Here is a 72,089-nt window from a genome sequence, read left to right on the forward strand (position 1 = left end):
TCAGACAATGACCGTAGAGCTCTGATCCTTATCTGCACTCGCCTGCTCCTTCCGAAATGCGGCCGTCTGCAGTTCATGAAGTTCTCATTTCCATTGCTCCTTTCCGCACGCGGCCTGCCTGCCTCCACCACTGAATCACAATAAGCCACACCTGCCTGCTGCCGTTGCCAGTTAATATGCTGTCCTTAATCCCAGACAGCTGGCCAAGCGCGCGCGTGTTGGACTACACGCAGACCGAGAGAATGTTGGGGATTGTAGTTACCAGTCCTCTCCAGCTTAGGAGGCATGTTTAAACATTCCCCGTCTTTGCCAGCCCCGAATCCTGACAATATGACTTTGCCTCCCATGAAGAGACCCTACTACCAGAGACACTTCGGGTCCCCGGACCAACTTCTTTTTCGCCTGTGGCCCTACTTTTTGCCCCACAGTAATCCGCAAACACCAGACGTCACAGTCTCCTCTGTCCTGACGAAGGCCCTAGAAGAACATGGCGCATATAGCCCTCACAAAAGGCCAAAACACTGTGGTGTACACAATCTTCCTCTAAACCCAGTGCCACAAATGTCTCACTGTATCTAACCTGTTTATTCATTATGTGTACCCATCACATTTGTCTAAGTGATATGACCCCTGTCAAGTTTAGATCGACAGTAGAACCTGTACTTTTGTGACTGTTTAGATGTATGTGCAAGGAATCACACTTGTTTTTTGTCCATTGTACAAACTGCATGTTTTATGTATAACAATTGGTCTTCTGCATTATATTGAAACTAAATAGTTGGTATAAATGCTATAATTAAGATAAAAGAAGTACTATTACAGTCAGGGTGTGGTACTTGTTATATTTTCTGTAACATGAAAATGGACAGTAAGGTGTTATGCTTTTTCTACTGACCCATTCAACTGTTGTTATAATTAGCCAGTCCAGAGAAGCCAGAAGAGGTAAGACGAGAGGATGCTTACCTGGAGGCAGTGGAATCCTTGACAGAGGCGAGGAGGAGAGATTTGCCCAGCAGAAGGAAAAGCTGGAGCTCACAGTCTGCTGATCCTGCACAGACCCCAGTAGAGACTGGTCCAGCAAAGGGAGAGATAGCCAGCTAGCTGAGGATGAAAGCTGGGGCTCACAGTCTACTGAGTTCTCCTGGCTGGCAGCGTTTATGAAGAGAAGGAGAAGCAGCAGAAACGGAGAGAGCTGCAGACACAAGTCTGCCTGCCAGATGGTAACGCAGCTGAATACCACGCTGCGGGAAGGAGCACTGCGGCAGACAGCAGGGAGGCCAACCCAATCTCACCAAGGCAAGGAGGAGATGCTGGCAGATGCTGGCAGGGGAAACAATGTGGGAATTGCGAATCAAGGAGCGAGGCACAGTGGCAAGACTGCGATTAGCCAGGCGGCCACCGAGCAAATTCTACAAAGCATACAGAGAAATAGGCGATGGAAAAGGGAACCCGTAAACCCAGTGGAAGTGAACAGGTTACTGGGTAACCAGCGCACTGATGCCATTACTTAAAAATAGAATGAAAGGAAAGAAATATACACATGCGGAAACTCATAACTATTTAGAAACGCAATATACATTAACAGGAAGACAAAGCCTGTGAGAGACCAAGGGAAGAAAATATCCCATTTGGCCTTGTGAACCTTTGTCAAGACAAGTGATGGTGTTGGGTAGGTTAGTGAACCCAGGCTGTCAAACATCAGGTGAAGGGGTTCATTTCCCCCTGGTACTACAACACGCTAAATGTTTTAAATATAAAAGGTCCTGGCATGACACCAGGCAATAACAAGTGTGTGAATCCAAGAAGCCCTGGCAGGAGAGTATACCAGGCAATTGCATATGTGTGACTACAAGAAGCCTTGGCAGGAGAGTATACTACACAATTTCAAGAGTGTGACTAGAGGAGGCCCTGGCAGCAGATTATACCAGGCAATTAAAAGTGTGTGAATTACAAGAAGCCCTTGCAGGAGATTATACCAGGCAATTACAACTGTGTGAATACAAGAGAGTAGAAAAACCCTGGCAGGAGAGTAGACCAGGCATCCTGACAAAAGAAAGACCAAACACAGTTGTATATGATTTTGGTGTTAAGAGAGAAAACGAGAACTGTTATTTGTAAGAAGAAGAATTCAGGGTAAGGTAATAATGGTTATAATAACTTGTTTTTTATGTAGCCCTTTAATCTAAAGAGTATTACATAGGACATATTTACATACATTATTATTATTACCCAATCACAGTCGGTACTTATTGGTGGACACCCTCTGGAGTAAGGAACAATATCCTTGAGAGACTGTTTGTTGGAGTTCCGTGTTTCTCTGCCCATTCAAACATTCCTAGAACATTCAAGGGCAATGACATTATCCTTTTCACTTAAAAATTCAGAAGGTTTTGAGAGGATGCATACTGTTTAGCTCACACCCTCCCATTCCCCAAGCGTTCTTGTCTCCTGGTGTATACTACAAGTGGCAACGAGGATGGGATCACAAGGCGCCTGCTGGTCCCAGTGATGAGAGGGATATGCTGGTGAAGTGCTGCTGATTCCTGAGATGAAGAGGATAATAATGGCAGTGATCCATGTTGTGCCCAGGAGAAATCAAGCCATGTACCCAGAGCCAGCCAGCTGCCCATAGAGAGTTATCCCTAAGCCCCATACTGTGAAGGAGTTCTTAATATGGGACTACATCAAGGTATAAGCCCAGCAATGTTTAAGAGCAGGCAGCCAGAAGACGCGTGCCGTTTTGTGTACATTTTTAGGGTAGTTGAGTGATGAGCTGACTGCTGCCAATAAGGTACTGTAATTGTTGTATTAGTGTGCAGCATAAGAAGGATCCAGTACTGTGTGTGAGTGCGCATATGGGCATTTTACACTATGTACTTTGGCCAGTGAAAGTGAATTATGGGCCATGAAATGACTGGTTATGGTATGCAACGCGGATCATAATGTTGCCTTAATGATGGTGCTGGTGATCCGCACAACGTCATGGATTATTGTCAAATGATGACGTGTTATGGCTAGTGTGCGGTATGGTGATGAGCCGAACGCTCATTCCCAAGCATTCTTCTTACAAACATTCTGATCCAGGACAACAGTTGTTGATTCTCTTTATATGCGGAAGACAAATCGTTAGAGGAATGGCTCTAACGGCGTGGGTGAACGTAATGATGTTTTCCTTAAGGATGCAGTGCATTGTGGATCATGATGCAGATTCTTTCACGGAGTGCCCACTTTCAACAAGATGGAAAGTTCAATGAAGTTTAACGCAGCCATTACATCGGGGATCAAATGTTCAATAATTGGATGGCAACCAGAATTATAATCTATGTAATGGGATTATATGCATGGTGTTTCGGCGGTGTGTCGGAGAGTTTTACCGCAATGTATTCGCTAAGTATATGGACGTGCGGGAACTAGCAATGCTTCCTGTGTCTGTTGTGCATGAACATGAGGTACTGTTTTTTAATTGTTTTGTTCACCAGTACAGTTCCTATGTGCACTTCATGGATTTACAAGAGGTTTTAACTGTTTATGTACTGGTGATTTGAATTCTTTTTGAAGGCATTTAGATGTCTGCAGTTTATATTATATGAAATTTTGAATACAATGGATGTATATTATTTTATTGGTTTAAGCGGTAATGGTTTACTGCAATGATAAAAATGGTGTGTGTGCCTGTAATTTTTTGATGGGACAGGCTGTTGTGTATGATTGTCGTGCCTGGCTGGAAAGGTACAGGTTGGATGTGTCAATGGATGTGGAGTGCACAGAGATGTGATCTATTAAATAATACCAAAATAAATAATACCAAAACAAAAAATAAAATATTAAGTTATCTAACCATTTTTCAGGTTTTGCAGGTTTTGAATTTGGACTGCACCTATAGACATTTTATGCCAGGTTTCTGTTTTATGAGATATTATTCTTGCTCTGATATTGTTATTAGTTTTTAGGGAACTGGCTATAAGTGAGCAATGATACATGATGCAATATTATGTATATACCTGCTAATGTGAAATATTTATTAGAGTCTGCAATGTATTGTGATGGGCATTTTCATATGTATATGAGTAGTGACACTGCATCGTACAGATGTCATGAAGTATAAGTGTCTGCAAGAGGCGGATGTGATGATATGATTTTAGAATATATATGAGTAGCGACACTGCACGGTTCAGGTTTGAATTTAGGTGGTGACATGAAGTTAAGTATGAGCCCAGATGAAATTTATATTATTCATTAATTGATTGCCGGATGGATTAAAGGCACCAAGGTATTGTTTTTGCAAGGGTGTTGGCGTATTTATTGGAAATGCTATGAACGCAGTATAGTGCGAATATCTATTAATTTAACCAGTTGGCCATGTTTTTACTAGAAGTTGAATGCATTTAGTGTTTTTGCAAGATCTTTCACACTTGGGCAGTCAGCCTGATCAGTTTTCTGTCGCAGTGTTTCCTTTCAGGCGCTGTTTCTATTCCAGTTGCGTTGTTTGCATGTGATTTGTTTTGTAAGTATCTCTTCTATCTTTTCCCACTTTTATATGTTTTCTTGGAGGCAGTGAGTGTGTGTATGGACTGTATAAAAGGATGAGGCAAATGCCGGGTTTTCTGGAGAGAATGGTGGTGTATGTGGTTATGGTTGTGATGATGTATGTTGATGGTTTATCCGGCTGTTAGCTGAGTTTTCTGATGGTTGCGTGTGTATGCGTTTGTGCTGCGGGCAAGGCAGGCCCGAGTCTCCGTGTTGAACATTAGATGCAAGATTGTGGAATATGCTGTGAGGGTTTGTGATTGTAGCATGGTTTTGGTTGATTTGTAATGAGTGTTGAATATGTGGTGGTTGCAGAGTGTCTGGTTTGTTAATCCTGTTTGTGTGTTTCCATTAGAAGGAAAGAGGAGGTGTAGTATCTGCCTGCACTTTGTGCACCATTGCAGGCAGTGGAATTTTGTGATGTCAGCTAGAACTCTATGGGTCATCAGAGTTCCAATATTGTCAGTTGGGGGTTCAGGATGGGAGAACTGATCTGAGAGGATGCATACTGTTTAGCTCCTACCTCCCTTCACCCAACTAGCCCTGAAACTTATAATAAAGCAACTTACTTTTGTATACTTCTGACTCCAGCGTCATACCTGTCTCCTGGTGACTTCCAGTATCCTCTAATACTACAATTTCTTTAGAATGTGAGGGTCACAATAGTACATTGGAGACAGAACGGTTTTGTTTTGGACATTCTGATTTTGACAGGCCCTTAGTTTTAGAGCACGGGTAGACAGGCATTTCACACCGACCCCTTTTTAAAATAAAAGCCTTTAGCCAAAACATGAACCCCTTGTGTCTAAGTCTCATTGCTGGCTTCTCACACTAGACATGTTGTATACTAATAGTAAAATGTATTAAAGGATTTGGGTTGGTGGAGGAGCATGTATGTGTGGATAAATTGATGTATATATTTAATTGGAAAAAAAAGGTTTTAATTCAGGTGACTATAACAGAAAGTAGTCTACAAACAATACAAATAACAACATTGAAATTGAAACACTCACTCTATATTACATTCAACCATGAAACCCGAAATATGAACTGGATTTGTAGTAATGGACTGGGTGTTTTATACTTTGAGTTTTCCGATTGTATTTCAGTCTGTTTTTGTGGGCAGTAGAGTGTATAGCGTATACGTGTATGGTTTATGAGGTTATTCACGTATGCGCATATGGAGTATAAGTGCATGCTATTTATGTCTTATGAATGTATTATGTATGGGTGTATCAGGTATGTGTGTATGGTTTATGAGTGTATGATGTATTGCTGAATTGCATGGGGCATATGAGTGTATGTCATATGAGTCCATGGTGTATGTGGTAATGACATGTGTTTGTTGTATGCGTTTGTCATATGAGTGTACAGCGTTTGGTGTATGGCATATGAGTACATGGTGTATGAGTGTTTTGTATGTGAGTGTAAGTGCAGCATATGGTTGTATGTTGTATGTGTTTATGTCATATGAGTCTGTGGGGTGTGAGTGTACGTCATATATATGTATGGCATATGAGTATATTGTGTATGATTATATGATATACGTGTGGTATGAGTGTATGGCATATAACTATGGCATATGGCATATGGGTTTATGGGGCATGAGTGTTTTGTATGTGAGTGTAAGTCTGATGAGTGCTTGGCATATGAGTGTTAGGCCTGTGGCATGTGGACATATGCTGTATCAGTGTATGCCATGTGCATCTATGTTGTATTAGCCTGTGGCATAAGAGATTGGGGTATGGGTGTGTTTGGTGTAAAAGAGTGTGGCATAAGAGCATGTGGCATAGCACAAGTTGTGTGGTGTAAAGGCTTGAGGAGTACGAGCATGGAATAAGTGTGTGGTGTATGAGCGCATAGCCTACAAGCTTTTGTCCTAAGAGTGTGTGGGTGCAAGTGCATGGCTTACGTGTGTGTGTGTCTGCCATAAAAACTATGGAATTGCTTACGTGCCATAAGAGCATAGCCTGCAACAGCGTGCTAATATGTGTGTCACTTCCTAACAGTGCCAAATTTCATGGTTTTGTTGTGATGAATTGTTTTATTTTAACTCTCTCTTAACTAACGTGTTTTCACTATATATATGTCAGTGACAAAAAGTTAAGATAGAAGTTAGATGATCCTAATCACTGCAACAAAAGCCATGAAATTAGCGGGTGTGGGAATTGACGACCATCTTAACTCAGTGTAACCCCCTCTTCTTTGATATCTCCCATGAAGTTCATTTTCATCTTGTTGATCCCTGCTGAGATGTCAGGTGTGCTCATGGACTGTGCAACAAGGGAGGACACCGAGCTAAACTGGACGTCACTTCCCACACCTGCCGAATTTCATGTTTTTTGCAATGAATCGGCTCATCGTAACTAAAGTTTTCTGACTGAATTTAAGGGTTTTGCTATATTGTTTACTCTCAAGGGCCCACTAGCAATGGACTCTCTCCATGTTGCACCAAATAGTAAATAAGTCTGAGGCCACCTGACCATGGTCTTTAGCCAGGGCTGTGACCAATAAGCCGCTGTCTAGTAACTCTGTGTAAATCATCCCTGACTCTCCTCTATTATCCCCTTTCACTCACAGGTTCCCATGACACATTTTATTTCCTGAGAGTGCCTTGTGACTTTTCCGTGAGAATCCTTAGGGAATCAAAGAGGAAAAGCAGTGCAACAAAACAGAATGTCAAGCCCACCCAAACTCTCCAACTACACATGTGGTCCTCTCCCACCCTCACCACCTCTACCCGAATGTTAAACCACCCCATTCCACCCCTCCAATACTCGTTTAACACTTTTCTTTTTTTAGCTTCCTGAGCAATTACTGGAATAATCGACCATATTGAGCCAAAAAGAAATGGTGGCCTCTCAAACAAGCGGGTGGCCTCTCAAACAAGCTGCTCTCCGCCATTCCTGGCTTCTACCGCTCTTACTCCTATATGTCACCTGATAGTACGTGCCTCGCCCACTTGCCTCAAGAAACAGTCACACTCCTCCCTGAATCTCTAGTGGTGGCTCTTGTGTTGTTCATCCACTTCAAATCACAGAATGCGTTGCACAGCTCTGTGTACATCAAAATCAACCTGAAATCCTACTTTCGAACCCCTGTCAATACCTTTCCAAACTCTTCCTTCTACCCCTTTGCTGACTCAATTACTTTCAATGCTCTCAAGTGTGTTAGCTCTTCCCCGAATGTTCTATGTCTGCCTCCATCAATGACCTCCTGACTCTCTAAAAGCTTCCCGAGACTGAAGAGGTGTTCCAGCTACATGTTCTACTTTAAGCCATGTGGTTGAAGTTTGGTGAACATTTCCAAAAATTCATCCGAATTCCAACCTGGTCGAAATCCCCTGAATTTCAGGTGATTCAGGGTTTTCATGGGAAAGTTTGTCTAGGCCAATTTCGACATAGGGCACACTCTTTCCAAAGAAGCAAGACTCAGTAGGAAAACTTCATTTATGACTTGAAGTTGTGTACACCTTGTATTCAGTTTACATATAACACAGTTTCATTTGTGAGAGACAAATGTATTTATTTATTTATTTATTTATTAGGCATTTGTATGCTGCCTATAAACAAGTCCCAGGGGAAAAAGGGGGAAGGGCAGATAAGTGCGATGGACAAGGTGGACCAGATTCGGGCTAGTCCTGGGAAGTGTGGCAGAGGGCAAGTGCTTGTAGGGGATGCTGGGGGAGGCTGATCAGGGGTGGTCTGGCCCCAGTATGATTCAGAAGGGACCCGGTACCAGTTGCAGCAGCAGGGGGACATTATCACAGGCGGGGGAGAGGGAAGGAAAAGGAGAAAAGGAAAGTTTCCAGAATTTAAGAAGATTCAGCTCAAGTCTGAGGCGGGCAGTAGGCTGTTCCAGAGGGAGGAACCTGCAGGGGAAAGTGATCTACCTCCCAGTCTCTGCTTGGAGAAGCATCTAGCCTGCAGAGAGTTGGAGCCAGATGACCAAAGGGAGGTATTTAAGGAGAGAGAGAGCTGGATGTAGAGAGGTCTCAGGCCCTAGACAGCCTTGTGGATGATGCAAAGGGTCTTGAATTTGATCCTTGCGGTCACCGGGAGCCAGTGGAGAGATTTTAGGTCTGGGGAGATGCGGTCCCTGGGCTTGAGGCCAAGGATAAGTCTCACAGCCCTATTCCGGATTAGTTGAAGGGGGTGAAGCGAGGAAAGAGGCTGATTGAGGGAGAGGCTGTTGCAGTAGTTCAGCCTAGAGAGAACCAGAGCTCTGGAGCTATTGAGCTTCTGGGGAAAGATGAGGAAAGGTAGAATGACTCTGAGGAGGTGGAACTGAAAGTTGGACTTCTTGGCAAGGTTTGTGATGTGTGGAGAGAAAGAGAGAGAGAGGAGTCAAAGATGACCCAAATGGTTTTTGCCTCACAAGAGAATGAGGGGGCCCAAGGAGGGTGGCCAGAGATTGGGGGGAAACAGGGAGCAGGCATTCCAATGAGAAAGATCTCTGTCTTACTTGCATTAGGGCAGAGATCACTGGCAGAGCACCACGCTTTAATAGCAGTCTGGCAGTCAGGTATGAGAGAGGAAGGAGGCTTAAAGCAGAGCTGTGTGTCATCAGCATAACACTGGAAATTAGGAAATAAGGCGGAGATCAAGTGGGCCAGCTGGGCTAGGTAGTTGTTGAAGAGCTATGGCGATAAGATAGAGCCCTGAGGGACACCACAGGTAGAGAGTGAGGTGGAGGAGAGGAAAGGGCCCATTTGCACTTGGGAGGGTCAGTTTGACAGGAAGGAGGTCAACCACGCCAGTGCCCAATCCATGATGCCTAGGATAGCATGGAGTTGATTTATGAGGATGGGGCAGTTGACTGTCTCAAAGGCAGAAGAAAGATTGAGTAGGATCAGAACAGAGGGAGAGTTTGAGTTGAGGTTCGAGAGCAGGTCTTCACAGGTGTTCAGGAGGACAGTTTATGTGCCTCTGGATGCTCTAAGACCAGACTGGTGATCATGGAGGCAGCCAGCCGCTTTGGTGTGGAGGGTCAGTTGGGAGATTACTAGCTTCTCCATGAGTCTGCCCAAGAAAGGGGTGATAGAGATAGGGTGATAGCCGGGCAAGAAGAGTTAGCAGACAGCTTTCTTAGGAGAAGATGCACAAGAGAGAGCTTGAGGGGTTGTTTGAAGGAGCCAGTGGCAAAGGAATGATTACAGAGGTCAGCCATGGCTGAGACGAGAAAGGGGATGTTGTCCTTAGTGGTTCTGGAAGAACATGGGAGATCCGGTTTGGAGCAGACTTTTATAGTGCAGGCTACTCTAGAGACATTGTCCGGTGCAATGGGAGAGAAGCAGGAGAGTGTGGGGGAGGAGAGGGGTGCCAAAGGAGGCAAGAGAATTGGGGGGTGGGGTGAGAAGTAGATGACAGTGGGGACAGGATGTCCTGAGTTTTGAAGGAGAAATGGGAGGCCAGTGCCGAGCGCTTGGGAGCAAGGCCAGGAGGAGGAGACTGCAGTAGGATTGGCAAGTTCCTTGCAGATTTTAAAACGTTCAGCTGTTTGGTGGCCCAGTGATACAGGATTGGACATGAGTCCTCTTCTTGGAGCAGTTGGCAAGGCGCTATTGCCTTTGGAGCAGCTGGCAGGCCAGTTTGTCAGAGGATGTACATGAGGCCTGCCACATCTGCTGAGCAGATTTTCACTTAGGTTTCAAAGCTGACAAGTCTGAGTCATACCAAGCGTTGCATTTGGAGGCAGCATCATGTGGATCCTCATGACAGGGGCAACGATGTTGAAGGTGTTTGAGATAGAGAGATGGAGGTTAGCTAGAGCAGAGTTAGAAAGGGAGTCAAAGACAGGGGCGGTAGGAGGAATGGAGGTAGAGGCAAATGCAGCTTCATTGGTTGAATGACAGAGAAGGAGACTGGCAATGCAGGCAAAGACATTGTCAGGGGACAGGAGAGCTCAAGGTGGGAGGAGAGAGTGGTCAGACCTGGTGAGAGGGGTAGTTAGAGGGTTAGAGAGAGGGATGTAGAGATCAGGGCATCCAAGATGTGCCTGGCAGAGTGGGTTGGGCCAGAGGGAAGAATAGTGAAGGTAAGAGAGTCAAAGAGGTCGTAAAAGACTACAGTAGCCAAATCAGAGAGTCAAGATGGATGTTAAAGTCCCCAAGGAAGAGAAGTTTGGGGGAGGAGGCAAGGAGAGAGGAGGCCATGTCCACCCATTCCAAGAGGAAGAGGGGGTGAGTCCACGGGCCAGTAGATGGTGGCGAGAGTGAGGGAGAAGGCAGGAAAGACAGACAGCCTATATACGAGGCATTCAAAGGATGAGTAGGATTGAGTGGGGATGACAGTGGCAGAAAAACACTCAGGGAAAATCAGAGCCACACTGCCAACAGACCAGGAGAGCCTGGGATTGGACAGGATCTTGTAGCTCTCAGGGAGAAGAGTGTCAAAAGCAGTGACAGAGCTAGCCTTGAACGACGTCCCAGTGAGAACAAGGACATCAAGGTCAAGGTCTTCAAGTTGGAGACAGATGTCAGAGGAGTGCTTGCAGCAGAGTGAGAATTGAGTGTAGCTAAGTGAAGCTGGTTGCCACCTTTAAATGTTTTCCAAGGGGGGCACAGTGGCGCGGTGCCACCAACTGAGGGGGAGGGGGTATGGGAGGGGTGGGCTGGCAGGAGAGGGGGGAATTTCAAAAGAGATAGAAGACGTCTGTTAAGAAGAAGGTGGTTGGGCTAAGAGCCCTGGGCCATGATAGTGCCATTGCGATAGACATTAATGATGCTCCTGGAAGATGCAATGTAAGCCAAGAACACTTCCCATCTTGTACACCATTAATGGGTGAGGAAGAAACAGGGGAGAGGACAGAAACCATGTGGGGAGTACATAGACCAGGTGAAGGAACATCAAAGAGAATGTCAGTGATAGTTTGTCCGGAGGAAGCATTGATGTAGTTGTCGGCAATGGGCAAACCAGGGTTGGAGATCAGGAGTGCCTTCTTAAAGTTCTTCCTTCCAGACTTCGGAAGAGAGGGAGTATAGGTCATGGAGAAGCAGTTAGAATAGATAGGAAAGACGGAGAGCACCATGCGGACAAAAAAGGGGGTTGGGGAGGGATAAGGAGGAGAACAGGAGAGGAAGAGGGACAGAAAAGCATGGTGCACGATAAAATTCACTAGGCGGCCTAGCAGATATGAGGTGCAGAACAGTTATAGGCACCCAGAGCAAGAGGAAGCTCAAATTCAAAAATCATTTAGCACACTAAAATGCACAAATAAAAAAATCATTTAGCACACTAAAATGCCCAAAATCAAAAATAATTTAGAACACATAAATGCCCGAATTAAAAAATCACTTAGCACACTAAAATGGCCACATTAAAAAAATCATTTAACACATTAAAATGCACGAGTTCAAAAATCACTTGGTGCAGTGAAATGCCCCAGAGCCTTAGGACCTATGACACAGTGAGTTGAGGCACTACAAGAAGTAAGATATATAGTGAGATCTCAAAAGTTTAGAGTGCAGCTCTGAGGTAGATGAGGACTTCAGGAGAGAAATAACAGTCTAGACAGTAACCATGAGGGCAGGAAGGAGGAACGAGTGGCACTGAGAACTGGCTTGCTGGAGCCGAAGAAATGCAAGCGGGAAATGGTATGTGACAAGCAGCGCTCACCATGTTGTCAAATGTGTGAGAGCGCCATAGGTTGCAACAGCGAAGAACAGCCGGGAGACAGGACAAGTGGTACATGGGCCGTCGGTTATGACCGTCTAGGCTGGACAGGCCAGAAAGGGGCCTTAGCGTGGGCCTTATCGGGGGGCTGGCTCTCGCCTGCCGGCTCCCTGATTGACCATGATGAAGTAGGGCTTGGCCAATCATAGTGACGGCAGGGCCTGCATCAGAAACCTGCAATGCTCGAGCAGGTGGTGGCGACCATGTTGGGGTGATGGTAAATGGCTGCTTTCTGGGCTGAACAGAAAGAGGGTGCACAAAGTTAGAGGGCGGTGGGTAGCGCACCACGGATCTGTGCAGCAATCAGGAGGATGGAAAAGTAAATTACAGCGCTTGCCGCATCAACAATGGTTAATGCGGGTTGAAGGAGATACAAGCCGTTCAGGGCTTACCTATGATGCTGCTGGGTCCCTCGAATGACCTGCCGCCTCGTGCAGGTAGAGGCCTGATGCTTCTGGTTCTGCCGGTGTTGCGAACAGAGTGAAAGCCCGGCCAGACAGGGGCCTTAGCGTGGGCCTTGTCAGGGGGCTGGCTCTGGCCTGAGAGGAAAAACAGAGGGAGACGAGGATAGTATAAATACCTTATTTTTCCATTTCTGAGTTATTAAAGTAGATAAAACCTCCCTGAAAAAATTAAAGAGAGCCTGGGAAAACGATCTTGGGACAGAGATAAATGGCTTGACAGGATAAGACGTGTGAAGGAAGCAGGCCGGCCGCAGCATTGAGAGAATGTATACTCAACAGCATCTCACACTAAGGCTCTATGGATGCTGATAAACACTGCAGAGTAGGCCATGCAGCAGAAGACAAAGGCTGGTACTTTGGGGAGGGCAGGTTGTCCCTAGGTCATGTGCTCCAGGAATGGCAAAACATAATGGAATGGTGAGGAACCCTAAGCCAGCATATGCCCGATACACCATAGCCTGATAAGCTAAATGGTCTTGTTCAATGGCTTGGATCGTCACACTCACCACCTACATGCACAAAGGTGTGGCCAATCCAGTGGCATGAAATCAAACTATCAGCACTCTATCTGAAATGACAACTCTGGCAGCTCTAGAGTGGGTACCCTTTAGGCACTGTGACAAAGGACACCAGTCTTATTGCCCTATGAGGTGACTTTTCTGAACGTAGCACATATGGAGAATTCCTGATTCCTCCCCTTGACTTATCAATGCATCTGATGCAAGCATAAACGGAAAATATGCAACATACCGAGGGCCACCGCCAGCAGCTGCCCCCCACCCATTCCTCCACATTCCAAACCCCGCCCAGAAGGGTGGCGGCGGGCGATGGAGGCGTCTGCCGCTCAATAGTCTTTTTTATCAAATCTTGAATTCATCCTTAGTTTCCTGTTGTCGCCCTTTTCGAGTCATATAGGTTTTGATGGTGTTTTGATTTCACTCTAATAAAAAAATAGTGGAAAAGTGGTGCCCAACGCTGTATCCCCTGAGTGTAGTGTGGGTGTTCACTGCTTACCAGCTGGAACTGCACCGCATGGACACAAGAGGCAAGACCTGACTCCAGCACAGAAAGTTTCATTACGCCGATGGAAATGAACATTTTTCTTAAAAAACGACACATTTATTCACCTTTCAACTTTTTAGTTCCACAACTAGATATTACACTGTAATTCTGAAAGCAGATAAGAACACAGTCTTCCCTAACACGACTTGCCATCTAAACAGATGTGCAAAAAACCTTTCCCTGAAACTGAAAAACAACCTTTTTTTTAATATTCACAATTTCTTTAAAAAAGAAACAGTCGTCCACTGGATCAAAAGAAATGATTTAAAAGAGGAATCTGTTGCATAATTCCACCAGCTGAATTAGCGCATGCAACAGATATTCCGTGGGTGGCCCGCCCCCGCCCCTGCTAAAAGTCAGCCGCTGGCAAATAAAAGTATCATACATCCATTAGTGCCTCGTTTTGGGCCAACATCAAAGCCGAAATTGACGAACCAGAAGAGAGGATGGCTAAGTTAATGTAGCAAAGTACTTTTTAATTATCTGGAAACAATATGATAGTCCAATAAAAGGATGCTGTAACATTTAGATACACAATGAGTTCATCATAGCATGTATACAAAGAGGACTAACACATTACATGAACTGTCACCAGAGAGCTGGAATGGAGTCAATGCCCAAGTTTCATCTGCCATCCACTCTACAATGAATGAAAGATCCTTAACAAAAGTAACAGAGAGAGAGAGAGGGAGAGAGTGTGAGTGTGTGTGTGTGTGTGTGTGTATTGTTCATATTCTCTACCATGTAATATTATTATCATAGTAAAGTTTACTTCCTAAAACCCTTTAAAAGTTCAGTACACATGTCTAAAAGCTGCTGGCCTAGTTGATGGCTTATGGCTCCAGTGTGGCACGCTCTAATACTCGTGAAAACAGTATATTTCCAGTTGAAAGAGTACTTATGCAGGTATAGTGAGAATTAGAGGCACATCTGCTTCTATGGGTACTTAATGTATAGATGTCAGTTACAATTAAGGGGTGCCTGAGAAAAGGAGTCAACAAACTCCCTAAAATTGACGTGCAAAAGCTTGTGGATCGACAGGTTTGATGGATCTGCTAAATATTGTAGGTTGTTTTTCGAGGAGTGAACCAGCCCCTCTCTTTTCCACACTGCTGCTGAGAGCCTCCTTCCTCCAGCCCTCCTAACAGTACCCCAAAAATGTTTTTCATATTTTATCTGTTTCTAGAAATAGATAAAGATGTGTAACATGCCCTAATCTCGTGCAGATTCTTGCCAGCCCCTAGCAGGGTAGTTGGGCATCTCATAAGGTCCTGTCAGGACAGGGGTAGCCTGTCCTTCCTCACAAGGCTTTATTTTTTCCTCCTGAGTAACGTCGACGTTTTCTGAACAAAAAGGTTTAAAAGGTTCACTGGTCGCGAATCACCCAAAATTCAGGCGACTTGAGTGTTGTGAAAACTAGTTTCGGCCACCCCTGCCTTAAAAATCTCCAGGTGAAAATACTGATTTCCTTAAAGTGCCTTTAGTTGGAATCTTTAGGGATTACTCCAGAATGAGCCTTAAAGATAGTGGCAGCAGGGCAATACTATAACATTGCACACAATTCAAGGACAAAATAATGGAAAATTACAAACGAGCCTGATAAGCATCTCTTTACTCGTATAATACCGTGAAATATAACTTTTATATACTTCTGGGGCTTTTCCCCAGTAGGTTTTTATGCATTAACAAGACAATTATACAGGGGGAAAAAGAAGCTTCCTACTTACCCCAGAAGTATGGATATCTTGGTGGAGTGCCTTAATCATGTGTTCAGATGAACTGGGTGCCACCTGCATGCATTGGGTCCCACTAGCTAGTTGGCCTGCATACGTACTCAAATTCTAATGTGATCAGGGATGTAGCATACCGCCGCTCTCTGCCTCAAACTCACAAGCGCAGGGATGCTGTGCCTGGCCGCTTCTTTGCCACAATCCTTCTTCACAAGCATTTAGAAGCCTGCTATTTGTAATTGCTCATAGGTATAGTGCTTGGCCCACTTGTACGTAATCTAGGGTTAGAGCGTCCCAGTTAACTTTAGAAAGGGATATGGTGATCTTCCCGCGCTCGCTGTGGAATATGCCGCTCTTCTCACCCTATCAATAAGGGACATGATGAGCTTCTCAATCTCAGTATTGCATATGGTGCCCCTATCGCTCTCAGTAAGGGATAAGATGTCCTTTACACCAGAAGGCAGTCTCTTAATCCTCAAGTGACTAAGTGGGTCCAACTTCCAGTACATCCCCTTAGGATTTGCCACCTTTATTGGGTTTGCTTCACCGGATTACTGATAGCTTCACAAGGGCCAGGCCCCTTTTTGAATAGGACTCAGTCTCAGTTGTTTTGCCCCAGACCCCTGGTCTCTGCATTTCGCACTCTTTATTTCCTGTGGCTCTGTTTCTTCAGTCACTCAGGGCCCGTATGGCTGCCGCTTCTTCTTCCCCTATCACTAGCCCATTCTCTGCCGCTCACCTTTCCTCTCTGCCATCTCTATTTTATTTATTTATTTATTTGTTTATTTATTTATTTATTTATTTAGTGGACCTAACCCAAAGCCATCTAGGTGCTTTTCTTACATATGGCATTGGTCTAGCAGACCAATTGGCCATATACAGACTGCCTCTTGATACGATCTACGTGTTGCTGTTCCAGGTTGACTAGTTTTTAGCATTCTCTCTTCGGGACTTTGGATTGGTCAATGACTTTCCAATGTTGCATTGCTCCTACATTAGCAGATTCCAAGGAAGCGGATCCTTTAAAAGGCCCAACACCAATTTTAGTACTCTGCAGGCGTTCCTTCCCGATGTGGGCTCTGTGCTTCACCACTATCCGGCCTCGGTTCCCTTTTGCTCACTGCTTCACTTCCATGGTGCTGCAACTCTGCACTACTTACTCTCCATTCTTCCATCAGGTATGTCCCTGGGCTTAGCTCAGGACTATCCTCATTTCACGAGTGCAGACCAGTGAGTCACAATATTTATTAGTTCTTCTTTCTCCAATTGAGGGTTCGATGTTCTGACTGCCCCAGGGACCCTTGCTGGCATATGTGGTCCCAGAGAATGCACCCCCCCAATCACATCCTGAGAGTAAGCTTGGTCCAATCCCTTCAGCTAGCTCTCATTCTGCTTCTTGGGGTTCCAAATCACCATTGAAACAGGTTGTAGAATCACACAAAGGAGTGGTCTTTCATAATGTTATACTGAATGGACAAGGCACTGGGCCAGTTGCATAGAGTACAGATTGGAATCTGTACTCTGAATCTTGGTATCACATTGCACAGGTTGGGGTATAACTGTATTTTTGGAGGGGGTCTCTGCAGCCTCCTTCCTACAGCTTCCACCATGTGCCGCCTCCAGGTAGCTCAAAGCTCCAACAGTGTATTAGGCTCTGGAGTCCCTCCTTGCCATGTCATACACCTTTTCTCTTTCAAACAGTCTCTCCCATTTTTTTTCTTGCAAGTTGAAGAGGGCTTCTTTGTTTGGCCTTTCAATGGTCCACAGGCTGTGTAGCCCATATTCTTTTATTTTTATTTTTTATTTGTATATAATTGAAAGAATTTTTTAGCAAAACAGAATCACATTCCTACACGATGAATATCTGTGCATCAAGGGCTAAAAGTTCCATAACTATTTTATCCATTAAAAAAGGAAAAGAAAAGGTATTCTTTCATATTTCCTCATAAAATAAACAAGGGGTCCAGAAATGTGACCATTGGGGTCACGTAACGGGTCTTACTCCCTTACCATCATGCGTCCGTCTCTTGTATTTGAAAATCAGATAGTAAATGACTGAAGTTGTTGGTACGTCGCTCCACCAGAGCTGGGCAGGAAGTGACCAGGTGCTCTAATGTTTCCACGACAGAAGCATTTTAGCATAAACAACACTTGTTACTTTCTGATAGGCCATGGATTGCTTGGATCTTGTTTGTGGGCTGGAGGTTTAAGGCAAATCTGCACAAATTGTTCTCTAAATTTCCTATCCAGAAATTGTTTTAGGTATTCACAGAAGACGTCCAGTTTTCGTGGCTCCAGTGAGATGTGTGCAACCGATTGGTATCTGCTTGCTGATTCCAAGGTGTTGATCCAGTCTAGCTCTCTCAGTTTGGTCTTAATCCACATGGGATTGTTAAGTAAGACCTTAATTGAGCTCCCAATTTCTTCCAAAATGGAACACATTTTCCTTCTCCAATTCTGCAGCATGGAGTTTTGGGATGCCTTGATTTCTTTGTGTAACATTTCCAAGATTTCAGGTTGCGAGGATGTAAAACATTTCCTGAAAAGAGCGAGACTATTCCAGTCAACAGTTCGATTTAATGATGAAAGACCAAGCTCCCGGTATATGATTTGAATTGGTGTAGACGGCAGGATTCCCAGAACCTTTTTTAGAATAGGCCTTCAAGTTGAGGCCAATTCGATTGTGGGATGTTGGGCATTGCCTCTGATCCGTAGGTTATTTTTGGTACAACCTTGAACTTGTAGACAGTAAGGACCGGTAAGATGGAAAAAACCCGTACTTTTGCTTCAGGGCACAGCCTTGACTGGACAGCGCCTTGGTTTTGGCTCTTAAGTGGGCAACCATTGGGGCCTCAGATAATGTGTCACTGAGCCAAACCCCCAGGTACTTGAACAAGCTCACTTGCTCGATACACTGACCATCCAGGGACCATGAGCGACGATTCTTCCCTCTATTGGGGTTCCCAAAACTCAAGATCTTGGTTTTTGACTTGTTAATCTCCAGGCCGTTAGAGTTGATGAAGGTCTGCAAGGTGTTGAGTTGCCCTTGGAGTCCTATTAGCGTTTGGTTTATCAACCCACATCATCGGCATAGAGTATGCCAGGTAACTGCACTCCACCTACCATAGGCGGGAACATTCTTCTTTTGAGATCCATGTCCTTCATATCGGCCACGAAAAAATGAAACAGAGCAGGAGCGCCATAGGGCATCCTTGCTTAAATCCCTTGGCTGCTGGAATTTTTTTCGATAGAAGGCCGGATTTATCCAATCACACTTTTCGAGTAGTAGCCCTATGCATGGCTTGTATGGGCTCCAAAAGAGACTGTGGGCAATTTTTCCCCTAAAGTTTATCCCATAACTTCTGATGGTCGATCTGGTCAAATGCCTGGACCAGATCAACAAAAGCCATAAAGATCTTTGGTTTCCCATCTTGGACTAGAACCTTTAACATGTCGAGTGTGAAGATGTTCACAGAGGTCCCAATACCCCTTACAAATCTTGTTTGCAGTGGGTCATTGGAAGCTGAGTGTGTCCACCAAATACGGAAGTGATCCAGGATTATTGTGCAGTACAGTTTTCCAATTACATCCAGGAGGGCGATGGGGTTGATAGGTTTTTGGATTATTGCGTTCCCCTTTTTTAAAAATGGGGACCACTATCCCCCTTCTCCAGGAACTCGGCATTCTGTGTGTTGTAGAAATCTGGGTTAACAAGGCATGTATAAAAATTGCCCACACTTCCAGCTGTTCCTTTAACATGAGATTTGTTAAACCGTCGGGTCCAGGTGCCCGTGAGTTGTTTAGATTGAAAATACGTTTTTGGATGTCCTTAATGTTAGATGAGGAAACCCAAGACTCTGCCCCGTCAGGAGAGCGGTCAGTGATAATGGTGATCAGTTCCGCAGCATATTGTTTTTTAAAATGCTGGATCCAAGTAAATTCACTAATAGGGTTCGTTTGGTCATCATTTTGCTATGCTCCCACTGATTTTATGAGTGCCCAGAAATTCCTTGTTTTTTACCTGCCAGGGCCCTAAGCATTGTTTCTGAGTCGTGCTGATATAACGACAGTGTGATGGAGTAAGGCCAATACCTGAAATTCTTTTTTCCCAGTCGAAGATTGTCTTGATCTTTGACTGCTCGTGATTTCTTGGCCACTCTAGCAAGCCTTTTCACCACCTTTCTGTGGGCAACCAATTCCAATTAAAAGCGTGAAGATGGTTCACAGGTGGTTGCAGTCTATTGTTAGGTTTACTGAAATAAAATGTCCAAAAGTGGGGTGTACTCCACCGTTGAGCCCCTTGATCTGAAATCCACAGAAAGTTTCTCAATGCTATTGTTTGTCAACTTTAGTCAAAGTCCACCATTACAAACAGATAGTTCAAGGGGCATCCATTGACGGGTGTTAGACACAAGACCTGACCACTCCATGCGTAACATATGATGGTCACTGTTCTTTGTTTTTATTATTTTAAATGATGTCACTAATGGAAGAAATTGTCGAGAGACAAAAATATAGTCCATCACGGAAGAGCGTGGAATCTTCTTTAGTGTTACCTTTAAGCATATGCATATCTTTTGTATCCATCAATGCATTCCACATAGTGGCTATGATGTTTCGAGGAGTCCCATGGGCCATATTTTGAGAGTGGGAGTTACTGCTAAGGCATGAAGTGTTTAAATCGGCACAGACAATCACGTTCCGCGTTTGCTGGATTATACACGCATCATCTATCAACTCAGAAATGTGGTTGACAAAACCTTCATTTGATCTTAATACTGGGTTCCAATAGGTAGTGATTACAACCAATTTACATGGTGCCTCGGGCCTTATTTGTTATCCTTGCTCTCCCAGCCAATCAAAGGTTCCTGTGACAGTGGGCTCGCCGAGACAGGTTTGATTAAAGTCCAAGGGCTTCCAGATTTGATAGCCGTCAAGAGGCCAGAAGAAGGGCCCACCTTTTTGCCCTTTGTGGCGGCACTCAGTGAGGTCTCGAAACAATCCAAAACCGGATCCTCACAGAGCTAGCTCTCTTGAAGGCATAATAAGTCAAAGTGGCCCAAGTTTGTCTCACTGATTTTGGCAAGATGGCTAAAGCCTTGCGTATTCCACGAAGCCATTTTTAATCTTGGATACTTCATGATGGTCTTACAGTTCGATTGGATCTCAGTTGGTATTAATGGCTTGGGTTGCTAGATCTCATCCTGTAATGTAAGTGCTCTTGGCAACCAAGACCAATCCTGTGTTTTACTGTCGACTGGCTGTGCAGGTGGCAGTTGGCTCATACTGCTGATTTGTCGTGAGGAAGTCTTCCTTTTGAACTATGACGTTTGGCTTTGGTATCACGCCAACCGGGGCCCGACCTGTCTGAAGAGGGTCTAGATACTTTACCCCCAGGTTACTGCCCTGTACTTCTTTAGAGACCATTCCAACCATTGATCCCACTTGCTCGGACCTAGGGCTGGGAGACACTTCATGAGGCGTTTGCTTATCCTCCCTCTCTGAGTCCTTAAGTGTCGTCAAGTTGAAACCCAGCATCAGAAAACTTTCTGCTGCTCGATCATCATGTTCTTAATAACTGGGGAGGTCTGGTGCAAGTATATTTGGTCCATTCTACGCTCCACAAACTCGATTATTCTCAAATCTTTAGATTGAGAATACAGTGAAAGAGGTCCAACACTGTTCTCCGATTGAGAATGAAGTTGTCGTCCTTATCCAGGATTCTTTTGAGTTTGAGTGAGCAGTATTTCGGATTTTGGAGTAAGGACCCCCGGACCCTTCTGTTTGATTCAACCATGGCATTTGGCCTGATCTCCCTGGTATGGGGATCTTAGCTGTATTTACTCGTGAGTGATGTGAAACAAAATCTGTGTTCGCGGTCTGAATACAAGAGGACTTAGCACCCCTGGTTTATTTGCTAGGCACAGGTCAGCGAGAGCTGATTGGCCTTCGCTTCAGAAGAATTTTTTTCAGTAAGTGCTTCCTTTTCTTTTTTCCAAAATAGTGAGAAATGGAGGTGAGGTGTGAACCAACAGAGGAGATTCTGACTGTGAATCTACCTCGGCTTGAACAAGAGGAAGTCCGGATTGCCCACCCACTTACAGATGGCCGCTAGGTGGGTCATCTATAGAGTATGTTGAGAGGTCCAACAAGATCTGAAGCTTCTGACTCATTTCATTAGTGATAGTCTCACTGGAGTGTGACAGCTCCTTGCTTGGCAGGTGGTAGGAAACTTTCTTGGTTCAGGCAAGTAAGAACCATGGTTTTTAACATTGGACTGGGGGATCGATTGAGTGACCCCACAATGTTGGGTAGTACCTTTAAGGTTGTGGTCAAGAATAATTTCAGAGAATGGGCATGGAGTATGATGGTTGATAATTGCCTAAGGAGGGGAAATGCTAGGGCTTATTTGCAGTTTAAGGACACCTGGGGGTCGGAGGCATATCTGCACTTCCCGATGGTAGCAAAATTAAAAAACTGGTTTGCTAAGTTTCGATTAGGCATACTCCCATTGGCCCACAATTCTGTCAAGTGGAAAAGTGGGTCCTGTCCCTCGTCTATATGCCCTCTTTGTGGCAAGGGGCGGGAGGATGAGGCGCATCTTTTCTTTTTTTGTAAGGCCCATTCCCATGCAAGGAGGCGTTGCCTTGACCCGGTTTGAAGCCATTTAGCCCAGCTCCCAATCCCATCAGATATCCGAGCCTTGAAATGTTGCACCCAACCTGTATATGTGCTAGCAGTCTCAACATTTCTAAGATCTGCATTCAAGAAGAGAATGCTAGAGACTAGAATAAGCACTTTATTGGTAGAGAAGTAGGCTGCGTGGGATGCGCGGTTGGGATCTATATAAGATGATATTGGTTTTATTATCGCACATACATCCTATACATATTGATCTTAACATACTGAGAACAATGCAGATATTAATGTAAATTTTGTTTTTAATGTTTTGTACTGTAAAAATTGCACTTTGATGGAGACTTATTTTCGAATAAAGTTAATGATAATAATAGCAAGGGAGCGCTGTTACTCATGGGGTTTTTTACCTTTGTCTACATCCTCTTGGGCAACAGTTTTGGGATTGCTCTCTTTGGCTTCTGATGTTGAATAGGAAGGTCCACGTCCCTTGTGTGTTGAGGATCATGAGGTGGCAACTTATCCAGGGAATCCTTAACATTCACATTTGTTTTTTTCGAAGCAAAGATAGCAAAGGTTGGATTTGCAGAGCCACCTGAACAGGCCATTTCGGTTTGGGTTTCCTCGTTGTCGTGGTCGGAAAAGACGCAGGGCCCCTGCTTTTTCCCAAGATGCTACAGAGGTTGGTGCCTTTAATGGTGACTGGGCATGGGTGCGTGACCGATCCTCTGCGTCTTTAGTTAGATCCACCTGCTGCATGACCGGTGTTGTCTGTGTCGCTTGCGAACATCTTGATTGCTGGCAGGAGGCAGATTGCGATTTCTCCCTCCTCAACTCAGGTTGCAGTTGTTCAGGTGTCGCCCGGTGCTCATTGGTCATGACAAACCCCTCGGGAAAGACCAATTTGGAATGCATCATTGCCAACAAGGTCGTATGATCTTTTAGGGTGTCATTCAACTGGTTGTAAAGCTTGGTGAATGGGGCAAGAGCAATAGACATCATAGTAAAGAGATCCTGTTTGTTTTTCCTGGATGATGCATTCTTTTGAGGTAGGATTGGGTCCTGTTCAAAGACAAGTCGTTTGGAAGGGTAATAGTTGAATTCTGCCACATTGAGTTGGTGCCAGCAGCCCGTATTTTTCTGGGGTGTATTTGGTTAGGTGCCCGGATCTCAGGTTCTATAACCGGGCTGGCCTGGTCCTGATAGAGGCAATTCCTCTAGGCAGCAAGCAAGAGCTTTATTGGTCATATTTAACAGAGGTGCTTAGATGTCCTCTGTTATTGATTTTTGCAGAGGGGCTTCTGAGACTGCTGAGGTGGCCGTGGTAATGTGAAGGACCGCAAGAGTGGGGCCAATTGTCAGAGCCATCTCCGAGGGACCCGTCAATGTTCATTGCCCTGAGTCAGAGAAGACAATTCAATCGGTTCATCGAGGGGGCTTGCGAGACACCCCGTGTTATTCTCTACTGCAATTCCCTCAATAGAAGAGAGGGGTTGTTTCAGAGCTCCCCAGCATATTGATGATGTCAAAGTTTTTTTGCCGTTACCCGACCTGCCAAAAGGTGAAGAATTGTAGGGAGTTGTTCCAGTGTTGCCACTGTAGTGTCTTCTTTACCAAGGTTTCCCGTAGACTGGTAGCCGCAGGCTTCAATGCCTTCTAGCAGTTTTCATCAGATAGATCATCTGACACACGATCCCTTATGGTGAAATGTGGCTTAGGCAAGCTGGGTAGCGGTAAGGTGATACCTGGACCGTGGCCCCTCATCACTGCTTTCTTGTAAATCCTAGGCTGGGTTCCCACTTTGCTTGTTTCCTTATTCCAACGAGAGCGTTTTTTTGTGAATTGGCTTGATGTCAAGCAGGAAAATTGCCTCAAAGTGTTTGCACTACCCAACTCTGTATTATGAGTTATTTTGGGGAGAATTTCATGCCCCTGTTGCCAAATTGGGCTTTTTTCAGGAGTTTTTCTCTTTACAAGCCGACACAGCATTCTTTTCTGCCTGAGATACAGAGTCATTTTTTCCCATGAGCACTCTGAGTGGCTCCAGGAGAGGACTCCTGGCGTTGAATTTGAGAAAGCAGTTAGCCACATCAGGCTCTCCATGCATCTGAGCACTCACCATCAGTGCCTCGGCACCCGAGAACAAGTCTGTTTCTGCTGGGGGCGAGGCAATGATTAACACCTGAGTGCTGATGGTGGAAGCTTCGTCCTCCTTTTCGGCCTCCGGGTCACGCCTCGGCAAGGAGCCAGACAGCACGAACAGCACTCAGGCGAGATATGCTGTACCCACTTACAACCCCTTGCCTGAGTGTGACAATGGGGAGCCGTTCACTGGATTCACACCCCTTGGCAAGGAGCCAGACAGCAGGAACAGCAGTCAGGCGAGATCTGCTGTACCCACTTACAACCCCCTACCTGAGTGTGACAATGGGGAGCCGTTCACTGGATTCAGTTGGCCACCCACTGATGTGTACTCCATGTCAGTACCTGAAACTTATGTCAGGAGATGACAAGAAAGTTCTCACTCTGGGGGGTAGTAAAGCCATGTGGCTCCATGGGAACCTCTTCCACCGCCCCCCTTGTCGTAAATGATGATTGTGTAGGCATAGTCTCTCGAACAGCAGCAGTTTCTAGCATGGGGCACACCAGTTCGCATAGGGGCAAGTCAGGCGGTGTATATCGTTGAGGATTTGAGTAAGACAGCAATGAAATGTTTAATGTTGCAGATTTTGTCTTACCCGCCTCCGCTGGAGCAGGCGCCATGCTATCCAGAGCAAGAAGTGGAGCTGAATTGACCTTGGAGGCTTCTGTTGTTGATGTGTATGCAGAATCGCCTTCTTTCCTGCTCTTAGAGCTCCTTAAGGTACTGCCTTCTTCCATTGGGCCTCCGGCCCACCGGTCACCGGACACCAGACACTCAACACAATCTGTTACGCTCTGCCTTCTTAGGTGTTGATGAAGGCAGGCGTCAGCTGGAGAGGCGGGGTCTGTGATGGAACAGCTTTAACCACTCTGTTAATTCCAATAGCAGCAGTAGCACTGAGCAAAAGCACAGTTGTGCAGCGTTCCCAGTCACACCAGACACTCAACACACTCTCCTATGCTCTGCTTTCTTAGGTGTTGATGAAGGCGGGCATCAGCTTGATAAGCAGGGTCTGTGATGAAGCACGTGGAAAGACTCTGTTGATTCTGATAGCAGCAGTAGCAGTGAGCAAAAGCACAATTGTGCAGCGTTCACAGTCCCACGAGACAGCCCAAATTTATTAGACCAATTTCTCTTATCCCCTCCTGAATCAGGAATCTGAAAATTGCCTCAAGGTTGGTTGCCAAAAAGGATCACCTTTCTGCTGCCGGGAGGTAGTACCCTGCTCTGGTTCTTCAAATGGCAGAAAGTCTCATGCCTACTACAAAATCTCTGGGTTGATCTTGGGTTCCCAGAGTCATAATACTTTTCTTATCCTAGCTCAGTGGGGGCCACTGCTTCATAGATGCCATGTTAGGCCTCTTCTTCGGGCGTCCTTGCATGTCCTTGAGGGAGCCACTAGTTAAGGTGCAGGGTGTGGCCCTTCAATATTAACAGCTAAGACTTTCAGGCATAACCGTTGTCTTTACCAAGACCTCCTTATTCTTTACCTGGAGTGTTCCCTGCACTTTGGAGTTGGTCTTCTGAACCACATGGATGCATAGGATCATCACTGTTTCTTCCTCAATAACTTGCTCTAAGAAGACTAGAACCACCTATGTCTGCTCCCCGAATTTAATAAGGCATCTGCGGAAAATGGCAACACGCAGATCCATGTTCCCATTCTGTTTCCCCAACCGACACAGATGGAATCCCGAAAAGCATACATTTCACAAACCACTCCTGACATTCCACTAGTTATGTTATGTTATTTAATTTGTAATTCACACCAGAGACCAGAGGCATAAGGGTGCATACAGAAAATTTGACTAGACAATAATGAACAGACAGGCCACAAAGAAGGCTCCATGGCAGAGATGCGGACGTACTGCTTAATATCACTCTGTCACGGTTTATTTGGATGGTTACTCTCAACTCAGGCAGTCCCCCCCAATGAAGGTGCCACACAACAAAGTACTTAGCTGATTCAAATTTGGTTAGGCCTCCAACCTGTATAACACCATTCAGCAGATACCCTCTGTATCACCAATAAGCTAGAAACCAGGCCGGTGATTAGAAATAATACTGTATATTTATTTACATGTCTACCATGAAGAATTAACAACTCACAAGAACACAAGCCACCAACTCTGTGGGGCAACACGATAATCACAAATGCAAATAACTTGCATCGATTGACTGACATATATTTCCTAATAGACTTTCCGTTAACACAACAAACACGGGTTGATTTTAAAGATTTGAAATCAAAACACACAGAGGATTTCTTTGAACATTAACAGACAGGACATTTTAAAAACACACAGTGATTGCTTGGTTTATCACAATGCTCTTTTCTCCCAGCAACCCCCAACCCACAGGTATCAATTATGTTTGGGCTTTTATTCGAAAGGCGAGGTTTGGGAAGTTAATTCAATGGGAAAATCCTTTTGGGAACACACATCCAGATGAAATGCAGGGTTTGGGGAATTTGGAATGAATGGGAAAATCTGTTTGGGACAAATCATTTTCACAAGGAATGCAGGGTTTTGGGACTTTCGTTTGGGGACACTAGCACATTCAAATGAACAGAAGGGTTACCGAATACATTAAATACTAGAGTCAATTACTGTGCACTGGGATAATCTTTGTCAATTTCAAATTTTGAGAAAAACATTGCCCTGTGGTAGCTGACCCTATGGGAATTAATTACATTATATTTTTAGTTAATTAAGCTAAGGGTATAATGCTTTTACCCCCATCTGACTAATGGAAGAGCACCCACGAATGAAAAGGAATGGATTAAAACAGACAGCTTCCCCTCATACTTCCGGTTAAAACGGATATGGTTTTTTCTCTAAAGGAATTAATTAAGTGATATTTTTGTTCAAATATGGCGAGGGTCTACACAGTTTTGCCCCCCCCAACCCACTAATGGAAAGTGATTAAAGCAGATAGCTCCTCTCACACTGGATAGCTTTGGGATATATCTTTTACATGGGAGAGTTCTGTTCTTAGCTCAGGAGGGCAGCCAGATTTCAGACCCTCTTTCAGGAATAGGTAGGCAGCTCATACCTCTGGTCTCTATTCAAAGAAAGGTCCCTGCAGCCAGATCTTAGACCTCTCACTCAGATAGGTTTACCAGCTTCCAGGAAAAAGTCCCCAGCAAGTAGGAAAGGAGGAAAATGCATTATTTCAAAATGACATGTTTTTACATTTTGTTTTTTTTCTCAAATTCTCACTACATGGCAACTACCTCCATTTTTCAGATAACTGCATAAACATATGCATTTTTGAATTCTTCAATTTATGGCGAATCAGGAAATACTAATTTTATTTTGATACAACCTTCCTGGGAGAAGCTATTATTTTTTTGTGGTTTGTTCCAGAGCTGAAATAGTTACAAATATGACCCATCACAATCCAAACATACATTTTGCATTCTATCAGTTCACCAACTTTCGAGTTCATCTGAATTATGAGAAGGCCAGGATCATGGTTTTCTTCCTAACTCACATTCTATACATCACATAAAATTAAGAGATACGTAGAACAGACAGGCTTTTTGTGATCTTTAATATGGGCCCTGGATGAGCTCACTGGGACGCACGATTCTCTTTTTATGAAGGAAAAAGCAGTCCAATGTTAATCAAATGACAATTTATAATAAGGGCCCCTGAGTTCCACATCTAGCTCAACCCGCGATGAGTTTCCATTTCTAGCAGGTCACATGAAAGGGCCATCTGCCTGGCTCCATATTATTCCAGCCCTGCCATTAAATGTTTTCAAAGGTCTCTGTTTGAAGCTAATGCACAGTTTTTTGGGGAGAGAGGTCAGGCCTTGATTTCCTTATCTAACCGCTAAGTGAATTCAATGTCAAATGCTGTATTTCTTAGCATTTAACAGAAACAGACCTGTTTTCCTGGTGGGCCTCAGCCAAAGGTCTTGAGGCCAAAGTTTCAGAGGTACAGACCTTTCAGTTCAGTGGCGAAAACAAGCTGCATCCATAATTCTGAAAGGATAGCATTTTAAATCGACAACATGTACTTAACATTTAACATTTTGTATTGCCTCTGGGCCTACTGTCCAGGAATGAAATCTTTCTTTAATACAATATTTAAAAAGATATGAGTCTAACTTTCAGTATTATTCACACATAGGACACCGTTAACATAGACAGATAGTGTTCACGTCTACAACAAGTAGGCCTCTCCTTTTAAATTATGTCATTTTGAATGCTGAAAAGTAAGTGTTTTATTTGTGACAAATGCAAAGTGCTTGGCTTCACTTTAGATTTCTAGATCACAGTCTTGTGCTGCATTGAAGTCCCTGTGACATTCTGCTATCCGTCTCCTTACTTGAAATGGTAGCTTTTCATATTTATGAAAACCGCATTTTCAGCCACATAGGTCTTTTGAACTGCATTGGGCACATTCTGCTGTATTAATGTTACTTAGCTGTAAAACTTATGCTGACGACCTAGCTCAGGTCGATTCCACCCAAATAAGGCTGCAATGATTGCTTCTAAAACTGCAGTCCTATATGAATGACAATGAACTAAGAATAAATGTCACAAAAACAAAAATCATGAAAATTGGTGCATCAAAAGGAAGCAAAAACAAAAACTTCCGCTGGAGGATTGATAATGAAATGATAGAAGTAATAGTTCAAATTCGATACTTAGGGGTAATGATGAATAAATCAATACGAGAATGGGGGTGGGTGCAAGACATTGTTCGGCACATGAGAACTTTTGCATTACAAGGTGCCAGAATCCACAGTTTATATGGAAAATTTACCCTAAATCCAGTACGTATATTCTACTTCCAAAAAGTAATACCTGCTATTACCTTTGGCGCTGAAGCAGGGTGAGACATAGACCACAGAATTTGGTCAACACTGGAAGGGACGTTTTGGAAACGAGTATTAAGGTTGCCAAAATATATATCAATGACCATCATTAGACATGAGCTGGCACTAGATGAGCTATATGTAACTGTTATATGGAAATCTATGGCTCTTTTAAGGAAGATGATTATGCCAAACCCTGAACCAGCATTTGAAATACTCGCTCCAAATGACACCCATCTGTATGCTGGCATACTCCTGCTATGGTCCCAAAGGCTTGTAGGATTGTTTAGCGTGTTTTGGGAGCACAGAGCGCAGCACCACTGCACAGGATCAATGTATAGCATGTTTTTTGAAGTGCAGCGCCACTGCATGGGTTTGATGCATTGATATAATGTGGTACAGCAAGACATATGTTATTGAGCATTTTTTTTTTTATGCAGCGCCACTGCATGGGTTTAATGCAATTGCTTCAAGCTATGTGTTGCCAGTGCAACATATGGATATGTAAATGAAGACAGGCTACACAGGTTAAAAACAAACCATTGTCTCATTAAAAGTGCATTTTATTTTTCATATTCAAAATGCACACAATTTTTTTTCTTTTCATCTGAAATGCCTATGTTGCAAGAGACACATTTGAAGATTAATGAACTAATATAATTAACCGTACTAACATGATTCTGCTTCTTAATAATATAATGTGTTCTTCACTGCAAAATGAGGCAGGCTGAAACTCATTTCAGACTGTGTGCAGATTTTTTTTTCTTCTTGTTTTTTCTGTGCTGCTTTGTCCACAGTATTTTGCAGGAAGCAAGGATTCGAATAGCAGGAAATCAGTTTTGTTACAGTTGCTTACTGTAAAAGATTTCTATTGTGCGCAGAGGGTGGATAGGCCATGATAGAATTTCATTGGTTAGGATCCTTTGGTAGGAGGTAAACAGAGTTTTCTTGTATAATCTCGGGGAAGAAGCTGGGGAGAGGACATCTTGACACAGCTCGGAGAAGGACGGGGTTGATAGCTGGGGATGCCTGATTCCTAAAGCAGATTCAATACTGCTACAGAGACTGGGATTTCCAGTCAACAAGCCCCAGTTTGAGCGACAGCAAATGCTTGTCCTTGCTGGGTGAACCCCTCCAAAAGGCGACCAGCCAAAGAAGTTACATGCTGAATAATCCTGGTAATTATCTCGCTGAAGTGTGGGAGCTGTGCGTATGTGCGCGAAAATATCCAGTCAGAGTAGGAGAGGAGATTCCTGTGTTTTAACCACATGTTAATGTTGCAAATTGAATTCTTGTTCCTCGCCACTCTCCTTTCATTGTGTTACAGATAATGTTGTTACTGTGAGCTTTCCATTTATTTCTGTAAAAAAAAAAAAAAAGAGTAAGCCCGTGTTGAAATGCAAGTTTTATAATACAAAAAAAATTATCTGAAAGCAGGCGGGAAGTGTGTTTCATTTTATCTTGTCCTTTGTGCATCTATCATTATAACACTGGTAATATGGGAAGATCCTTGCACAGTGCAATTGTCATTTTTAAAAGTTGCTAAAAGATAAGACATGGCAGCAGCTCAGTGCATAAATCCATTCAGTATATGAGTTTGTGTGTGTTTTCTGAGTGGAACATAATAATAACAAGGTGAAATAGCCGGCTGCCGAAGGTCTATGAGTCGGCAGGAAGAGAGGCCCTGGACATAGCTCACCAAACGTAAATAAGTTGGTGATAAATACCACATATAGCTTGCTGTCGTAGATAAGTCAGTGAGAACAGCCCATGGTGGCACTCCAATTGGAAATGTGGTGTTTCTGAAATGCAAGCCTAAGGTCTCTCTAGTGATCAGACGAACAAACTAAACAAAAATAAGGGGTTCTGGATATTGTGGTCACATATATAAAACAAAGGTTTTATGCTCACCCATAAATACCACCAATAACGCATACCAACATAATGTATACCACTAAATGTATCAGTGTGCTGAAATAATGTATGTATATATACCAAATCTAATCTGAATGCAAAGAGTGATTATTACTGAATTATTTTCATTTTGGCGGTAAGAAAATACTGCTAGGCCCCAGATCTATACAAAATACCCTACATATTTATGGCGCGTTGCAGGCCGGGAAAGTGATCACAGAGCACCTACTGGGCGTGGCAAGTGTGTCTCACACTGCCATCTGTACATTAAGGGAACCCATTTTATAATAAAAGTGTGTTACTAAAAACGAATTTCAGAATGTCACAAAGGGAAACCACATTCTCAGACCTAGTGCAATATTTAGAGGCAAAGTTGTTTGCACATGGGACGTGGTCATCGAACACTACTTTAGAATGGCATGACCGCATTCAGGGTGAGGTGCAGAAAGAAAAACTAGACAATATTTTTGCAGAAGGCAGCATAATTCAGGTCTGCCTTACAAGGTTATTGAATGCAGCCTATAAAACTGCAGAGAAAGACTGTTTAATACGGCTATGCGCCAAGATCTGGTTTATTTTGAATAGGTCCCTGCGAATGCAAGAAAATGATAACCAGCTAATTAACAGGTTAAAGACTGATTTAGATGGGGCAAGCAAAAAAGAGGAGATGTTAAGAGCAGAATTGGATGTATGCCAAAAAGACATGCAATTAAAATGCAGAGATTTTGATGCTCAGTTGTCCAAAAGCAAGAAACAATTTGAGGACAGTGAGCAAGAATTGGTACACTTAAAATCCTTAGTGGACCACATTAGACAGGATAAAGATGAGATTGTTTCAGAAATGCAGATTTTACAAAAAGAACATTTTGAAAAACAAAGTGATCTCCAAGGTGCAGAGCAAGAAATGGTTACAATGATTCAAGAAAAAGACAAGAGAAACAAAGAATTCAATGAATGCCAAATGCAAATGTGCGACATGCAGGAGGTAATGAATAAAATGAGTGATGAAAACAACTATCTGCAAAATGAAGCACGCAGGCTCCTTAAAAAGTGCAAAGACTTAGAACAACAAATGTGCATTCCCAGGTCCCAGGAGAGGCGGCAGGGTACTACCAATGGAGTGGAGGTGAATTCTAGTTCTGCCCAAAGAGCTAGTGCTCCGGTGACTGAACTTGGTTGCAGCGCCCTTGGGGGCAGCCACCAATCCCATACACCTGAAACCAGGATTGAATCACAAAGTAGTGCAATTCCATGCATAGCAACAAGTAGCCCCATAAAGATAATGAAATCCATTAAAGCCCTGATCAAACCATTTAAAAAAGGAGGGGAATGCTGCATTGAGGATCACTTAGAAACGGTTCATGACATTTTTAAAGCACTCCATATACCTAAGGAATAGTACAGACAATATTTTCATTTAACCTTAGATGCCCCGACGGCCAGCATCATAAGGGGATTAAATGAACAGCAGAATATGACATGGGTGGAGTTTGAAAAGGAAATTAGGCGTCATTTTTCTCCTTTTCAGTCATTGCAGGAGGCAAAGAAAGTCGCTTACACAATCACTGCTGGGCCTAACACATCCCCTCGCCAATTTTTACAGGACTTAAAAAGGGCATTTTCTCGCTTTGATGTATCTTTTGACCCCAAATCCAATGAGTTTAAAACTGCCTACTTTTATGGGCTACAGAAAGACATCATATCACAATTGGTCCGTGAATTTGACTGTGACAAGCCCCTTGAATGGATTGTACATCAAAGCACAAAACTATATGAGGTACTCTATTGTCAGGGTAGAGTAAGTGATAAAATGAAAGATATTAGACCTGAATCTAAAGAACCCTCAGCCACAGTGATGGAAATCAGGTCAGCCAAAATGTCTCTTGAGTCTGCTCAAAGTCCAGGCAAAAATAATTCGGCACCTGAACAAAGGGTTAATCAACAAAGATCATCACACTCTGCACCAATGTTCCAATCACATGATCCTAGTAATAGGGATAGCTACATCAGCCCTAGGTATTTAGGGGATAGACCCTGGGCAGGATATTGGCCTGATATGTCAGGTATGAATAATAACCAAAGACAAAATCAAGATCAAAGAAATGAGGGTCCCTACCAGACATTGGGGACACAGAGCAGATTTGATCCCAACACCATGATATATGGTAATCAGGATAGACCCTGATATGTGGATCGATTTGCTGATAATGGGAATCAACATAGGGGTCAGTACCCACAACATGAGAGACAGGACATGAGACAGAACATGAATTATACTCTACGTCAGTACAATGATTCCCCACCAGGGGACTACAACCAAAGGATAGTGCACCCCGCTCCTCTCCACAAATGAATCAAGAGTTCAAGAACCATCCCAATAGAAATCACTCACATAAGAGGTATCAGAATAGATCCAATCAGGGGGAAAACAACCAATATCGACCTAGGCCACAGAAAGAGGATTCTAGAGAGATGGAAAGGTTCCAGTGCCTCGAGGCCCAAGTGAAAATGTTAGCTGAGCAAATAGGGAAGCTCTATACAGCGCAAAAACAACCATCCAAAGAGGGGGCTGATGGCCATAGCAATGACTGGGGGGCTTCTTCTGAAAAGTGACTAAGTACTCATGATACCTACAACGCCGAAAAAACAGATTGCCCTAATGTAATTTTACATAATGACTCTGAGATGCCTAATGATGTAAAAGTGAAAGCACCAATGAATGAACATGTAATAGAAAGTGCAAATAATTCTAAAAGAGAGGTATGGTTTAACCTAGAGCTAAATCAAACATTGGAGATTTGCGCAAATGAAATAAGAAAACCTGAAACTCCAAGAGAACAAAGAGACAGATTTAAGAAAAATGACTCATGCATGGAGAATATCAGTGAACGGGGAGTAAGTGGGGATGCTATAGCTCCTTCCCTGGACAGTCAAAACGGTGAACAAACACAGACAGAAAAAGGAAATACTCAAAAGGAGGGTACAAATCAATCACCTGAAGAATTCTTTGAGCCACATATTTTTAAAGAAACTGAAAGGGCTGGTAAAACACTAAATGATCACAAATGCACAGAATTAGACAATAACAAATTACTAAATGATGTTGTTACATATGTTCAGTTGGAAGGTTGTAATGTGGTCCCTGATGATACCCAGATGGGTGGGCGAACAGTGGCCACACTCCAAAAAACCTCTGAACATGGAGAAATGAATAAAGTCTCTCGCGCAGAAATGGGTAAAAAGGAAGGAAACATGTTTTTCCATTTACCAATGTGCTTAGCCAAAAGTGAAAAAGGCCTGAGAAAGGTGAGCCCTGAAATCAGTAAGAATTCACACTTCTTATGTGTATTAGAGGAAGTTGAGGACAGATATTATGCACCCATCACTGTAGAAAAAAAATGCAAAACATTTGCTATGATTGACACTGGCGCACAGGCCACAATTATTTCCAAGGAGCTGGTAAAGAGTATCAATGAAGGGAGACCCCCACAGAATCAGATCACAGTGAAGGAAAATCAAGGTCCAGTGCATAACTTTAATGGGGAGGTGGAGCCCATCATAGGTGTAACTGAGGTTGACATAAAAATAGGAATACACAGAATGAAACAAGAGGTATTGATCACATCTATTTGTGAAATTCCATTTCTGATGGGGACAGATTGCCTGAAAAGATTGTCTCCTCTCATAGATGGGGTGAATGGAGTGCTGTGGTCCTTAACCAAAAAACCATTGAGACCTAAGAAACTAAAATCACAAAACAGCAACATAAATGAATGTGACACCGTTGCCAAAACAAATGATCCTGTGGAGGTATATCTCCAGAATAGTTCCATACCTAGTGTCACGGTTATATTAATGTCTCAAGACAAAATGCAGAGCGACAATGAAAAACTACCCGTACAAATATACTTGGACCCAAGGAAAAATTGGCAGACTGCCATAGATGAGCACACATTACATTTTTATTTAAAAGAGAAAATAATCAAACAGAATATTGCTCCTAAAACAGATTCAGAAAAACACATTACCACTCTTGCTGAAATACACATGAAAGATGAGCAACCATGGGTTCATGTTGGTATAAATGACTGTTTTAAAACAATAAAAGCCACTTTAGCGCTTGAATAGGAGAGGAGCTTCATTAATGAGAAATAGTTGCAAAAGATAATGGAGAGGGAAGAGATCCTGAAATTTAGGATTAAAAACCAATATGTTTCTGGGTTGGACAGTCCAGACTTTGAAAACCGAATTGCAGGCAGATGCATGCTTAAAATTAGCATTGGGCAGAAAACAATTTACCATAATGAATGGATAGTGAGTGGAGCACAAAATGACTTTTACATGGGCAATGACATCATGCACAGAATGTGTATGGTGTTAGATTTCCTTAATCAAAAAATATGGTCGCGCCTAGGTGGGCCGGCACCTGAATTTGAAAAAAAGAAGGGCTTATCATTGTGCACAACTGGTTCCTTATGCAATCGAATTACAAATGAGGAAAGATACTATTATTCCTGCATTTACAAAACAGTTTGCAATAACACTGAAATGCAAAAATGGACAGCAGATGAAAGACTCTGATGCATTTGTATGCCTGAATGAATCCATAAAACAGCAAGGCCTGGATTATGAATACAGTCCATTTATAGATACTGGTGAAGGATCTGTAAAAATTTTGGTAAATAATAAAGGTTGTCAGGATATTCATTTAGAGGAAAACTCCCCATTAGGAATGGCCATACAAAAATCACATTATACGGCAGATTTAAATAGCATGGTGATTGGAAATATCCCTGAAAAGTATGTAGATGCCAAGGGTGAGTTGCCAGAACACCTGGACTCTCAGCCCAAAGGAATATTTAAAATTCATTCTGTGTATCCTTATGATTCAAATGAGACAGTGTTCTGCCATCAAGAGGATTGCATAACATTTAATTTAAATGAAAATAAACCAGAAAATCAGCCCATTGAAGTGGAAGCTGATATGCCAAAATATTTAAAAGTGGCAGATTTACAAAAAGACACAGCCGCATAGTTAGAGGAACGCCGAGATTCCCTTACCACAAGATTTAAAAGAATTTTCCAAAATGGTAGAAGAGCAGATCTCCTTAGCGGATGCGTGTGACAACGATGAGGATAGGAACGAACTGAGAAAGATATTTATGGAATTTAAAGATGTATTTGCAAAAGATGCTTATGATTGCGGTTTAACTGATTTACATGAGGCCACACTTCCGGAAGGGTGTAGCAGAAATCCAGTATTTGTACGCCAGTATAGACTACCCCTGGCATGTTTAGAATCATTAGCAGAGATTATGCATCCCATATGTGGCTCCTGAACATATTTATCAGACCAAGTGGGTACACAATGTGGGATTTTGGCAAGAGGACAAATTTATTAAGAGTGGCATTTCAATCGTGGGAACCTGAAGTTTACTTAATACCAAACTTGGAAACATGTGTCAAATTTAAAGAACAAAACTATATGTGCCCGGGTAAACCGTTTGTTCCTGATGCCACAGACGCTATTTGTGGTTTGAGATCTGACCCAAGTTTATCGGAAGGATGTGAAGTGATCATTAGCAATATGGGGAGTGAAGAATTGGCACAGGCTAAGATGGTCAGAGGTAAATGGTTAGTCAGCACCTATTTAAAGAACATGACAATAATGCATTTGAATCATGGAACATATGTGGTTAAACAGGTGAAATATAATGTTTTTTACTTGCAGGTTCCGAAGGATACAATTGTGTCAATTGGAGGCTTAACATTGTTTCATGTAACAAACGATATTTGAGAAAGCCAAGTAGAAAACATCGATTTTTTTCAAAGGGACACATTTCCAATAGATCGGGATGTGGAGTTTTTATTGAATCACAAAGAAAAACATGTAATGAGAATTAATTAAAAAAAACAATATTACAGTTAGTAACCTGGGTATAATAGAAGTGGAAAGATTTAATTGGGGAACCTGGGGAGAACGCTCTATAGTGGGTTTGGCTGTCCTGGTGCTAATGATGGGTGGATGGTTGATTGTACTATCAGTAAAAATGAAAATGTTGCTAATTTTAGTAGCTATGTCAGGAAGAGAAAGATATTCCAATACACATACATTTTGAAAAGAAGAAAAGAAGCGGGTTGTTTTTTTAAAATTGGCTTGGATCGTAGCCAAGTTCTAAAAAAAAGGAGGGTATATGTAGGATTGTTTAGCGTGTTTTGGGAGCACAGAGCGCAGCACCACTGCACAGGATAAATGTATAGCATGTTTTTTGAAGTGCAGCACCACTGCATGGGTTTGATGCATTGATATAATGTGGTACAGCAAGACATATGTTATTGACCATTTTTTTTTTATGCAGCGCCACTGCATGGGTTTAATGCAATTGCTTCAAGCTACGTGTTGCCAGTGCAACATATGGATATGTAAATGAAGACAGGCTACACAGGTTAAAAACAAACTATGTATTCACTTAAAAGCGCATTTTATTTTTCATATTCAAAATGCACACAATTTCTTTTTCTTTTCATCTGAAATGCCTATGTTGCAAGAGACACATTTAAATATTAATGAACTAATATAATTAACCGTACTAACATGATTCTGACTTCTTAATAATATAATGTGTTCTTCACTGCAAAATGAGGCAGGCTGAAACTCATTTCAGACTGTGTGTAGATTTTTTTTCTTCTTGTTTTTTCTGTGCTGCTTTGTCCACAGTATTTTGCAGGAAGCAAGGATTCGAATAGCAGGAAATCAGTTTTGTTACAGTTGCTTACTGTAAAAGATTTCTATTGTGCGCAGAGGGTGGATAGGGCATGATAGAATTTCATTGGTTAGGATCCTTTGGTAGGAGGTAAACAGAGTTTTCTTGTATAATCTCGGGGAAGAAGCTGGGGAGATGACATCTTGACACAGCTCGGAGAAGGACGGGGTTGATAGCTGGGGATGCCTGATTCCTAAAGCAGATTCAATACTGCTACAGAGACTGGGATTTCCAGTCAACAAGCCCCAGTTTGAGCGACAGCAAATGCTTGTCCTTGCTGGGTGAACCCCTCCAGAAGGCGACCAGCCAAAGAAGTTACATGCTGAATAAGCCTGGTAATTATCTCGCTGAAGTGTGGGAGCTGTGCGTATGAGTGCGAAAATATCCAGTCAGAGTAGGAGAGGAGATTCCTGTATTTTAACCACATGTTAATGTTGCAAATTGAATTCTTGTTCCTCGCCACTCTCCTTTCATTGTGTTAAAGATAATGTTGTTACTGTGAGCTTTCCATTTATTTCTGTAAAAAAAAAAAAGTGTAAGCCCGTGTTGAAATGCAAGTTTTATAATACAAAAAAAATTATCTGAAAGCAGGCGGGAAGTGTGTTTCATTTTATCTTGTCCTTTGTGCATCTATCATTATAACACTGGTAATATGGGAAGATCCTTGCACAGTGCAATTGTCATTTTTAAAAGTTGCTAAAGATAAGACATGGCAGCAGCTGTGTGCATAAATCCATTCAGTATATGAGTTTGTGTGTGTTTTCTGAATGGAAAATAATAATAACAAGATGAAATAGCCGGCTGCCGAAGAGTCGGCAGGAAGAGAGGCCCTGGACATAGCTCACCAAACGTAAATAAATTGGTGATAAATACCACATATAGCTTGCTGTCATAGATAAGTCAGTAGAACAGCCCATGGTGGCACTCCAATTGGAAATGTGGTGTTTCTGAAATGCAAGCCTGAGGTCTCTCTAGTGATCAGACGAGCAAACTAAACAAAAATAAGGGGTTCTGGATATTGTGGTCACATATATAAAACAAAGGATTTATGCTCACCCATAAATACCACCAATAACGCATACCAACATAATGTATACCACTAAATGTATCAGTGTGCTGAAATAATGTATGTATATATACCAAATCTAATCTGAATGCAAAGAGTGATTATTACTGAATTATTTTCATTTTGGCGGTAAGAAAATACTGCTAGGCCCCAGATCTATACAAAATACCCTACATATTTATGGTGCGTTGCAGGCCGGGAAAGTGATCACAGAGCACCTACTGGGCGTGGCAAGTGTGTCTCGCACTGCCATCTGTACATTAAGGGAACCCATTTTATAATATCAGTGTGTTACTAAAAACGAATTTCAGAATGTCACAAAGGGAAACCACATTCTCAGACCTAGTGCAATATTTAGAGGCAAAGTTGTTTGCACATGGGACGTGGTCATCGAACACTACTTTAGAATGGCATGACCGTATTCAGGGTGAGGTGCAGAAAGAAAAACTAGACAATATTTTTGCAGAAGGCAGCATAATTCAGGTCTGCCTTACAAGGTTATTGAATGCAGCCGATAAAACCGCAGAGAAAGACTGTTTAATACGGCTATGCGCCAAGATCTGGTTTATTTTGAATAGGTCCCTGCGAATACAAGAAAATGATAACCAGTTAATTAACAGGTTAAAGACTGATTTAGATGGGGCAAACAAAAAAGAGGAGATGTTAAGAGTAGAATTGGATGTATGCCAAAAAGACATGCAATTAAAATGCAGAGATTTTGATGCTCAGGTGTCCAAAAGCAAGAAACAATTTGAGGACAGTGAGCAAGAATTGGTACACTTAAAAGCCTTAGTGGACCACATTAGACAGGATAAAGATGAGATTGTTTCAGAAATGCAGATTTTACAAAAAGAACATTTTGAAAAAGAAAGTGATCTCCAAGGTGCAGAGCAAGAAATGGTTAAAATGCTCTCTCTAGTGATCAGACGAACAAACTAAACAAAAATAAGGGGTTCTGGATATTGTGGTCACATATATAAAACAAAGGATTTATGCTCACCCATAAATACCACCAATAACGCATACCAACATAATGTATACCACTAAATGTATCAGTGTGCTGAAATAATGTATGTATATATACCAAATCTAATCTGAATGTAAAGAGTGATTATTACTGAATTATTTTCATTTTGGCGGTAAGAAAATACCGCTAGGCCCCAGATCTATACAAAATACCCTACAGGCTAAAGGCGATCTTGCAAGCGGCCGACATACCAATGAACATTCTGTTAGCGCAGCCACAAATTGCGAAAAGAAAGCTAAAACAGTGGGCATGAATCCAAAACTTGGTCAAATTTGAAAGACTAGCAACAGCTCCAGACCTTGGTCCATGTCATGAACCACCGATTACGTCCATTCTGGACATCGTGGTCCCTGACCCATAGAGGACTGAATTCCGTGATCCTTCCAGCATGGCCGTTGAATATGAAACGCAGCTTACCAGCCTTTACACGCTACGTTCAACTTCCGACAAAACAGTCACACCCCCGCGGCTCTGCGCGTCTCATCGCTACCGCTTAGTGTAGTCAGACATGTGTTGCCGGAGTTCGCTCGGGGCCTCCTTCCGAGTCCCGTTTTCCCATTTCCCTGATTACTCTCCTTTTTCCATTCCCTTTCCTTGGACTACCCTCTTCCTGGATTTCTCCTGTGTTCGGGTTACGGCGTTCCGTGCCTCCGAGTTAGGATACTGTTTCCTTCCTGGTTCCCGGTCCTGGATATTTGAATGCTACTTGGCGTAGGACTTGCAATCCTCACGCTGGAATCCGAAGACCTCCACACGGGCCTATATAAATCCCAGGCCGTGCGAAAGAAAACATCCAAGAAGATCGCACGCAAAGAGAAAGAGGTGAGAAGGGAAGAGACTTGTGACAGATTGAGACGCCTTAAACCTGATACAAATACAAAGATGGAAGCCGCGGTTCAAGACCTCATGCGAGGTATGCAGGAACTAACCACTGAAGTCCAGAACCTTAAGGCAGAGAATGCTGCATTAAAGCAGTTAGTCTTATCTCGTGACTCTGCAGCCAAAGAAAGTGTCTTGTTGGGAGGAGTAGTGGATAAATACGATGGCTCTTCAAAAACCCTCCGTGCCTTCCTTGATTCATGTTTGGTACATTTTACCTTTAAGCCATACTACTTTTCCACCCCAAGAGCAAAGGGGGAATTCATGATATCACATCTCACGGGCAAAGCCCTGACCTGGGCAACCCCCCTAGTCAATACAGGTGACGCACTCCTGGATGATTATGATGGGATCGTGGAAGCCATAAAGGCCATGTTTGATCGCCCAGAACTTGTTTACAGTGCTCAAGAAAGACTGCTTGAATTTCAACAAGGGTCCCAGGATATGCTCACGTATGTGACCCGCTTTAAACAATTAGTAAAAGAGGCCGATTGGTCCCAAGAATCCAGCTTCACCCTCTTTCGAAGAGGCCTAAATGAAGAGATAAAGGACGAGTTAGCCAGCTTAGCCCGCCCAAGCTCCTTCCAAGCTCTCATGAAGCTCTCCCTACAAATCGATTTCCGGATCCAGGAAAGAAAGGCAGAGAAAAGGAAGTCTAAGCCAACATCCCAAAAGGCTGCTACGGACCACCCATACAAACCAGAAACCGCTGCATCTCCAACCCCGGACCCAGAACCCATGCAAATAGGAGCCTTCTGAGGACCCATTAACCCACAAGAAAGGATGCATCGGATTCATACCAGACTGTGCATGTACTGTGCCTCTGATAAACACCTTGTGAGAGAGTGCCCTATTGCTCTACCTCATCGTTCGGGAAACGCCAGCTCCCGATCCTAAGTGGGGCACAGTTCCGGAAGAAAGATGTCTGCTCCTCACCAATTCCTTCCTTGAACTCTCCAGGACAGAGCAATCTTGTGATTCTAGAGGCATTCCTGTCACCTTCTAAGAAAGAATCCTACCCCATCCTGGCTTTAGTGGACTGCAGAGCCATGGGCATATTCATAGATCATGATTGGGTCATCAGTCATAACATTCCCCCACGAAACAAGAGAGACAATGCAACCTGTTGAAGCCATTGATGGGAGGCCCTTGTCTTCAGGACCCATAACCCACCAAACCAAAGAGATTCTTCTTTCAATAAACCACCACCAAGAGAGGATGAGATTTGACATAATAAGATCTGCCCACTATCCCATGGTTGTAAGCATGCCCTGGCTGCAGAAACACAACCCCTACATCAATTGTGCAGCAGGATCCTCGTTTCTTGGTACAGAACATTGTATGTCCCATTGTCTGTCACCTACCACCTTACCAAGTTCCTTAGAAGACTCCCAAGAAACCCAGCAATTCCCAGTAACTGTCTCCAACATTATCCGGATCCCGCAGGCTTACCAGGCATATTCAGATGTGTTCCCAACAGCTATTGTTCAGTCTCTTCCACCCCACAGACCTGAGGATTGTGCCATTGACACCGAGCCTTCAGCAGTGATTCCCTTCGGAAGAATGTTCATTCTATCCGAACCTGAAAAAAGGGCCCTCCGTGAGTATCTGGACACCAACTTGGCAAATTGAACTATCCGACCATCCAAGTCCCCAGCGGGAGCTTCCCTCTTCTTCGTTCCTAAGAAGAATTCCAAGGAGCCTAGACCATGTTTGGATTACTGTGGCCTTAACCAGTGCACCCTCAAGAACCGTTACCCATTGCCTCTTATTTCGGACATCCTGGAGGCTGTGAGAGGTGCACTCATCTTTACAAAACTAGATCTCAGGGGTGCCTACCATCTTATTCATATAAAAGAAGGTGATGAATTGGAAATAGCCTTCAGAACACCCTTTGGCCATTTTGAATATTTGGTTACGCCCTTTGGACTTGCTAATGCCCCCGCAATTTTCCAACGTTTCATGGATCGGGTCTTTTCTGACATGTTGTTCCTCTTTGTCATTGTATACCTAGACGGCATACTGATTTACTCCAAGGAACCTCGGGAACATGAAGAACACGTTAAGGCAGTTTTACTACGTTTGCGAGAACATAATCTCCTGGCCAAACCTGAAAAATGCCTTTTCCATGTATCAACTGTTCCCTATCTTGGATTTGTTCTTAGCCCAAGGGGGATTGGAATGGATTCTTCCAAGGTTGATTCCATCCTATCTTAGCCTGTTCCTAACACTGTGAAACAAATTAAATCCTTCCTGGGGCTTGCTAACTTTTACAGGAAATTCATACCCGCATTTTCTGAGATTGTACATCCCATTGTCACACTATTAAAGAAAGACACCCCCTTTCAGTGGTCCTCAGCTCAAGACTTGGCATTTCAATGGTTAAAGTCGGAGTTCACACAGGCTCCCATCCTGGCTCAACCCGACACAGACCGTCCTTTCCTTGTTGAGACTGATGCATCCAACTACACCATCGGAGCAGTTCTGAAACAGTAACTTGATGACACGATAGAACACTCCATTGCCTATCTCTCCCGCACCTTGACTCCCAGTGAAACTCATTATTCTGTCCTGGAGAAGGAGTTGCTAGCTATTCGACAAGCCTTCAATGACTGGCGTCATCTCCTTTTGGGAGCCAAACACCCGGTACAAGTTCGTACGGACCATCGGAATCTTCAAGTCCTACAATCCCTGGAGTGCAGAAACAGCCGTCTAGCCCGCTGGGCCATCTTTTTTGCCCAATACCAATTTCAAATCCATCACTTTCCTGGAACACATAACATCATAGCTGATGCCTTATCCAGACGTCCTGATTATGAACCCCTTGAGGACCGGACCTTTCCCAAGATGTTTCCCAACACAATATTCGTAGCTCAAGCCGTTACTCTCCTGGAGGATATTTGAGCCCAAACTCAGTCCTCCAAACTCTGGAAGGAGTTTAAAAGAGACATTTGGTGGAATCTCAAGATAAAACACGGATACCTATTCAAGGATACTCGGCTAGCCATTCCCACTCCAGGGTTGAGACAAAAAATCACAAACCTATGCCATGATACCCTCCATTCAGGACACCGTGGAATCTCCAACACCCTCCATCTTATACAAAGACAATTCCAGTGGCCAAGGATGAAGGATGACATAAAAACCTATGTCCAGGCCTGTGCAGTCTGTAATCAGAATATGCATGACAATAGAAAACCAGCAGGTCTCCTACACCAACCAGCAACACCAACAAAACCCTGGGAAACCATTGCCACAGATTTTATCGTGGAATTACCTTCTTCCAGAGGCTACACGACTATAATGGTTCCCATTGATTTGTTCACACACATGGCTCATTTTACACCTCTATACAAACTACCATCCTCATCTGAACTAGCTGGGATTTTTCTAGAACACATATTCCGGCTTCATGGACTACCTTCCAAAATAATTTCCGACAGAGGGCCCCAGTACATATCCCAGTTTTGGAAACAACTATGTCGGATATTGAGGATCCAACGTGCCTTGTCCTCGGGCTATCATCCACAGATCAATGGAGCTACTGAATGAGTAAACCAAACCCTGGAACAGTATCTTCGCTGCTTCGCCATCAAAGTCCAGGATGATTGGTCACTCTTGATACCTGTGGCCGAATTCGCTTACAACAATTCGGATCATTCAGCTATGAAGACCAGCCCTTTCTTCTGTAGCCAAGGATTTCACCCTTCAGTTCTATCATCCGTTCTCCCACATCCTACCCCAGTTCCTGCTGTCGATTCATGGATTGAAACTCTGATCACTGTACACAAAGAAGCAAAGGAACACCTGGAAAAGGCCCAAAGAGATGTTAAACAATATGCAGACTCAAAAAGAAGGCCTGGTCCTACGGTCACCTACGACCAAATAAATTGGCTCTCAGGTATTACGGACCTTTTTCTATAGAGGAAATTGTTAATCCAGTGGCCTTTCGACTCCGACTACCAGAGTCATGGAAAAGGATTCATCCAGTCTTTCACACTTCTCTGTTAAAACCATTTGTGCAGTCCTCTCGAACAGCTCCAAGATCTACTCCAGTGATTGTCAATAACCAACTTCAATATGAGGTCTCTAGAATTTGTGACTCCAGGTACCGACGAGGCCAACTACAGTATTTGGTCGAATGGAAAGGGTAACCTCCCAGTGAGCGCACTTTGTAACCCGTCTCAAACATGAATGCCCCCCGGCTGATGCGAAGATATCATCTTATCCACCCAGGCAAACCCGGAGGTGCGGGGCTTCAGAGGAGGCTTGCTGTCATGAACCGCCGATTACGTCCGTTCTGGACATTGTAGTCCCTGACCGATAGAGGACTGAATTCCGTGATCCTTCCGGCATGGCCGTTGAATACGAAACGCAGTTTACCAGCCTTTACGGGCTACGTTCAACTTCCTACAAAACAGTCACGCCCCGTGGCTCTGCGCGTCTCAACGCTACCGCTTAGTGTAGTCAGACGTGTGTTGCCAGAGTTCGCTCGGGGCCTCCTTCCGAGTCCGGTTTTCCTATTTCCCTGATTACTCTCCTTTTTCCATTCCCTTTCCTTGAACTACCCTCTTCCATGCTTTTCTTCCTGGATTTCTCCTGTGCTCGGGTCACGGCGTTCCGTGCCTCCGAGTTAGGATAATGTTTCCTTCCTAGTTCCCGGTCCTGGATATTTGAACGCTACTTGGCGTAGGACTTGCAATCCTCACGTTGGAATACGAAGACCTGCACACCGGCCTGTGTAAATCCCAGACCGTGCGAAAGAACACATACAAGAAGGTCGCAAGCAAAGAGAAACAGGTGAGAAGGGGAGAGACTTGTGACAGTCCAACAATGAACAAACTGAATAAAATACCTTCGTATTTACAACAGTTTCCGTCGCGACATCATCGCGATGGTTTTCCTCGACTGCGATTGAATGCTCTTAAATCAAAAGAAATTTTGATGATGAGACATGACCAGTACACGAAGGACGATGGCTGCAGATACTGTTTGGCTGAAACAGAATCTATAAAACATTTAATAATCGAATGTCCTTTGCTTAAAGATCAGAGAACACTTCATCTTGGTAAATTTGCACCAATGGATAAGAACATGGATGAATGGTGTTTTCATATTTTAAGTGGGAGTTCGGTGCATCTAACATGTTCAGTCATAAACTTTCTGGACAAAATTCTGAACTAAAAATGGAAAGAATTAGCTGACTCTAAGAAATTTAAATAATGTGGAATGCTTTGAATTTAGAATAAATGGGATAAATGAAAGTAAAGAGAGGGAAAATGTGTAATAAAAGTTTGTAATAAACTATATGTTACAATATTCACTAGGCCTTATGTTGTAAAGTAAGTGTTTTTGACAGGCCAGCATGTCCTAATGGGTCTCAACATCAGCCAGCTTCATTCTCACAATGTGGCCTTGCATGACCTTTCAGTCTCTGTCACCCGGAGGCTGAATTTACACCCCACAACACATTATCTAAACATGTTGATCTTCGATCTCTTTTTGAACGATTCTCTTGATTTGATCCTTCTAAGATCAGGTGGCATCGAATTCCATGCCATGGGTGCTGCTGCAAAGAAGGCACTTTTGCTACCCATGGTCAGTTTGGTCCTGGGTACCATCAGTAGATCGAAATTGTTTGGTCTCAAGGACCTTGCCTGAGGTTTTTGGATTCAGGATTTCTCAATGATGTGTAGGGCTGTTTCCTGCAAGACATTTTTTGATGGTCAGTAAGCGAAAGGAGACTCTCGCTTCTATTGAAGCCAATGAAGATTTCTTCTGGCTTCCGCCACATACGCTCTTTTGTTTAGTCTTTCAACTGCTCTGACTGCACTATTCTGAATTGTCTGCAGACTGGCACAGTCCCTAATACCAACTAATAGACTAATACAACAGTCAATTTTGATGCTACTGATGGCTCTGGCCACTATAACACAACTTTTTCTTTTAAAGATATAGGCAAGTCTGGGACAGGAGTCTAATATGATATGCAAGGTAGATACTAGGCTGTTAACCTGAGCCCGTATATTTAGAGTGTGATCCAAGAAGAACCCCAAGGCCTTCACTTTCTGTTGGGCAGTGATCTTCCAACCTACCAACTGTATGTGTTGGTACGCTGGAACTAGTTTATATATTCTGGTTGAAAGCCCACTACCGTCAGCTCTGCTATTTCGTCATTGAGTGGAAGTCCGTTCTGTATCATCCAGGTCTGAATCAGTTTGTATACCTTATTAATCTTTTAAACGTCCTCCGTATATAATCCAGAGAGGGGGATTATGCATTGAGGGTTGTCTGCGTAAATAGTAAAGGGACCTCCCGTCTCCTTGAGCAATTGGAACAATGGGCCTCATTCTGAGTCTGGTGGTCTGGAAACACGGGGCTGGTAGCAACGTACTGGCACCCTTTCAGGACCACCAGACTACGAGAATGCCTGCAGGGGCCGGATCTCCTGGAAGGTCTGCCCAAATAGGTTCAATTTTCCAGAGACAAAACATCTAGAAATCCTTTCCAACGCTGTGAAGCTATTTGGTAGGATAAGGACCTTAGTTTTCATACAACACCAACAAGACTGCCCACCCAATGATTTGGGGAGAGGGATGCCATCTTCCCTAGTCTCCCACCTGGTTTAGTAGTTGGAGAATTGACACCTCACATATGGGTAGGGTTAAGGCCATTTTCAATTGTTCTACGATCCACATTTCTTTTCAAGTTTTAGCACTACTCTAACAGGTTATTGATCCAGTTGGATATATGACAGGGACTTTCATTAGATAATAAGCTTTGGTTGTTAATCTCTGTGTGCGGTATTCCGCATCATGACCCAGTTGCTCGAGGTTTTTCCCTCTTCTGTCCCAGGCTCGCTGCAACGCACTGGTCACACACTTCACCACTAAAATGCTTGAAATCCTCAGCACCCTTGCTACCCTCTCCCCAAACCCTCCCACATTGCCTTGCTTCCTATGGTCTCCCACCCTCCTTCCTCCTTTCTCTCCTCCTTCTCCCCTGTCACACCTGATGAAGTCACCAGAGTTGTCCGCTCTATGAAGGTCTCATCCAAACAGGTTTCCCCTTGCTCCTCCAGAACCACCAAGGACAACATTGACTCTCTTGCCCCTGGACTCGCAGATTTTTGCAACCACTCTTTTGCCACTGGTTCTTTCTCCTCCTCCCTCAAGCACTCCCTTGTGCGCCCCGTCCTGAAAAACCTTCAGCAGACCCTACCTGTCCTGCCAACTACCATCCTATTTATGTCACCCCTTTCCTTGGGAAAAACCAGAGAAGCTGGCCTTCTCTCAACTTACTTCACACACTGAACTTGTTGGTGGTCTCCATGACCATCAATATGGATTCTGAGCATCTAGAGGCATGGAAACTGGTCTTCTGAACACCCGTGAAGAACTGCTCGCATCTCTGAACTCTAACTCTCCAGCTGTCCTCATTCTACTCGTTCTCTCTTCTGCCTTTGACATGGTCAACCACTCCATCCTCATTAAACAGCTTCATGATACCCTTGGTATCTCTTAGTGGGCACTGGATTAGCTGACCTCCTTCCTAACTGACCATTTGCCCAGTGTTGTGCTGGGCACCTTCTCCTCACCTACCTCTTTCTCCACCGGTGGGATCCCCCAGGGCTCTAATCTCACCACCTGGCTCTTTACCACTTACCATGCTCAGCTGACACTCCTCATCTCCTCCTTCTCCCCCAATATCCAGTTTTACGCAGATGACAAACAACTCTTTTTCAAAATTCCTGCAGACCCTCTTGCATCTTCCATCATCCCGGACTGCCTATGTGCCATCCAGTCCTGGTGCACTGCCAATGACCTCTGCCTTAATGCCAGCAAGACTGAGATCCTTGCAATTGGGACCCCTGCTCCCACTTTCTTCCCCTCATTCTGGCCATCCTCTATGGACTCTCCCCCATTGCCTTCATCTGAAGCCAGAAACATTGGAGTCATCTTCGATCCATCCATCCTCCCTCACATTCAGGACATTGCCAAGAAGTCCAACTTTGAACTCTTCCTTCTCAAAGGAATTCTCCCTTTTTCACTTTCCCCCAGAAGATCCATGTTACCAGAGCTCTGGTTCCCTCTATGCCAGACTTCTGCAATAGCCTTCTCTTGAATCTACCCTCTTCCTCTCTATGACACCTACAGCTAATCCAGACTATGTCAGCGATACTTTTGCTTGGCCTCAAGCCCAGGGACTGCATCTCCACTGCCATAGAATCTCTTCACTGGCTCCTGGTTGCTGCAAGGATCAAGTTCAAATCCCTCTGCATCATCCATAAGGCCAGGGACCACACTATCTGCAACTTGCTCTTACTAAATAATCTCCCTCTAGACCTCTATGTTCCTCTGGTACCAACTCTCTTTGTGTGAAGCGTTTCACTAAACAGAGGGCTTGAGGCCAATCTCTTTCCTTAGCTGGCACCCTCTTATGTAACAGCCTCCCCCTTCCTCTTTGTCTTGAGCTGGACCTCCTCAAATTCGGAAGCTCCTCAAAACTTACCTTATCATCCCTCCCTCCCTCCCTTCTTCACTCCTCTGCTAATCTCACAGTAGCTGTGATTGGTGGCAAGGGCCCTTATGTGTCCTTCAGGGGCCCTGGACTCCCACACTCAATTGCCTTCAGCCTGCGCCTACACACAGCACTTGCCTTGGCACTTACTGGCCTTTGCCACTGTAGGCCTGCACTTACCCGTTTATTTATTTTACAGATGAAAGTTCCCTAGCACTTCCTACTCTGGGCACTTACACCTACTGATCACTAATGAGCATGGGCATTCCAACACTTAACCCTGTCTCCCTCTTCCCCTCTCCTCTTTCTGCACTTGCATGCTCTGAATGCTCACAGGGCCTAGTAGGTTTGTCTTTAACTTCCAGTAAATTAAATGTTTTCTATCCCATGTTCCCTCCCTGTTGCCCTGTGGGTGCTTTGAAACACAATTTACTTGTTGTATAAGCGCCTAACAAATGTGCAATAAATAAATAAATAAGATAATAAGCTTTGGCTGTTAATCTCTGTGGGCGTTATTCTGCATCATAGCCCAGTCGCTCTAAGATCCCTTTTTAATGTCATTATCTGGAGTCCTAATCACAGTGATGTGAAGTTGGTGTAGCTGTTGAAGGTCTTTGGTTAACAGGGGGGATAGCTTCCCAATCAATCTTTTTGTCCATTGGTTGGTATCCACCACCCATTCAAAATTGATTAAGAAAGCCTTAAGATCTTTGCCATGTGAATATTTTTGCATAAATTGTAAGAGATATGTGGGAGTGTCGGTTTAGCTTATACCTGTAGGTACTTCTAACTCATAAGAAAAGATGCAGAGCAAGGCATTATTTTAAAAACAACACATAAGCTGCAGCCTATGTACATCAGTTGGAAAACACATGTGAAAAAACATGTGAAAAGTTTTGCAGTTACTCAAATAAGAGTGATCCAAATTATGAGCCAAAATAATCAAGGCCTAAAATGAACATTTCAAGTCCCAGAAAAAAACCTGAAAAGTTTGTTAAAATGGGTAACTGTTACCCTTAGGAGAAAGAGAACAGTAGTGTCAAGAAAGAAAAATGGATTTGCATTTCATGCTGTTGTGTTTTGTAAGAAAATGAAAATTTAAGGAAAACAGAAAAATGTACATTTTAAAAGCTGAAAGTGTGAATGGGACCACGGTAATGGATGCCAGAACTGAACTCTTGACATTTGTATTCTGCCCATGCTACCTCCCCCAAAATTATATGTGAAAACAGATACCATGGTTTCTCCTGGATATGTACTGGTTGGGGGGTAAGACCATAAAGATAACAATTGGACATGACTGTAAATTCTAAGAAGAGTTTATGAGTTGCATCTGTGTATGAGGCATTTTAGATAAGTAACAATTAATGGGGGTTCAGAGTGACAAGTCGAATCTGATCTTGCAGGCCCTCATCAAGGAAGAAAAGAAAAAACCTGGAAAACAAAGGTTACAAAGGTTAATCTGAAGAATCTACGGACCTGGCAACTGTCAAAGGAGGGTAAGCAACAAAAGTCATACAACCATGAAGAATCAAACTCAAAGCCCTTATCACCCCTGGGCCTTTAGGTCATAAAGATAAGCCCTGAATTGACAGCTAAAGAACTGAAGACTACATATGCTCTGCATGCTCTGTAGGTAACAGACCCAGCTGCAGATGCTATCTAATATTTTGAATTGCAAAAATGCTTTTTTTTACAGTAAGGTTCCCTGTTTGCATTTGGTCACAAAGAAATAGTGCATGCTATTGTGTCAGATGTCATAGCATCCGCAGGGAAGAGCCTGTCACTTTGAGATGGAAATATTATGTGTACAGAAAAGTGTTCATAAAATATGAGCCAAAATCTGTAAGTAATTAACGATTGGTCTGATTATGATGAGAATTGCATCAATTGGTTTTGGCCAGAGAGAGGAATACGGTGAGCAAATGAGTAAAGTCATCATATGTGTGGGAATTAAAAATGTAGGATGTGGCACTATGTATTGCAAGAAATCCAAGAGATGACATCACATTAAATGGGAGAAAAACGGGGTGTAGAAGTTACTCCCATCAGCCTGCCTCCTTCATGAATATGCCCAATGACTGCAGAGGGGTATGTCTTCTATGCTGTCACTTTTGGAACAATGTCCAATCACCTGTATTGACCTATTAGATTGGGGAAAGTATACACACCTTAAAAAAATGTACTGGGGTTACTGTAACAAAATTCAACAAACACTCACTCAGGGAGAGACACTGACAGACTCATTCTCTCACTCACTGATTGATGAACAGAAAGAAGGTTTGATAACAACAGGAAGGGGAAGGAATACATTGCTCTCCTTCTTGACCCATTTTTGATTATCACCAGAACCCTGAAAGTGAGGCCTAATAAGAGTTAACGCTCCAGGCTCTCTTCAATTTAAGAAATAGCTGACAGGCAGTGGAGGAAAGCGAATCCCATCTTGCTGACTGATGCCCCCTGTTCCTAGAGGGGGAGAATTGAATAAGTCCTTACAAGGGTGCCCACTTTTCTGTGTTAAAGCCAAAAGAAATTCATAAGTGAACATGATCAAAAGGGGAAACAATCCTGAGGCAAGTGATATTCTAGAGGTAATTAGAATAAATCCTGGCCCTGTTATTTGTAAGTACTGAAGGGCGGGGTTAAGAAACTGACTGTACATCCGGGGAAATAAATAAATATTTCATACGTGATGTGCTTCTGGAATTATAGATCAATTAAATAGTACCAATGATCTGTATATAGTGTGATCCGCTGACTCCTTCTCTGTGCATTGCTTAAGCACAGAAGAGCAAGAAACAGTGCTCTGTTTACAGTGTGCATTTCTAGAAAAATAAAATAAAGTCACTTCAGGGATACGCCATCGAGTAGAATACTGTTGTTAAAGTTAACTGTTCCAGACCAAAGGGACAGGGTGATTATTCACTACCCAGTCTCTAACTTATTAAAGTTTCCCATTGAAAGTGAAAAAGGTATGCTTTTACACAAAACCTAAATAGAAACAGCACTGAAGGGATCTAGCCTTCATTCATGTTGAACATACATGTTCTTTATTACAAGCCATTTAGATACCTGAATGTCCAATAGTCTGTTGCAATTGATTTTAAAATGCTGTTGTATTGAGCATGGGGGTGGTATTTTGAATAAATACAATACAAAATAAATTAGAAGTAGAAAGAATAGAATAGGCAGGGGTATTTTAAACTATTTTGTTGTTTTTCACAAATGAAAGATTCCTCCTGGACTCTCGTGCATTCAATCCATGGTGCCTACATGCTCAGAGTGAATTAAATGCATAGACTGAAGGGAGGGTCCGAGGAATGCCCCTCCTCACCCCCATAAACATGACAAGACGAAGAGCCTGGAATTTCAAAGTCATCCATCGTATTTCGGACAAACCCCAAGTGCACCACTGGCTGACACATACACAGAAAGGTATTTCCTCAGTCAGCCCTTCAGACCTAAACCAGTACATATCTTTACAGGAAGGGGGAACTCAACAGAGATTGTGGATGGGAATAACCAAATAGACTGCCTCGATTAAGCCCCAAGAAGCCACAATGTTGACGTCACTAGTGACAACACAACATGGCAACATTACTCATGAAGCGCACTCACAGCCCTGCATTACATGAACACACATTTGCATTCACGAAGAACGTGCTTACACACTCATATAGATAGAGGACGGATACATACATACTGTCAAAGCTTTTGTTATTTTTCTCATTAGCCAAATGCAGTAACGCAGAAATGCAAGGCAACAAAAGATCCTGAGCAAGATTGCAGATGCTTATGGCAATTAATTCTATGGGACTACAGGAGTATATATGGAGCCTGATAGGAACACGTATGACTAATATATAGGAAACCTAGCATTACACGAACATGTAGAAATCGCATTATAAGTCTAAGGAAAATTACAGAAGGCCTCCAGCCACAGAACGCAAACAGTCGGAGCAGGCCCAGGCTGCAAGAAGCACAGACTGGGCTCACAGACTAGGTCAAGCGATAAAAAGTCAGATTCCAAACTCTAGACGACAATCGACCAGCTGCACACACATTTAATAAATGCTCATAAATGCAGAGCCAAGAGCTCCATTTAGTGGTCCACAAGCACCTGATTCAGCCGAACTAGACAATGAGCATTCACCCTCAGTGGGAAAGCAAGCCGATCCCAGCAGCCCAGATAGAAGGTGACACAAATGTTGCAACGTGGATACGCAATCTCAAAGGCAAAGGTGGCATACTACCAGATACAATTCAGACACACAGTCGTTTCACATCACCTTGAACAGATGCACAGAGAGCTGAGAACCGAGTCGGGTCCCAGTCCTGGGGAGACCAACTCCAGCCAATCATAAGAAAGAAATCCAGGGGTGGGTGGCAAGGGGCAAGAGCCAATGGTAAGCCCACTACTCTGCAACAATGTAATAGATAGCTTCTTGGGAAATGGGGCAGGTCTGCCACCTGACATGCAAGGACCAGTAGACTAACCTCTAAAGGGGATATCCATACGGGTAACAACTCTTAAAACCCAATCGGCGGGGGGATAGGTTTTTGGGGAAGGGCCCAGGTGATGACGCCATATCATAACAAAATTGGGGTGCACGCATTGTAACGTTGAGATGTAGTGGAGAAATCTGATTGTCTTGTATGATCCCTGGGTTTATAGTGATAACTTCGAATTACATTATGTCGAAAGTCATAATGTCAAAAAAAAAAGTAAAACATTTTTTTTCGAATGTCTATTTTTGTTTGTTTTTTGTGTTTTTTGTTCGAAATGGGGGGGTTCCCCCCAAAACACCCCTTTTTTGTATTTTTTTTTGGTTTTACCCCTTTTTTTTACTTGTGGAACCCAAAAAAAACATGTAAATAAAAAAATAAAACATTCAAATTTTTTATTTTTGACATTATCGACATTATGACTTTCGACATAATGTTTTTGACTTTTTCACTGCACACCTGATCCCTGTTGTAATACAACACAGTTCTAACTTGCTGTTGACTGAGAGTCCTCTGTTTATTCTGGGGAAGGGTTTTGGGTCCTTGGGAGTCATACAGACCCCAGACCTCTGGCATACCCGGGGGCCATCCCAACAAGTGATGTGTGTGTTACAACAGTCTCTATTTCCATAACTGTAGCATTGAAAACTGAAGTGGCTAGTGTGTTGATTATTTCTTATCATTGTTTTTTTATGAAGAAACAATTTATCTTTAATCTGATTCAATTATTTCTATTTTGTTAATAAATAGAACTTCTGTGTAGCCCTGTGTGTTTCTTGTCATGAAAGACCAGTGAAGCTGTTAGGAATCAATTTTATCGAATTAGTGTTCCCAGATTCATAAAAAGAATGTGATTAAATAAAGGAAAATTGTGAATGGCTGGTTTCGAGTGGGTGGAAAGCTCCCCTGAATTAGATGTCACCCGATTCAAATGTCCTACATACCGAATGTGTTATTCAATTTGTGGGGTAAATTCGTCCCCAAGATGTAAATGAACCGTCTCTGGCTGAGTTAAGGCCAAATGGCGCAGAAATATAAAAACACACTGTTGGCATCGGGTTTGTTAGCAAGAGGATTCTACACTCTACTATGAGAAGAATAACACTTTTTAACCAGGTTAATCAGGTATTTAGACTAATCAGTTCTATCTATCTATCTATTCCAGTAATTTTTGTTAATGGGCAGTACCGGCGGTACCATTATGCCAATCTACCAACTAATCTCTGAAAAAATTGTGATCAAAGACACATATCCACTTGTGAACACATTTTATTTCCTCTCCCTACAGAAAGTTTAGCAATCTTAAGCAGGTTGGGCCTTCAGTATGTTGAGCCCTCTGGACTGGAGACGCCACCACCCGAACACCCCTCCCTTCTCCCTTCTAATTTTTAGCGCAGTGTCTAAAATGTTTTAGTAACCCAAACCTGAATACACTCCGGTTTCCTGACTCGGTTTTTGTCTGCTTCTCCTTAGGATCCGGTTCACATTGCCCTGAGGAAGGCTATACTATTTGCCAAGCAGCCGAAATGTGTAAATGTGCCCTACTGACATGTAGGGTCACCTCTGTGTAGCTATGATGTGTACATACACATAGGCAGATCCATCCATGGATATCTATCTGCCGTGTTTGATAGAGGGACTTTAAATAGTTTGGGATGTTATCAGTCGTACCTCTATCAATTAAAGTATTGATGACTGAAATGAAGATTTGTTTACCCTTTCCATAGAGATTGAGATTTGTTTCCAACTCTCTTTGAAATGAAGATGTGTTTTTTCTCCTTATGGAAATCTGGATCTGTTTCTTGTTTATTGTGCTCTCTTTCACCAATTACACTTTTTCAAATATTTTTATGTCTTGAAAGTGCGGTTTTTGTTTTGTTTTATTTTTTTTCACCTGTTGCTCTGACTGTCTCTTTCTTCCAAACGCGTTGATGTATTACTATTTTTTAGCTTCTTTGGTATTCTCACTATCTGTTTTCCTTAACTTGTTTGAATAACATATTCCAGTTTGTGAATTTATGTGACTGTGTTCAGTTTGGTTTTGGGATACCAAAATGTGATATCATGACAGATACATGCATCTGCTGAAAATAACCACTAACTTAATGAGGAATTATTTGATTTGCAACGTGGAAATTATATGCCCTTTTGAAGAGACAAGCCCAGCATGTAATTCTGAACCATCAAGTACTGAATGTTGGTTTCAGAAAAAGGAAAAACAAAATGAAATGGGCCCTGTTTTCGAATGACAAATCCCAAAACTGGAGGCTTAATTTCCAATACATGTGCCTGATACCTGAAAGTGCTTGTTTGCTAACGCAGAGCACTAACATGGAGATAGGTGTGCATTCAGCAGCATGGAAATGAACATGTACTGATGAAACCCCACTGCAGAAGTAAATTGAAAGTCACACATTAAGGAAACTGGTGGTAACAGAAAAACTGTTTTAAAATAAGCTGCAAGAATAAAGATGGAAGCAAAATGCATCTCGTGGGATGCAAGACATTGAAGTAAAATGTACATTGGGGAAAGAAAAATGCATTTTGAAAGCACAATATTCTGTCATCAGAGCTGACTTTAAAGCTTGTGTTTAAGTACAGAGTGCTTTTCCCATTTGATGCAAAGGCCAAGCAGTGACCTTCCTCCTACCCTTATCAGATAGCTGGGAATTTCTTTGACACTTCTGCAGAGACAGGAAAGGGATGGAACCTGTGCCTGACCAAGGTTTTATTGTGATGAATTGATGACCACTCAGTCAACAAAGACCCAGCTAGTGGATGTGAACTCTGAATAATAATCAGAAGTAAAATTCAATTTGTGATATCTCCTAGAGCACACTTACAATTTATATGTTACAGGAGACTGCCACATGATGCCAAGGGGCTGGATTTTACCTCTCTGTTTAGCAAGATAAGAACACATCTTCAAATCCTGGGCTTCGAAAGAAATTCATTGCTATATTGTAGGCCAAATCAACAAAGAAGTAGGTGGCCCAGACCTACATCTAAATATGGAGGAAAAGAATTGTGTTGTTTTATTGGACTTAAAGTATGCATGTCATTAATATATCTGCCAAAGGTTTTATAGAGGATCATATTTTGTCCATTAACTTGAGGACTGTGACACTTACCCAAATGTTTCAAATATGTCCAAACAAACCCATCTGATGATACAACACCCCTCAAAATGTGTCCTTGGGAACCAGAGTTATAAGCTAAAATGTGATTACAGCTTCCCTGAATAAATTACAGATAGGCGATTTTGGAATATGATAGTTTATGCAATTCAATACCTGTCTGTAAAATCTTGTGATCGTGACATTCATTCTTCCTCTGAAGATCACATAAAACTGCCCTTCGCACTTGCAGTCATGTGCTAACATGGGACACGGTGCATTATGTCTGGCATGAACAGGCCTATTCAAATATATACAATTTGTGGCTCTTATTTGTAAATTGGAAAATGTTGTCATGTTGTAGATTTTTCAAGTTCATAACTGGAGTATTTGAAAAACGCTAATTAAGTGAGTGGAGCTATAACTCCAAGAGATGGTGCCTAGAAACCTCAGGACCAATCAGGAGTAAGAGGTGAGGCCTTGCTTAAGGGGGGGAGGATGAGTCGATGTCCAATACAAATCATTAGTAAATAATCTGGCACCTCATAATTTAGATATTTTGGGGTGTGATTAGGGGCTTAGAAATTGATGTACAATGGGAAAGGGGATCTCTTGCCAAAATGAGGATCTCTGTTTAAAATGATGATCTCCCTGAAATGCTCTGATCTGTCGCAGCTGCCTGGAGCTCTATAAAGTCATTGGAAGGAAGACAGAAAAAGGTGTATGAGACCAGTAGAAAAACTAACATCTGGAGGGAACCTGAAGAGGCAAACAGAGGGATAGGTTCTGGAGACCTCCATGACCCAATCTGGAGAGGCCTTCTAACCAAGTCCCTATGATTCCCATGAGATAATCTATGAGCCATGATGATTTTCCCTGGGCACAAAACCCAGAGTAATTTAAAGTACCTAAGACAAGCCATTGGTGGGGTCCTGTTTGAATTGGTATCTTTTCCCATATAGATATTCATGGGGAGGGAATCTATGAGTAGATCCCTAGCAACTGTGATTTATTAATAAAGTAATGAATTCCCACAAAAGGTGATCTTGGAGGAATTAGAAAACTGCAACCTCTCTCCCAGTGTGAACATCAATATAGTGCTACAAAGTAATTTTGGGACCACCTATATCCCTTTTGCTATCCCTAAAATCCCCTAAAGGGAAGGGGTGCAAATAAAAAAGAAACACATTTCTGAATGGTTTAACAATCCCTGAACCCTGTACCACAGCAGCAGGGGCGCTAAATCAAAACTGAATATCTGGGTTTGTGCTGGGCAAAAAGGTGTCTTCCTAAGTGAAATTACTGATTTAAAAGCACACTCTCTACTGAGAGTGAGAAAGGGACTCCAAACTGAGAGATTCTTCACTGCCTAGTGGTAACGGAAAATAATTCCATATAGTGAGAACAATATTTTGTTAATTAATGGTTGTGCAAGCACTTGGCTAGAAATAAAGAGCACTGTGCATGTCTATTCTGTTGCCAAATAGAAAGGCATGACATTTAATTTAAACTCAGATCATTCACAATCTATATGGTAAAGCAAAACTGTCATATTATGTTCTCGGTGCTGCCTAAATTAACTTGATATTAAGAGAATTTTGTGAGTTACCCAAGTATATAAAGTATTCTATAGAACTGTGTTTCTATGTAATGTGAGACAGCCACGGTTACAAGAAAGCCACAGACTCAAGTGTTATAGTTTCAAAACCTTTATTTACTATAATGCTGGTGTTGGTATAATACCTAACTGGCCCTGACTCTAAGGGCCGTGGAGGTCCGAAAGTCCAAAACCAAAATCTGCCTGTGTCTAAACCTATGGTTGCCGTCACTCTTTGATAAAATGTGGTAGGACGTCTCTTTAAAGAAAAAATTGTAATTCAAAAAGAAATATATGCCAAGGCTGGCTTCAGGTGGTCTTCCCACCAGGTGTGGCTTGGTCAGTATCATCAAAGTTCAGCACAATCAAAAAGAGATTGCTCATTAGCTCTTCTGCACAAAGTTTTTGCACTCTGTTCAAAGAGCTCCCAATGTCTTTAGCTCCTGGGGATTCCCTTCCCAAGCTTCAATCCTTCCAAGTTTCAAACAAAACAAAAAAATAAGACAGTTTCTTCCAGGCTTCTCAGGGTTCCCTATCCCAAGATTATGCCTCCTTGTTTCACCAAATAAGGGTTCACCTTTGTTAGGCCTCTTAGGGTTCCCTTCCCCAAGCTCCGGCCCCTTCAGTTCCAAACACATGTTCAGTTTAACAACACAGCTTCTCATAGGCCTCTCAGGGTGCCCTTGCCGAAGCTTAGGCCCCCATCAGTTTCAAACACAAAATTCAACTTGTCAAATAAGTATTCACCTTTGTTAGGCCTCATAGGGTTCCCTTTTCCCCAAACTCAGGGCCTTTCTGTTCCAAACACAAGTTCAGTTTAACATCAGTTTCTCGTAGGCCTCTCAAGGTGCTCTTCCCCAAGATAGGCCCCTTCCATTTCAAACACAAGTTCAGTTTTACACACAAAATTCAACTTGTCAAGATGTGCCTTTCTTTTATTTACAGTTACTTTCACACACAAGCTTCTGGGACATTTCTGAGACTTTTGTTTGAAAACGCTGGGGTCTTTGCTCCTCCTAAGTGCGGCCACTCTGATCTTTGGCCCCTCTCTGTATTTCCTGTACTTGCTTTTCTTCTATCATTTCCTCCTTCAGGTGTTTCCAGCACCCCATTGTTATATTCTACTTTGCTGTGCACACTTGCACCTTCTTTGTCTTTCTCTTCTCTCGCCTTGCTGTGCCCCTGGTACCTTCCTTTGGATTCACTTTCTCTTCGCTGTGCCTCTAGCACATTCACTTCTTTGCCTCTGAGCACCCTTGAACCTGTCCTTTTTCTTTTTGTGCCTCTTGCACACTTGCTTTGCTCTCCGATGCTCACTTGCACCTTTCCTTCACGTTTGGGTCACTTGCAACCTTCTTATTCACTTTCAAGTCTTTTTGCTTCTTTTGCACCCTCTTTAGTGCTTCTGTGCCCACAGGCACCTATCCTTTACTTTTGGGTCACTCGCTTCTTATCTACTTTCAAGTCCTTGGGGGTCACTACAACCCTGGCAGTAGGGGGTTAATGGGGCAGGTAGAGCTGCCGGCCCCGTTAACCCCCTTCCGCCTCATTACGATTTCTGCTCGCGGGACCCGATAAGGACGCCTGGTTTTACCAGGCGTCCATAGCGGGTCCCGTGAGTGGTCCACCATGCTAACAACGGGCCCGTTATTGACGGGCCCATTGTTAGCATGCTCATCATTCCCATTGAGCCCTAGGGGGGCTCGAATGGGAATGGGGATGGGTTCCTGGAATGGGGAAATACCAGGCCCTCAAAGGTCGGAATGGCCTGGTATTTCCCCATTCCAGGAACCCGGACACGGTACCAGGAATGGGGGTAGCCATGCCGCAAATAGCAGCATCTCTACCTCCAAGGTCGTAATGACCTCCTTTGTCTTCCTTTTTGCTCTCTCTCTCAGCGCCTTTCTCTCGCTTTTCATTCACTTTCCGTTATCTTTCTTGCTTACTGCTTTGTGCCGCTTGCAAACTCTGTCTTTCTCCCTTCCCGCTCCAGTTAGCCACATGCTCCTAAGTTTCTCTCGCTTTCAGGCTCGAAACTCACTGGGTAGCTTTGCGCTGGCGAGCGGTCTTCTCTGGGCATATGGGATCCAGGACAGGGTCTCACCACCTACCCCTCAGACACCGGAACACGTCCAAAGGGAACAAACACTTCTCCACACACCGCCAGCAGGACACGGGTTTCGACAATCGGCATAACTGGAGACATGGCCACCTAGCCAGGCTGCAGCCCATCACAAGCACCGGGCCAGCATCTCGGCACGTCGCTCTACTCTGGATCCTCCAAGCTTCTCTCCCTTCAGTTCCCTGCTCCTTGGTTTCTCGGCTTCTGTCCGAATACATAGCTCTTCAGGTTGTGCAAAGCCACAATTTTTAAACTTAACACGAGTCAAGTGGAGACAGGTGTGAGTAGTAAGTGTGAAATGCTTGAACTTGCCTGACCCTATTAATGGGACAACCTAATGGTATTATGTGTCAGTCTTCCTTTTGTTTCTCAAGTGCGTTTGTGCAGGTAATCATCACTACTCTCGGTTGCCTCTTCTTCTTCCCAGTATTTGTCGAAAAGGGGGAGTAGGAGATGGAATGGGATTGCAAATATTCAATGAAAGCTGAGGAAGGGGTTTCATATGGAAAATGGGGAGAGGGGGAATTGAATTGGGATTGATGGTTAATCCTGTTTACCAAAGCACTGTTAGGAGATTGACAGTGGAGATGGGAACATTCTCTAACCTTGGTGTGCTTAACTCTTTTCCTACCCTCACTTGAACCATGAATTAAGGGCGTTGAATTTGGAGCAATGAGACCTTGATCAAGGCTAAGAGAGTCTGAATACCCCATAAAGGCTTCTGGGACTTCCTCCTCTCTTATTGTCACGTGGGTATACTGCGTCTCGCCTTGGGCACCCCCAAGAATACAACCCCAGACACCCCTACTCAGGTGATCCTCCCTCGCTTTTCCACCCCCAGGATTGGGATCCAAAAGCGATGGCCCTCCACAGACCACCTGAATAGAGGGTTCTCTGGGTTTACTTGGGAGAATACCCCTAGGTGTTCTCACAGTAACCAGGTTGAAAAAGAAACCAGGAAGGAAAACTGTACATGTTGGGTTAAAAAGCCTGTGATTTTTTGTTATCCTAAACCAACTAGTGTTTTCAATTTGTGTGAAAAGTGAATTGTCAGGAAAGAAAAGAATTTGGGCCACGGAATGAGGTGGTGTGTCTAGTTATCATTCTTGTGTGACATTGATTTTGTCTACTAAATAATAAATATATATTCTTTCTGCACACCAGCCTGATTCTTGGCTTGCCTATTGCAAAGGGGTAAGTGATAGATTGGTGTTAAATGAGTTAATAATAGTGTTAGTGAAGAACCCAAAAATATTTAGATATTGGTGTGGCGCTTTTGATTGGGGGGGTGGAACAATCTCTCTGCTTTAATTGCTGACCCATAAATAACTCTGACAAATTCACTCCATTGTATTACCTTATTATTAAGGTAATATAGAAAATACAAAAATATCCTCCATTGTAGCTTTTGATCCTGCCTGTAAAGGTTTTTCATATTTTACCTGCATCGTTCTGGCTGAATCTGAAAACTCAAGCCAAATTTGGAAAAGTTTCATCAATGTTTTCCTGACCAAAATGATTGCTGAAAAAAACTGTTTTTGCATGTGGATTTCCTCTAACGCATAAAAATACACTCTCTAGCCCAAGATAGCTCAAAATTGTCCAATTGGATGTTCAATATTTTCACCACACACCCATGCCTTACGCTGAAGTAATGCACACAGCAAATCAGATCAGCAAAACACACCATATTCACTTCATGAGCCAAAAAAACTATCAATATATCCATACATGCGCAGTAGACGTGGAGTGCAAAAGCTATGAAGTTTATACATTTATAGAGAAAAACTCTGCAACCTGATTACTCAACAACAAGCTCATGCACACTAACATCAGAGGGCCAAACTAAACAAAGTAAAAGCATATGCCGAACTCATTCCTGAAAAAATAACTATCCTTTGAACATGCAACAAAAGGAGCAGCATTCAGTAAAAACAGCTGTCAGAGCAAAAACAACTGTCAAAGCAATATTAGTGACAACCTTAGTAACAAATGCACAGTGATGCCACGGAAGGATTGCAATTAACACATCTTCTTTTGTCAGTTGTGCAATATTACCACAAACTGAATTGCAAAAGTATCAATGAGCACATTAATAAAGAAAAGCATTGTCAGCCACTAGAGAAGGTGCTTAAATCCCTATTTCTAATTCCCTAGCAACCATGAAAACCTTTATTCAGCGTGTACATCAAAATGTCTGAATGTTAAGAATCGTATCTGGACATCAAGTTAGTGACTCCATCATGTGCTGTTAAGCATGTCAAAGGTCATCCTCTTCCCATGCTTAAATCATGAGGCAAAACCTTCTTAAAAAATATAATCATTGAGGAAGTAATGTCCCTGAAACATATTAGCAGAGCCAACTGCATTGGTACTCAGACAATCAAAAGCCAAAGTAATGAAAACAATACAAGGACTCACCCTTCGCATGACAATGATCTCCACCACAAAAATCAAGGTTCGGCAGCTGAAAACATCAATGGAATTGATGAGAAACTCTTTGTAGTGTGAGATTGGCATCATGGAAGGAGACACAGATAACAGATTCAATGTATAACAAAAGGCTTTTATTAAAGAAAATGTCAGGAGGCAGAAAGGCCTAACTTGCCCTTTGCTAAGGTGGGATTTCTCTACATTAAAGAAACTAAGGAAAGTCTGTGTCAGTAGCTTTAACTGAAAGGTCTGTCTGTGTCCAAAACCTATACTTGCCCTCACAACTAAGACAAAACAATGTGTGGGGATGTCAACCATAAACTAAATAGTGCTCCAAAAGTAACGTTCTGAGCTATTTCCAACTCAGGCTTACTCTTCAGCTTCTTTTCCTCAAATGTCACTAAGTTCATTACAATGGTCAAGTTACCTTATTTTGGACTTGTAATCATGTTCCACACTTTTGTAAAGGTCAAAATGTCCTTCGCCAGGTTCAATATAGTTCTGGGGCAGCATGTCTCAGGGCTCCCTTCCCCAAGTATAATATATAAAGATGACACAAAAAGAAGTATCGTGAAGCTTTGTCTTCAAACTGTATTTCAATAATTCTTTACAACTCAGGGCTCCCTTCCCCAAGTCTGGTATGCATCAATGGTTGTTTTCTTTTTTACACAACAGCAAACCTCCTTGTTAGCATATCGGAGTTCTCTGGTGTTGGCACAGTTGTTAGACAACACGGTCCACTCATTGTAGGTCACACAACCAGGTACCTTGCACTTGCTTTCAACAGTTTTTTATTGAACAGGTAGTAGTTCTCTGGTCTAGGCACAGTTGTTGGATCGCACAATCCACCCATTACAGGTCACGCAACCAGGAACCTCCACTTCTCCTCGAGTAGTTCAATATTCTGCCAGAAAAGTAGCTTCTCAAATGCAGCTCCACAACTGTAATATACAAGTTGTTTCTCAACCTTGACTCCAACTTTGCACTCAGAGTCCTTCAAACTTAGTTTCCTATTTGCTTTCAGTTCATTGTTCAATATTTAGCAGATTTGTTCTTTTCTTTCACTTTGATATTCAACGTGTGCAGGTTTTGCATATTTCATTTAGTTTGATACTCAATAAATGCAGTTTAGCTTATTTCATTCAAATCAGTATTCAATAAGTGCAGCCTTCCATGTTTAATTCATTTTGGTATTCAAAATATTCAACTTTGCTTCTTTCATTCAATTCGGTATTCCAAAAATGCTGCTTTGCTTGTTTCATTCAATTCGGTATTTATTAAAGGCATCTTTGCTGGTTTCATTCAATTTGGTATTCATTAATGGCAACTTTGCTTCTTCCATTGAATTCGGTATTCAATAAAGGCACCTTTGCTTCTTTCATTCAATTTGGTTTTTCCATAAAGGCAACTTTGCTCGTTTCATTCAATTCGGGATTCATTAAAGGCAACTATGCTTCTTTCATTCCATTCGCTATCCAACAAAGCCAACTTTGCTCATTTCCATGGACTGCTACTACATTCAAGGTCCCTTGGAGCGTCCAGGTGCTTCCAGTATCCCCGCCACTTACCCGGATCTGGCAGCTTCTCTTATTGGCTTCTCCCTAAGGGGGAAAGCCTGTTTGCCGGGTGCTCCATTCAGCACACGCCGGCACTCATACACAGCTCTGCCTCTGCTCCACAACAGCACCTTCTGCCCGCCTTCCCTTCCGTGGGATCTCCGTCCTGCACAGTCACACCAGCAGGACTCTCGGGGTCTTGATCGGCGTCTCGGCTTCTCACGCTCCTGCACGGCTCCTTCTGCTGTGTCTTCCTCCTCCCCTGCTTCTCTGTTGTGCTTCAGCATTCCACCTCTTATAAACCTGTGGTCCTTTAATGGACTGGGCTGCAGGTGTATTCCATTAATTAAGGCTGTCTGGCTCTAATTACAAGGACATGCCTGACCTTCATGCATCTTCTTTGTCCCAGTACCAAAGTGGTGAGAGTAAGTGGTGTCTATTACTCTCAGTTGCATATTCCTCATCGCAGTACTAGAGTGGGGAAAGTGTGTAATGTTCATAACTCTCAGGTATTCCTTCCTCTTCTCAGTACTGTTAGTTACCCTAAAAGGGAAATAAAGGAAAACTGCCTTATAATTACCTATAAAGGTTGGAGGAGGGTTAGGCTGGTTCTCATGAGGACAAGGGGGATACTGTGTTTTGTTCCAAGGTATCTTATCCCCAATATTTCTCCTCCTCTTTCTAATACATCTGGGATGATAATTTCTCCTTCCCTTATCACAGACAAGGGAACATGATGAATAATATCCCATGACAATTTCTGGGATGGGGGTTCCCTCTTGAACGAAGATGTGGAATACCATGCCTTACTTAAGGGCATTCCACCTCTAATCCCCAAGGATCCTCCATCCAGGTGGTACTCCCTCGCTTGTCAGCCCCCCATGGGCAAGATCCAAATGTGATGGCCTTTTCCTGGCCACCTGCATAGAGGATCCAAGGGAAGTAGATGTGAGAACACCCTCAGGTTTCTCACAGTAGCATCTTCAGATTCTTGAAAACAAACTAATATATCTAGACGATAGGAACACCCTCAGGGTTCTCACAGTAGCATCTTCAGATTCTTGAAAACAAACTAATATATTTAGACGATAGGAACCACAGATACAATATTGTTGTCCTCAAGGTCTCTGCAGCTCTGGCACCCCCAGACATTTTTCATAGGGTTGGCCGGATGAGGTCACTGTGGTGGCACACCAAAACAAGCACATAACAGGTAGGCAGACCAGTGGGGGCCCAGCGGTTTTATAAGGGTGGCCGTGGCCCCCCGTGGCAACTCCTTGGTGACACCTCTGCTCTGAAGGGGAGAACCTTTCTTCATGTGTGGGTTTCTTAAAAGATACATTATCAGAGATTTTAGAACAGGAATGCACACAAACCATAGATTTTAGAACAGGAATTCACACAAACATTTAAAAAAATAAATGACACACAGAATGCACTAAAAGTCCAAAAGAAAACCTAATAGTTCAGTTGAACTTCAACCAATAATAATGTGTCTTCTAAGGTTCCAACATGTGATAGCAATATTGAAAGCAACCAAAACACTAGTTTCCATCAAATGGAATGGAATATCTAGATATTTCTCAAAAGACTCAAGACTAAAAAGAAAAGATTTCCTGCCGCCAAACCCTAGCTCAAAGCCCATGATATTCAATGTGGACTCTTAGATCCATCATTAGTAATTGCAACCCACAGTAACAAAACAACAACCTACCTTCACCGGTAAGATTTAGCTACAATCATTAAATCCCTGGAGCTGGACGGTATGGAGAACCAATGAAAACAGACAACATCCCCAACAGATCAAATAACACAGTATTAGCATCCTCCATTTATAGTATTCAAAGAGTTTATGCTTTCACTATTGTTTTTCATTACTGTTACATAGTACAACATCATGAAATATGTTATTGTTTCGTTGTTTTGCTGCTACACCATCCAGTCTAATCTTATCTAAAGACAATTTTGTCATATGCTCAACAATCAAATTACCTAATGCATGTACACATAATGTGCCTATTGTTTTTTTACTGTTCGTTTACTATTACTAATCATTCGAAAATTGTAATGTTGTTAATTAGATTCCATGTGAAAATGTTGCCAAGAAAATGTAGTCATGTGAAAACGTAGTCAGCAAAAATAAGTTTTCAAAATCTAGTCATTCAATCAATCAATCAATCCGTTTCTTCTATAGCGCACTGTCACCAAAGGCATCATGGCGCTGTCAAAAAATACAGTGAAGACCGAGCGGAAGGACTCACATGAAAAAAAAGTTTTGAGCCTTTGGGCCTCATTACATGGAATGCAGTAAACCATGGTGCTATTAGCACCATGGTTGCCGCCGGTACCATACCGGTACCACCATGGAGAAAAGGAGAATTACCACCCCATTCCAAGGTTGGCAGGGCGGTAATTCCCCCTTTCTCCATGGCCCTTCCCCATTCCCATTTTTGCCCCATAGATTGCGGTACCGTAATTAGCACCAAGGTCCCTTTGCGGGTCCCAACTTTAATGGCTGGTCTACACCATGAGGCCCTTTGTTTAAAAAAGTGCAAAATCCACAGTAGTTCTTAGCTGGTAAGGCAGCGAGTTCCAAAGCCTAGGCACTGCCACAGAGAAGGCTCTGCCACCCAACTGCTCCTTTCAATATTCAGGAACACATAGAACACTGCGTCAGTAGATCCAAGAGTCCTGCCAGGGATGTAACTCTGAAGCTTCTCTTGGATGGCTAAACATCCATTACCACTCAGCGCACGATGAAATAAACAGGATGCTTTAAATGTAACCCTGGCATTGAAAGGCAGCCAATGAAGAGATTGAGGAGCCCTCGTTACACTCAAGCCAGAAGGAATATATTTCACCAGACAAACTGCTGCATTTTGCAGCACCTGAAGGCGGTGGGTAAGATAGTATGGCTGTGCTGAATAAATCGCATTGCAGTAATCAATGCTCCCATTCAAACATGCAGCTACAATTTGAATGTAAAATTTCTCCGGAAAAAGAGGGGGAACCTTCTTCAATTGCTTAAGTTTGAGAAACCCCAGCCCACACATTGTACTGACCTGGACCTCCATTGACAGTGATTCATGTATTTTGATACAAGGTTATGAACCGCTTTAGATGGCTCTGGCACGGGCCCAAGCGAGGCCGGCCAGAAGTCGGAAGTCCAGCCGCTAGCTGCCGCCGGCGTTCCAGTGATCAGGATCTCTGTCTTCCCACCATTCAACTTGAGCCAATTTGCTTCCATCCAGCCCCGAATGGTGTCCAAGCAGTTTTTTTAATCTTTTGCCCACATCTGCCTGGTCCGGGTGTGATCTTAACAAGATTTAGGTATCATCCGGATACAAAAAGACCCTAAATACAAACGAACGAATCAACGCCATAAGTGGGCGGATATACAAGTTAAATAGCAATGGGACACGGCTGAGTTCTGCGGAACACCACAGGTCACTGCAACCGAGGATGACCGATATGGGGGAAGGGGAACCATTTGGAAACAAGCAGTGCAATGTTTGAAAATCCTGGCAATCACCAGCCTTCCACAATCACCTTTACCCAAGCACAAATGCAATCCCTATTCTACTACAAACCTTTAGTCTTTCCCTAACTATAACACTTCAGCGCTCCTAAGCATTTTATTTTCATGTGCAGTGATACAAACCACCAGATAAATAAATAGAAATTGAAAAGTGACCCTATCTCAACCCTTTCATCAGACCTCCACAAATTGTATAGCCCTTATCTTAACACAAACTATTCCTCCAATGCTAACCTTAGCCTCACCCCAACCTGAATTTGAACACTTACCCTAACTATCGCTCTACTAAAGCCCTTAGGTTTATCCCAACCCCTACATTTTAGCAACATCACCAGCTCTCCCCAGTGTCATGCCGCGGCAGAGTTGGCGGGTGTGGAATCGCTGGTGTTTTTGTCCACCATAGAGTTTCCCCTCACTGCCAGTCACCGCACCGTTCTAGTCGTTGCACGCGAACACGACCGGAAGTATAAATTACTCCGCTTCCGGGTCACGTACGCGTTGCAACGTTTCCGGGTTCCCTCCTGTGTTGCTGCCGCTCCCGCTACTGGTGTTTACTCCGCCGTCTATTTTTCGCCTCTTGTTCCCGTACTTTTCTGTTTTTTCCTCCTTTTCTTCTTGCCCTCGTTCTGTGCTTCTTAGCCTTTTGCCTTCTTTCCTCTTCCTTCCCTGTTCGTCTGCATTTTCCCTCTTTCTCCTCTGCCTGTATCTAGCCCTTGTACCTGATTCATCTGCTGCCTTCCAGACCCTTGCCTGCTTACCGGACTGCCTGTTTCTTGCCCTTGTACCTGATTGCTCTGCTGCCTTCCAGACTCTTGCCTGCTTACTGGACTGCCTTTGCCTATCCCTGGTACTTTATTGACCTGCTGTCTACCAGACCCGTGCCTGCCAACTGGATTGCTCTCCCATACCGAACTTCCTCCAGCGCACTCTGTCATCTTTGCTTATCCTACAAGAAGGACACCTTCTAGGGGTTTTTTTGTGCCTCCTGGCTTTTTTCCCCTGAGCGGCGCTCCAGTTGGGATAACCCCCGTGCCCCTATTTTTAGAGGCACGGTGGCATCCTATCGAGGGTGTCCTTACCTGCACAAAAAAAAGGAGAAGCCTCCAAGAAGCAAGGAAGGGAAACCCAAGAAGAAAGTGGAAGGTGAGGAGTTGGGAGAAGGGGGAGAATCTGTCTTTTCTTCCGACGAAGAGGACATCACCAACCTTTGTGACACCCAGCCACCCCATTCCTTTCTTTAACTCTAATCCAAACCCATACTTTGTTAACCATAAACTTACCCTGACCGATACTCTACTAAAGCGAAGCATTAATAGCCCTCCAAATCTACCTGAGCCTAACCCTCACCCTAATTCTAACCAAAGTCTTTACACTAGCCCTAACTCCCCAGCCTTGGCATAACCCAAAATATAACCCTAAACCAACCAATCACAATCCCTCCACACCCATTTAAGGCTACTTTTCATCTGCATTTTTTACTACATTTTGCTTGGTGAAAATTTCACTAGAAAGGTTTTTTCATCACATTTTTATCACAGACTATTTTCGTTGGCAATATTTTCACTGCATGCCGATAGACTGATTATGATGGCTTGTTATTCAAATTAATTGATATTGATATTTTCTATCGCACTCATACGCAAGGTTTATTGTGCCCAGCTTTCTCATCCACGGCAAATTGCTTTTCTTATTCTTTACTGCCCTCCTGGCCCTCTTCAGTCATTTTTAGCTGATCTGATTCTCTTATTTCTCAACTCCTTCCACTTTTGTCCCATTTTATATTTCTTGGTGACTTCAAACTTCACCTCTCTACTGTTCATACTTCTTTGCCTTTTCTTCTTCTTCTTACCTCTCTTCGTCTTGGTCAGCTTTCTACTCCTTCTCATATCTCCAGCTCATCACTTGATTTAATCTTTACTTCTTTCTCACTAGAGACTTCAATGGTTGAACAGCCTACTTATTTATCTGATCAGTTTCTGCTTTCATTTCATTCCTTTCTACTAGATTCTCATTCTTATTCTTTGCCTTATATTTCTCTCTCATGTCATGATCATGGTGCCCTTAATTCTACCATATTCTGTTCCTCCTTATCTTCTATATGTCCTCCTCTTAGTCAATTTTCTTCTCTTTCACCGGATTTTGCCTCTACTTATTTTGACTTAGCCTTATGCTCCACTTTGGACCAATTTCATCCTTATCGTCAGTGTTCTCCTTCTACAAAACCCTCTAAACCTTGGCTTTCTCCTGTACTTCAATCACTTTGTTCAGCCAAGGCTGAAAGTAATTGGAAGACGTCTTGTGCTCCAAAGACCTACTTACTTTATCCTCACTTTATTCATCATGTGACTCTTCTATTTTATCTTCCAAGAAACAGTCCTTTTTTCCACTTACTCTTTCTCTTTCCCATCATCCTCAACGTCCTTTTCAATTACTAACTTCTATGCTTCCTCCTCACTCCTCGGGCCCTTCTCTTTCCTCTTCTCTTTTAGCAAAAGATAACGCAGACTTCTTCACGTCTAAAGTGACTTCGATCATCCTTTCCTTCTACCTCCTCCTCTTCTTCTTCTATTCCTTCTTCTCCCTCTCTGTCACTTCTCCTTCACTTTCTTCTTTCTCTCTCCTTTCAGATACCTCTCTCTCTTCTTGACTATGGTGCACCCTACTGCGTCTCTGATGGATCCTACTCCATCAGTTCTAATTCCTTCTGTTTAGCCTTCAATGATTCCTTACATTACTTCTGAAATTAATTTCTCACTTCAATCTGCTTATTTCCCATCTTCTTTTGAACATTCAGTCATTATTTCTATTCTTAGAAAACCTTCCTTAGATGCTGCTCTTCCATCAAATTTCCACACCATTTCCTTGCTTCCTTTCTTATCTTAACTTCTTGAGTGTTGTGTATATACTCGTCTCTTCTTTTCTTTGTCTTCACTCTCTTCTACCTCTTTCACAATCTGATTTCCTTCCTGCTCAATCCCACTGAATCTGCTTTATTTCATGTTTCATATTCTTTAATTTCTGCTAGGCATAACAAGCAATCTTCTTTTCTAATTATTCTTGATCATTCTGCTGCTTTCGACGCCGTGGATCAGTCTGTTTTACTTTTCTCTCTGTTGCCTCTTGTTTTATCTGGGTCTGTGCACAGATGATTTAATTCTTCCTTCTCATATCATATCCAAGTCCATGGGACACACTTAGCGGCCGTTCACTGCCAACCCAAGCTCTCATCCCAAAATATTCCCTGCAGTGCTCAAGGTTTATAACAGATTATGTCTGAAGAGTTCATCCATTTGAGGAGGGGGCCCCATACTGCCTCAAACTGCAAAACCACCCCCGTAACAAGAGCTGTTAGTTTTTCCATAGCTGCTATGTTCCATTGTCTCTGCAACCACTGACCTATCAATGGGGGTTCAGATTTGCACCACATTGAAGTTACCACTAGTTTTGCTGCCAACATCATGGCGTGAGCTGCCTTGAGTTGAGCATACAGACCGTCCCAATCACCCTCTTGCGTAGACTGCTGCATGATAAATTTTGGTGTGAGTGCCCCGCCCACCCCTCCCCTCCCTAGCAGTACCCCCTCCACAGTTATTCACATCTTCTCCAATTGCCTTAATATGTGTCAGTGAGCCCTCCCGCCGCACCCACTCAAACACCTCTTGTCGGCTCCATGTTTAAACTTTTGCAATTTCATGGGGGTGAGATACCACCTATGGAGAACCTTGAGTCCTTTCAACCCACACGTTTCCAAGAGAATTTTCTCCAGCACTGTGTGCACTCTTGTTGCCCCTGGTTTTATAACTGGGATTTGGAGCCAATGACGCAACTGGTGATAGCAAAATATTTCCCCTTCGTCCAGCCCAAAAGAGGCCTTACAGTTGTGAGAAACCTAAAGGTACTCTCACAACCACTCCCCAGGGATCTTCTATTCAGGTGGCCAGGGAAGGGCCATCGCTTGTGGATCCTGACCCTGGGGGCGGACAAGC

The sequence above is a fragment of the Ambystoma mexicanum genome, chromosome 14, assembly GCF_040938575.1.
Source record: "Ambystoma mexicanum isolate Mex_15411 chromosome 14, UKY_AmexF1_1, whole genome shotgun sequence".
In the NCBI taxonomy this organism is placed as follows: Eukaryota; Metazoa; Chordata; class Amphibia; order Caudata; family Ambystomatidae; genus Ambystoma; species Ambystoma mexicanum.